General features: G+C 55.8%; 1 long non-coding RNA gene across 1 annotated transcript; it reads left to right on the forward strand.

Moving 5' to 3' along the window:
* Positions 1 to 24,769: 24,769 nt before the first annotated feature.
* LOC105240749 lies at positions 24,770 to 39,098 on the forward strand. The gene is made up of 4 exons (XR_004620648.1): positions 24,770 to 24,993; positions 25,096 to 25,180; positions 25,432 to 28,131; positions 32,845 to 39,098. It is a non-coding gene; the product is annotated as an uncharacterized LOC105240749 (long non-coding RNA).
* Positions 39,099 to 69,027: the final 29,929 nt, after the last annotated feature.

Raw genomic sequence — 69,027 nt, forward strand, 5'->3', positions numbered from 1 at the left:
CACCTCATGGCTCGTACGTGTGCTGAAAGGCTCCTGGGCCCTCCTGTCACTCTCTCTGGTCTGCAGGACACACCCCAGATGTGTGGACCCCCATCCCCAGATCCTCTTCGTCTGTGGCTGGATAGCAGCACCTTGCCTGTCACCAGGAGGTGCCCCACCTGCCCTGCATTTTGGCCATGCCCAGGCTGCCAGGGCTCTGCTCATTGGCACCTGACACAGACATGTCAGAAGGTGTCCAGTGGAGGGAGAAGGCCTGGCCCTGAGCAGTCGCACTGGGGCAGGTGTGGGCACAGCCCTGGGGTGCCAGGCCTGGGCTCCCACGGTCCTCGCTGGCCCACAAGGACCACTCACAAAGGGAGGTGCTTGCTGTGGTCTTGGCTGGTTTTGCTCCTGCAGTGCTCCCCCACACAGCGAGGACACTGGGCCCCCCCCCTTAGAGCTCTATTCAGAAGGGCTGCTGGGGAACTCTAGCCCAGGTCTTTCCCCAAACCCTGCAACCCCTCCCCAATGTGCACCAAGTGCTGATGAGACTTTTCCAGGACAGAGCCCCTCTGGTAGCCCCTCAGCCCTTCATCCCCACCACCCACGAAGGAAGGAGATGAGGATCCTCCTCCCGTCCCTCCTGTCTGCTGGGCTCAGGACCCAGGAGGCTGGGCGAGGGCTCCCCTGCAGATCTGTCCCCCAGGCGCAGGCAGGCTGAGGGCAGCCTACACCCACACCCCGGCCCCCATGGCCCTCTGTGCTTTGGAGGACCAGGTAGACATGTCAGTGCCGCAGTCTTGGTTTCTTAGACCCCCAGTCAGGGCCACTGTCCACCCGAGCAGACAACCCCCTCATGGATAAAGGGCCGTGTACGGAGTTGGGCGCACGCTGGGGAGCGTGGTCGATGTTCTGCACGCGTGACCGCCGTGCCCTTCCTCCGCAGAGGGCGGAGCCTGCCTGCCCGATTTAGCGGCCTTTCTCCTGAGTCACGTGCTTCGCAGACCCCAGGGCTTGGAGGCTGTGGGCCGTGCGGTGCTGCGGGTCTGCCCACTGGGTCAGGGGACGCCGGGGCTCGCAGGGTGAGCACGCAGCCGGGGCCCACTCTGGACCCCACGCTTGTGGACCCCACGCTTGTGGACCCCCTTGGCAGGTTTTCACCCCAGAGCATGTGGAACCGAGAAGATATACCACGTGACTGCTGGGATCAGTGTCTGAAGCCGCCTACCTGTAGCCCCACCTGTTTTTAGAAAGAAAGTCAGAGGACATGGGGCCAGGCTAAGGTTTGCTCTATTTCCAGCTGGTCTTTCCCACTCACTGAAGTCCGGCTTTGAAATGTCCAGGCTCCTGGCCGTCAGTATGTGAGCAGCCTTCTGGTTGCCCTCAGGGGTGGGCCTCCTCGCGCTGTGAAGAAGGGCCGTTAACTGCAGGCAGGCTGGCAATTGTCAGGACACATGGAGCTGGTGTGGTTGTGCCCAAAGCCACTCAGGTAAGGCCATGGCAGAGAGGGAGTGGGTCACTCAGACTTTGGACATTGTGAAGGGGGCAAAATGGAGGCAGAGACCGTGGAACCCAGACACACAAACCCAGACACACACACGTGCGTGCGCTATACTCCCACACTGCTTGCACACACATGCTTGCACACCTGCTCACACGATTGCACACACACCTTGCACACATGCTTTCACACACTCACACTCTTAAATGTACATGTACTTACACTCATGCTTATACACATGCCCATACATGTGCACGTGTGCTGGCTTACACTCACACACATACACATGCTTGCTTGCACACGTGCACACACGCTCACACACGCACATGTAGTGGCCCCCACGCTCACACACATACATGTGCTTCCTTGCACACGTGCACAGTGCTCACACACACATGTTCTTACACAGTACACTCTCAGATGTGCATTGCCCTCACACATATGCTAGTGCACACACTTGCACACGTGCACGCATGCTTGAGCACATGTACACATGCACTCACACTGACCCTGACCCTGACCCTCCGGACAGAGTAGGGGGAGGCCCCAGATCTGAGTCTCTGCAGGATGGACCTTGGCCTTAGCTGTGCCTCCCGGTGCCAGTGCTTTGGGAATGAACAACCCCCCAACCCCAGACAGAAATTGAAGTGTGGGGTCTGTATGTGTATCTGTGGGCGTGCATGTTTGTGCAGGCTGAGGAAGTTGGCTAGGGGCACAGGGTCCCTGTGACCTCACTACCACCAGGTCATGTCCAGTGTCCTCATGAGTACTGTGTCCTGGTCCTCGTCCGTAAGCAGAAACTGTGACGTAAGCCCTCCATCCCTTGCTGGCTCTGCCACTTGGGTTTGGAAGGAAAGCTGGCTGCAGGGAGGGCCTGGCACCCCATGGCTGAGTGTCCAGCTGGACCTGAGGGCCAGGTTCCCAGACCCTTGTGGGGAAGACAGGGGCCAAGTCTGGCACTGGTGAGGGGCCTGGGGAAAAGGTGGTGTGTCCCACGGGTGGGGGCTGGGACCCCCTCATTAGAGCTGCAGCTGACATGAGGCGTCCATCCCACTAATTGATTAAACAGTTCAGTTCAGGCCTGTGTGGTGGGAACTGGCCCGGCTAGGCTGTCAGGGTAAAATGTGGGGCAGCTTCCTGCGTCGGCAGTCGCTCTAGGCGTCATGTGACTGGGAACCACGTTAATCAGTGAGATCAGTCATGCTGCCCCTTCTCCAGCTGCTTTGTGTGGTCACAACTGGGGAGATCCCAGAGGAGCTTTGAGACCCTGGAGTTCTGCACTGACAACGCTTCGAATGTGTGCTGGGTGAGGGCCTACTGTGCGCGGCCCCACAGGGGCCCTGCCTGCTCACAGACTCGGCTCCAGATGGTGGGTTAGAGAAGTGAACGGGGAGTGTGTACCTATGGGGTCAGCCCTGAGCACAGGCCAAGGGAAACAGGCCCGAGGGGTTCTGGGAGGCCTCCAGGGGAGGGATAGCTGCCAAAGCCCTGGGCCATGAATACCCCTCCCCCTCCCCCTCCCCCCCAAGTACCTTCCCAACAGGACAACGTCAACCCTAGATGTGGGATGTGGATGCTTTGAGTCTTGGGAGGAGGGCAGGGCCTCTGTTCCCAGTGCAGCAGGCAGGGCCTGGCACAAAGTAGACGCTCGGGTCCCGGTCCCTCGGAAGAAGCACCTGGGCTGGGGCCAGCACCGCAGTCACAGGTGAGAGAGGGGAGGGGATCGGGTCTGTGGGTGGGGGACAGACATGTGCCAACACAGGGCTGTGAGGGGCTTCAAGGGGTGGAAACCAGGCTGTTAAGGGACCGCAGCACCCCATGCAGGAGCCACGTGAGGGTGGGGGCCACTGAGAACGTGTGGAATTCAGTGTCAACACTGGCCATTGTGCACGGCCCCCGGGGGGGGGGGCGATTTACAAAAACAGCCGAGGTTTGGTGCATATCCCTGTGGTGAGGTCACGGCTGCCGGGGGCTTTGGAATTCCGTCTTCAGAAGCATTTTGCTAACCAAGCCACATACTTCCTGGTCATCAATTTGATCACGGGCAAGAAGAAAAAATGCTAAGAAAACAAAAAAACAAAACACCCCTGAGGGCTGTGTGTGAGGGGTGGGGAGGGGGAGGCAGAGAAATAGGATCTCTGTGCCAGAAAGGCGGTGGGCATCAAGGAGGCTGTGCCTGCGTGTCTGTGAATTCTGTGCGTGTCTGGTGTCGTCTCCCACACCCGAACCCCCAGGGACCTCCATGATCTAAGTGTCAGATCCCCAGCCCAAGTGCTCCATGCTCCTGTGCACCAAGGACTGGGGGCAGTGAGAGAGAGGGGTCCTCATGGCCCCCAAGCCCCTCCCAACCCTGGCACAGAGCACAGGGCCCTCTGCCCGGCTCCAGCTCGGAAAGAGCGAAGGCCCCTTGCTTTCCCCTTTTAGCACTGCTGAGTGGACTAAAATGTCCAAAAAGGGGCTCTATTGAAAACAGAGGGAAATGAAAATACAGATGGTGTAAAAATAGGCAAGAGACCTGGTATTTGGCCACAGGTCAGTGTGTCCATCTATGGGCCGTGTGGCTTCTCTGGCCCTGAGGCTTCCGCAGTCATGGGGACAGTGACTGGGGCCTGAGGTGGGTCAGGGCAGGAAGACCAACAAGGGCCGTTGCGTCTGGGGTGGGCGGGGGCTGGAAGGACCCTCTGAGAAGAAGCCCATGAAGAGGGACAGGTGTTCAGACAGGGCCCAGTCAGGTCGGCGGGCAGCACCCACCCACCCTGTCCAGTGGCATCATCTCCATCAACCTCAGGAGCTCAGACACAGGTGGAAGGAAACAGGCCCCGGCCGGCACCCTCTGCGCTGACCACCCCTGGCTTCCAGAGGCACGCAGGCACGGCCACCTGTGACCGCCTCGAGGGCCCCGTGTCTGCGAGGCTCCACCGGCAGGGGCTTAGGTTGGGGACCCCACACTTCCACGACGGCCTCCTCAGTGCCCATTCAGCCCCAGCTGCTGCTCAGTGAAAGCCCACCCTGGTTGTGCTTCCCCTGATCCTGGGCTGGGCTCCTCCTTCTTGACGTTTGCAGGGGCTAGTTTGGTTCTGACCCCACAGGGTGTGTGGTGGCTGGGAAGGCGCCCTGGTCCTAGCTCTCTGGGGTCTTGTCTGGCCCTCCAAAGCCGTGGCCTATAGTCTTCAGTCCTGCTCCATTGGCTTGCCGCTGGGCTGGGGTCCTGGGATTGCTGGTTGGTGCCTACACCTTGGAGGGGTCTCCAGCTGGGGGGTGGGGGGGCGCTGAGGCCTGCCCTCTTGTGGTACCTGTCAGAGGGGAAGCCACCTGACAAAAATCCTCTCTGTGGCCTGATCTAGGCCCAGGAGCTTGGGAAGAGGGATGGCCGGAAGGAGATGAGGTCTGACTGGGGACACACCAAGCTTTGTCCTGGGACCCCACGGCCTTCCCTCGGGGGCCTGCTGCTCTCTCTTCCCCCTCCCCCGCCTCCTCGGCTGGTTGCCCCATGGTTTGGCATGCCCATCTCCTCCGGGGTCTGGCAGCATGATCACCTGAAGGCCCAGGTCAAAGGGGTAGGTCTGTGGTGGTGCAGCCTTCGTGGGGGGAGGGTGGTCTGGACCCTGGCATTTCCGCCACACTCCAGTTAGGATGGGCTAGTTCATGCCAGTAAAGGTGAGGGGTGGATGAAGCCACACTGGCCTCAGGACAGCTCCCAGAGGAACCTGCCGGCCAGCCTCGCACGTAGGGCTCTCTGGGCTGGCCCCATGGTATGAGAGGCGCCCTGGCATGGCTGGACCCAGGCCCTCGGGAGGCCCTGAGAACCGTCTATGGTTTAAACTTTCATTAGGTACTTATGCCTTCGTGTGGATAACAAAGAATTAGAGAACAAACCCACATGGGGAGGGAAAGGTGTGGGGTGGGTGTCATTCCCTCCTGCCCAGGGCTTCCCTGCAGACACCATGGCCACTCCAAATAAAAAGCCCTCAATGGGGTGCCATTTTCCCGCTGCCGCATTGTTTGTATCCATGTGTCTCCTTTGCTGGCTGGGTTTCTGCGAAGGTTCTCCCATGTGATTGGCAGTTCAGATCCAGTCTCCAGGCCTGGCCAGCTCAAGGGGCTCCAGCGGTGAGCGCTCACCCAGCCAGAGCAGCCAGAGCGAGAGAAGGGGACTTCCAAGGCAAGTGGCCAGTGGCCCAGTGGTGAGAGGACCACCCCCGGGCAATGCCACTGCAGCCCCCAGAGCAGGTGGCCCAATATGACCACCATGTGGCGTGGCCTTTGCCCGTGGTGCTGCGGGGCAGTGTTGAGGATGGACCAGGGCCAAGACATGAAGGAGCATCCCTGCTGAGGGTGGTCTGTGTGTGGCTCTGGGCCTATATCACTGACGTGCCCTGCGAGCACCAGGCAGCCTGGGAGGCCCACTGGGGGAGTATTTGTGCTGGTGGAGGGCCTGTGAGGTCCTTCATCTGTGGCTCCTTGGGGTGGTGATGAAGTACCCCGCCCTGAGAACTGTGTGGTTCCCTTTCCAATGTGGCCACGTGCCCAGCTTCAGGGGAGGGCAGGCACTTGCTGGACCTGCAGCCTATCCGGGGGTCTCTTGTGGGCTTGGGAGCCACGTACAGATGCCAAGTCCGGAACGAGATCCAGGCCCCACAAGTCCTGCTGGGGACAGCTGTGGCTGGTCCTCCTGCAGGCAGTGGAGGGAGGAAATCCCCAGACTGGCTGCCTCCATTGGGGCTAGGGGTCTCCTCAGGGCTGTGCCCCTCCAGGAGCTCCTTCACCCACCCTGGCCTCTCCTGAAGGACCCCAAGTGCAGCCAAGCAGCGTCCACGCCTGAGGGAGGCTGGTACTTGGGGAGGGTAGGCTCTGCTTGTGGTGCTATTCATGGCCCGGGAATCCCTGCCCATCTGTGCCTCAGTCTCCCCACTTTTGTGGGCGGGAGCAGGAATCAGCACTGGTCACTTGGGTCCCAGGCAGTTTCTTCTGTTTGCCCTCTGGCTCTCCCAGGAGGGCTGGTTTTTGGGGGTCTGGAAGGGCAGCCTTTGCAAAAGAAAACAGGGAAAGGTCCCATGCCTTCCGCCAGTCTGTCCTTAGGGCAACGGACCCCTCTGTGCCACGCAAAGGAACCATCCTTTATGAAAACCATGTGACCTCTGCCCCCCTCACCCCCCACTAGGTGTGCAGAGGGGACAACTGCTCCTCTCCAGCTCCCAGCCACCAAATACCCACCTATATTAGCCTTTGACGGGGAGTCAAGGAAAAAAGGCAGGACGCATGCTGACCACACATGTGTGAGCCGTTAGCGTCTCGGGTTATGAGCTTGTAAAACTCCACACCATGAGGTGAGAGTTGGCGCCTCTCCTGAGCCAAGGGTGGGAGGAAGAGTCAGGGGAGCCCTTGGCCAGCCGCTCCTTCCAGTCCCCAGGTGGAAGCACTTTTCCAGGGCCCAGGGCCCAGGAGACGTGTTTCTGCCTCCACGCATGGAGAAGAGGTTGAAATTGAAGAGGGTTTGGCTGGCGTTTGCTGGTGAGACAGCGGCTGGCTAGTCGTGGGTGAGCAGGTCCAGCTATCAGATGCGTTGCTTCCTGTCCCGTGTGCCTGGCCCTCTGGGGGAGGCCGGGGGCAGAGCCGGGGAGGTGAGCTCTGCTGTCTTCTTGTTTTTCTTGGCAGCTGGGCACTGGCAGCTGCCCGCCACCCCCCAGAGGAGCCTCCATGGGCGCCGGCTGCAGCTCAAGGGGGGTGTGCACTGGTCCAGGCGTGGGGGGGCACAGGAGATGCGAGGACCCCTGATGCGTGGTGGGGGTGTAGGAGACGGGTCGACCCCCGGACACCCAGATGCTGTGCAGCAGGGAGGCATAACCCTCCTACTCTCTCATCTGAGCGCTGATGTCTGAGGCCCAGCACTAGGCACTTTGGGGACCAGGCACAGGACTCAAGGCCCTTCCGGGGGGACCTGGCAAACTGGACCGGGCGGGAGCATGACTGACCGCTGGCCCAGGGTCACAGCCACAGGAATGTTGGCCCAAATGGAAACCACTGAGGGATGAGTCCTTCGCCCAGGGTCTACAGCTCCGAGAGCCTGAAGGGGGCTCGGTGGCCACATCCTCCCCTCCTTGAATGCTTGCTGCTTCCAGTCCCCTCTGCCTTCTCTCACTCTGCTCTTTGGAGCTCCTTCTGGGGCTTTTCCTGGGGGCTCCTCCTGTGGGCAGGGCTCAGAAGACTCAGGGTCCAACGATGGGTGATGAAGGACGTCCAAGTCAGAAAGGAGGGGAGGCCTGGAGATCGTGGGATGAAATTTCTCACTCAGCCCTGGTTTTCTTCCTTTGTTGTCACCTGTTGCCCCTCCAGGGAGCCCCACGGAGACTGAGGAATGCTCCAGGTGAGCTCAGCTGTGTGGGGAGAGCCCCCAGACAGAGGGTGAGCAGTGTCAGACGCAAGATGGAAGGTGGGACGGATGGTGGGCAGCCCAAGCAGAGGTGGGGGCACGGACTGAGTGTTGGAGGCAGTGCCTGGGCCAGGCTGACCAGAGTAGAGGAAGATGTGCTAAGGAGAGGGCATAGGGGGATGCTGACAGTTTTTAAATAGGACACATCTGAAACCACATATGAAAATATGCTGTGGGAGAAAAATTGCAAAGGTCAGAAAACTGACAAATAAAAGGAAGGAAAATGAGCCATAACCCCTCCCTGTGAGACAAACATGGACGTGAGATTACACCTTGGTGAAGCAAGGGCTCTGGGCACCCCGAGTCCATGTGAGCCTTCTCTTGCTTCCTAGGGAAGTTCTGGACAGTAAGTTTAGTGATGGAGCTGGTGTTCTGGAAGGAGGACGAGGCCATCATGGCGACCTGGGGGTGCGGGCCTGGGATTGCATGCTCCCACGAGCAGGGACGTTGAGGAGGGCAGCCCTCTTCTCCACCACCAGAGCTTCATTTGTGCAAAGGGGATTTCTGCGTGAGCTGCTGTCATGCCGGGTGCGCGCCGGAGACCCCCATTCTGACTGCAGCACAACCAGCCAAAGGAGACACGTGCCATCGGCACCCTTGTTCCATGAGAGAAGGAGCCACGTCCAGAGGGGTGTGCCGGCAGCCCGAGGCCACACAGCTGGTCCCGATAGGCTTTTGCCCAGAGGTCCCGATCCACGGGCCGTAGCAGACTGAAGGGGAGTACGTTTTTACCCTTCTGGCTTCACGCACAGAGCCCTTGGATGGCCCCTCACAACAGAGCTCAGAGCCAGGAGGAGGGGACTGCCTCAGCCCTGCTGGCTGCCCTCAGACCCCAGGCCTAGTGGGGCTTGTCTTCTGCAGAACAGGAAATAAGGCGGTCACCCCAGGGCCCTCGGGACAGTGACCACCACGGGGCCTGGTACTGCCATAGGCAGGAAGGGTCGAGCCTGGGCTCTGGAGTCTCCAACCGGTGGTGGACTAGGGGACCCCGTTGCCCCTGCAGCTTCTGTCCCCGCCTGCACGCCCATCCTGCCCGAAGCCCGGCCGGGTGTGGTGGGCAGCTCTGCACACATCTGGCCACGGGCAGCAGGCGGCATGGGGTGGTGTCACAGTCCAGGAATGCGGGAGGGTGGTCTGGGGTTCTGGCACAGAGGCATGGCCAGACACCAAGAATGTGCCTTGCAGGGAGATAATTGTGCGTTTGGGGAATATGCGTCATCGAGCCAGGGGATGCCATCGATTCTGTTTGCCTGACTGAGCGCCGAGGCGACAGCGAAACACCACAGCTGGCAAAGTGGCCGTCCCTTCAGGAGAGGAGGGTCTCAGGCTGGGCCCCAGCCCTGCCTTGATTCGGTCACTGTCGTCCAGGGCCTGGGCGGGCGCGACAGGAGGAAGGAGGCGGTGGCCCAGGGCGGTGCTCAACACCAGGCTGCTGGATGGCAGAGGGAAGCAGGGCGCTGCCGAGCGTGTGCGGGCAGCGGGCAGAAGGGCTGAATGACCCCATTGTGTGGAGCAGGCCAAAGGGGCAGCGCGGCAGGCCCAGCGGGGAGAGATGTGCATCTCGGAACTTGTGCTCCTCTGTGAGCGCTGCCGGCCCCTGTTAGGAAACTTGGGGGTCACGGCCAAGCAGGGAGAGCAGTAGCTCAGCCCCCAGAGCCGACAACCGTCAACCTCCGGGGGCGTTTCTTCCAGAATTGCTTAGGCCGGCGCTCCTGTATGTGTGCACGCACTCACATGACTGCGGCCATGTCTGCATTTTACAACTTCCATTGTGGTAAAGTGCACACAACATAAAATGGACCATTTTAACCATGTTTAAGTGCACAGGTCGCTGGCCTTGCCGTGCGGCCAGCACCGACCATCTCCAGAATCTTCATCTGGTAAAATGGAAACTCTGTCCCGGTTAAACGCCAGCCCCCCGCCCCCGCCCTGGTGCCACCGGCGACCGGCTGACTCCTCGAGGGGCCTCTCAGGAGGGGGCCGTGCAGGATGCGTCCTTCCGTGGCTGGCCGCTGCCGTCTGCATCGTGCCCTCGTGTCCGCCCACATCGCAGCGCGCGTCAGAACGCCCCCGGTTTACGGCTGAGTCATACTGCACAGAATGAAGTCCCCCATTCGTTCAGACTCGGGCTGTTTCCACAGTGTGAATAACGGTGCTGCGAGAAAGCGTGCCAATACCGCATATTGTCTCGTTCAAAACAAGACAACGCACCTTTGCTCTCTTCCAAAATGTTCTCATTTTCCTGTTGAATACCATGGACTCAGGATTTGGGAGAGCTAGAGGCATGCCAGGGTCCTTAAGCCTTCACCTTTGGAGGGCCAGGGTCCCTCTAGCCTTGCCGCCCTGAGTCCAAGTTTCTTTTCTCTGACAACAAACAAGCCACCAGTCAGTCCTGTCAGTCCAAACCCCGCTGCTCCGTGGGGGCACGCCGCCTCTGTCCACTGGCGCTCTGGGCCCACAGACCCACCTGACAGAGAGACAGGTGCTGCAGTCTCCTCTCCTGACCTGACGAGAGCAAGCAGGAGAAGGCAAAGGCCCCGCTACTGAGCCGGGACCTGTGGGAGAAGGAGCCTCTTACTGGGTCAGTCAAGGCCGGGGCTTCCCTTGTTTTCCAGGGCCTCTGACCCGTCCAGCATGGCTTGACCACATGCGCCATGTTTGTTTCTTTGGGGTCTGCACGTTTGGAGCAGGGAGTTCTCGATGGGGATTGATTGCCCTTTCTTCTCCTAACTGTTAGAAGAGTGGTCAGGTAGAGCGTTGAAGAACAAGTGGCCAGGCATTAGCCAAGTTTCCGAAGTCTAACCCAGCAGGAAAACAAGTGTGCTTTGACGTTGGACAGGCCCAGGACGCTTGCAGCAGGGGCTCTGGGGAGAAGCCCACAGGGTCTGCACCTGGGCTGGTGCCTGGCAAGGGTGGGAATGGGGAGCCAGGGAGTCCAGAGCCGCAGGCACCCCGGAGGAACCTGTGCGGACCCTTAGAGGGTCTCTTCTCCCCACTCCCATGATGGGCCTCCTGTGGGATGCTGGAATATGACTCTGGCCTGTGAGTCTCCAGAAGGGGTGGCTTGGTCTGCCCTGGGTTAGGGGGTGGGAGACCCCTCCTTAACCCACTTTTGAGAATAAATTTTGAGGAGTTTGGTTTTTAAAATCACAAAATGACTATTGTTATGCTGCTTATCAAAGTACCCATTGTTCATGACCCAGGGATGATCTGTTTTGATCTTTTGGCGTGGATGACTTTCTCTACAGTATACACCTATAGTCATGTTTTCAGGCTTTTCAAAGTTAGGGTCATGGTATATATACCGTTATCTGGATTGATCTTTGAAATTTAATTTTTAAAAAAATTATTTATTTATTTTAGAGAGAGAGAGAGCAAGAGAGGGAGGGGCAGAGGGAGAAGGAGAGAGAACCTTAAGCAGGCTCCACGCCCCTAAAATTTAATTTCTTTCAACAGATTTCCATGACCATGAATAAAGGCTAATGGTTGCATAGGATTTTATTTTGCCAAACAGTTGATGGATGTTTAGAGTTTAAATTTCCTCTTTTCCTTGAATTATAAATAATACCACTGTGAACATCTTGCTCTTCTCATCCCTTCCTTCGTAAGGACCCCAGAGTGTCAGCCCTTGGTGCCCAAGGGGGAGGGACGTGGCCACAATCTGCTGGCTCCCAAAGGTGGGGGGCTAGTAGGGTCTGGTGCTCTGGGTCCCCGAAGGGGTCAGGACTCGTAGCAACGCTTCTGAGATGTAAGGCCCTTTCCTGGTCTACAGGAAGGGTCTAGAGAGGGAGGGGTGGGAACATGGGCTCTCAGGTCGCACCCACTCTCACCCCGCATGTGGGCAGGGCCTGCTCTCCCCCATGCACCCACTGGAGTGTGGCTCTGGCTTCTCTTCTGCCAAAGCCTCTTCCACGTCATGACCACAGCCTCTGCCTGAGCGAGGGCATGAGCCTATGCTCCTGACACTTCTATTTTAATAACAAGGAAACTAGAACCAGAGGAACACACACAGAGTCCCTGCCCCCCCCCGCCAGCCTGAGGGGAAGGAGAGCTGCTGTGAGGGTGCTGTGTGACAGGCCACTGAAAGGGGGTGAGGGCTGGGTCATAACCAGACTAAGGGCGCAGAGGCATCACACTGGTCACTTCCAGATCCCCAGAGCCCTGTGGCGTCCCTTCAGCCTCGCCTGCTCCACACGAGGGGCCTCCTCTCCCCTCCTGGCTGCCCCAGCTCTGGGCGTCCTGGGCCCCAGACTGTTCAAACCCCACCAGGTCCATCACAGAGGCCAATCTGCTGCCGTTTCAATTCGGCTGCTCACTTTGAAACCCAAGAAGTCTGATGATAATATCACCAGGGACAGAGCCAGGTCTGCTGCTAATTACCATTTGACATTCTGGCTGAGTCCGGCGTGGGGTGAACATAAAAAGCTATTCATGCAGTTCAGGGCGACCTCAAATGCAAATCCCCCACCCGTGGGCAGCATGACCCCCACGAAGTCTGCCTGCAGAGTGTCTGAGCTTCTTCCAGAGGGAGAGGCTAGCTGGGGGTGAGACACACAGAGGCTCATTCTCCTTGAGAGGGGGCCGGTCCAGGCCAACGCCCATCTAAGACCTAGGCACGTGGCAGGGTTTTCAGGGGGGAGGAGAAGCCTCCAGAGCCTGAGGCACGTGGTCCCTGCACAGGACTCTTGGATGGGCGGCCAGGAAGGTGGTGTGACCCCAGGGTCTGCTCATGCTCCTGGGAGGAAATGCCTTCTCCAGCCTTCTCTCTGGCTGCTGAGGGATACCCGAGACATGAACGCATCATGTGAGTCACGCTTGGAAACCACGGGTCTGGAAGAGCCTCCAAAGTTGTTTTCTTTTCAAGGCGTTAGTGTTTGTGCACTTATTTTAGGAAGATTTTGCTCTGATTTTTTTCGCACACAATTAAATGTACATTTTTTTGTCCTTTATTCATCAGCAGGCCAAGGGCACAACCAAGGACAGATTCTAGTCCATTCCCTGACTGAGAGCTAGTGGTCTCCATAACATTGTCATGAGCACCAGACAACAGCTCTCGAGCTCTCTCAAGATGGATCGCATCCCTCAGCAGAGTGGCCAGTGGCTGCATGGCAAAATGATGGAAGTCTGATGCCCAGACCCTAAGGGTCAGACCCTCCCTGCCTGCCCCAGCTCACACAGACCCTGCTCCCTCCCTGACCGGCCAGACATGCAGGCAGAGCCAAACAGGTGGACCACGGGCTGCCCCAGGGTGAAACCAGCTGCTCCCATAAACCAAACACGAGGCTTCCACAGGACAGAGCGCTGCTTGGCCCTAAGAAGGAGCGGCACACTGGTACCTGCCACAGCACGGTGAACCTTGAAAATGCACTGCTAAGTAGAAGCCAGACACGAAGGGCCACATGTCACGCAATCCCACTGATGTGAAGGGTCTGGAGCAAGGACATCTAGAGAGGGAAGCAGGCCAGTGGGTGCCTGGGCTGGGGAGTGGGGGTGAGGGTTGAGTGCTAATGAGTATAGGCTTGCCTTTTGGGTGATGACAATGTTTTGGGACTAGAAAGAGGTGATGGTTGCACATCATTGTGAATTGTACACTTTTAAATGGTGAAAAGTTAATTTTATATGTGGATTTTACCTCAATTAAAAAGAAAAGCTGTTTGCAGAGTTCCCTGAGGCCAAAGCAGCGAAGCCCCCCAGGGCTGCCCACCTCTCCTTTGTTTGCTGGAAGCCAGAGAGAACCTCAGGCTTAGGTTGCAACATTGGAATACGCCCTTTCTCCTCCGGCACTGACCCTCCCAAGAGGTGGACCCAGACGTGAGGGGGCAGAGCCAGGACAAGAGGGGGCGGGGCCAGGAAAGGAGGAGGAGGGACCAGGACAGGAAGAGGTGGAGCCAGGAAGGAAGGGGGTGGGGCCATGCGGGGGAGTGGGTGGAGCCAAGACAAAAGGAGGTGGAGCCAGGTTGGGAAGAGGTGGAACCAGGAGGGAGGAGGAGCTGAGACAGTGAGAAAGGTATGGAGCTTTGATCAGGGATCTTCTTGTAATGTTTCCCAGGTTTAAGATGACTATTTCATTTCTAAAAATTATGCCATGTTGTTTTCATAAACAGCTCTTCCTGAGTTACAAAAGCATGTCCGTTCATTTGCACTCACGTTGGAGTGCCCACCCTTGCAGCTGCCTTGTCCAGCGCTCTGTCCTCCCACTTGGAGCTGACTTGTGAGAGGCACAGGCAGAACCAACAGTGCTCTCACTCAAACGACCAACCAGTTAAATCGTCCAGATGTACCCTGATGGGACGTGGTTAAGTCTGAAGTGTGGCGTGGGGGTCACGGGAGGGCCAAGTGGACTAGGGCTGCCTCCAAAGTCTTCGGAAGAGATAGGAATGTAGTCAGGCTTGGAAAGGGGAGGGAACCATACGGGTTAGAGCTGGGGGTGAGCCTGAGTCACTTCCAGGGTCTAGGGACAGCTCAGGGCATGACAGCTTCCACTGCCCCACATCCCAGAAGCAAAAGTTCTCCTTCAGTAGGTCATGTGAGGGGCTTGGTTTACCTTTTCAGGGCATGGCCCCTAACTTTGGGACCCCTGGCTGTTTGAGCCACAAAGCCAAGCCTGGCAGCCCCATCCACCTGATGACCACCTGTTCTGTTGCAGGCCAGGTACCCAGAAGAAATCAGGACTTTTGTTCTGAGCTTGCAAATGCAAATAGTGAGAACCATTTCACTGCCTTGCCATTGGCTGCTATGTGACAAGGACTTGGAGCCCTGGTGGATAAGCATAGGGTGATATTTCAATCCCTGCCTGGTTTGTAGGGAGCCTTCTGCAGAGTTCTAGAAGAGTCTGGGAGTCCCAGTCCCTTTCCCTCAGAGCAAAAATAATCCAGCTTGACAGCCAAATATTCTGCCAGCTCCCTCTTCTCCTTTGGATTGCACAGCCTTGTGTGAATGGGCTTTCACCTCTGAAACGGGCAGCAGGGTGCACGCTTAGCCAGACTGGAAGCTGGTCAGTTGCCAAACCACTGTGGCATTTCCCTGGTTTGAACCCGAACAGGTTGAGTGCACACGTCTTGGCTAAGCCGGAGGTCAGACACTTTGGGCTAAGCTGGATTTCAACACCTGGCAGACTGTGTTTCAGACATTTAACAACCAATTATAAGCAACTGTGTTTTTTGTAAGATGATGCTCACAAGATTCCCAGCAGTACTGGTAGAGGACGCCCCTTTCTCCATGCAGCCCCTGAACCGAGGACCCCATTGTTCTGCGAGCACATGAGACTTTTTCTTCTCCTCCTCCGCAGATGTTGTCCACGAGGAGCCCAGGGCTCTCCATGACCCTGCCATGGGAAGAGAGTCCCTTCAGCTTGAAAAGGAAGAGTTGATGAGTGTTGGGGACTCTTGGCACCCTGGTGCTGCAGTGTCAAGGAACAAGCAAGAGCGGCAGGTGCAGGGAAAGGCCACCAACAGCCCATGGCTCCATCCTGAAGGGCTGTGCAGGCAGCCTTGTATTGCTGCAGGGACATGCGCACCAGTGGGCTTCAGCAGGACTCTGCAAAATGGCCTTGTAGGTGACACGCCACACCCTTGTGAACTCTGACCTGAAAACTCACATTTTTCGTGTGTCATGACTTGCAGAGGGGGCTAGAGGAGGGAAGAGATAGCAAAACAGAAGCGTCCCCTCCTCAATCAGTACCTCCCCCAATTCCTTGCAGCAGCTTTCTCCAGACCACCCTTTCCTCCCTACGGAACTTGAGACAGGCAGCGTGTGCTCATCGGAAACGGCTCTCCTGCTGAGATGGTGGCCAGGGACCTACTCGGCCTCCTCCCACTCGCCCCAGCCCTTCAACGCTGGTTTTCTGGGCCCCTGGGGCCAGTTGGACACAGTCGGAACACCTGAGCAGCTGAGACTTGAGTACATGTAGGAGACTGGTGTCTTTTGTAGGAGCCTGGAGGCTTAGGCCAACTCAAGGATCTGCATTTCTGTGGGTTTGTCCAAGTCTTACTCAGGGCTGGGTTATCCTGGACCTGAGACCCCATTCAGTTTTTGCACAGTGAAATTAGAATCACAAAACGTATGAGAATGGTGAAGAAAATCTTTTCAGCTTTGGAAATTCTCTTCTTTCCAATGGTGAGGGCAGCTTTCAGGGTCATGAGGTGTGTTATGAACTTGCTAGAAGTTCAAGGGTGAAAAGGCCCTGGCTGGCATGGCTTCCATGCTCTGTCCCTGCTCAGTGATAAACTGCCAAAGTTCCAATGGTGACAGAGGCTGGACACAGCTCCAATAGGCCACAAAGGGGCCCTGAAGCCTTTCACCCAAATATTGTCTTCCAGTGGGATACTTCTGAAGATGCAGTGTCTTTGATTCTAAATGGCATCTTGACCGGGTGGGGCAGTGGTAGAGTGCAGCCAACCTGCTCCGAGGCCCAGCAAATCTGGGGTTGCATCGCGTGATGCTGCTGTCACCTGTCCCAGCAAGTCTCAGAGAATTGACACCCCTCATGTGTAAGTGGTGGGGACACCTGGCAGTTTCGTGTTTTCAAGGTGAGCGTCCGGCCTTCTTAAACACTGTCCATGGGGACAAGTCAGAAAGGCTGTTTCCTAGCTCACCTCTGGGCTGCCATTCACAGGCTGTTTGACTGTGGACAAGTCGCCCAGCTTCTCTGGGCCTCAGTGAAGAGCCCTCCTCCTCAGGGAGCTGAGTTTGGCATGCAGTTGACTTTCATCACATCACTCCCTTCACTGTGCAGCCCCTGTACCTTCCTTTTGGCCACTCTCCCTCCTTGTTTAAAAGTGTCTTTGTGGGGGGCTGGGTGCCGAGAGGGCCACAATGTGCACAGGGTGGTGCCATCCTCAGGAGCTGGCCAGGGCTGGACCCTGTGGACGGGAGGACGCTAGGAGCCCACGGTGGGGTCATCGTGCTCAGGGGACATCCAGTGAGGCTGGACAGAGGCTGCGGAGCCAGCCGAGGGGCTCAGCCCAGAGCTTCTGTGCCAACAAGACAGAGAGTCTAGGAAGCAGGATATTTCCAGACGATGGAAGCCTCCTGTAGCCGACCCCAGGACTCTGCCCGGTGCCGTGGTAACTGGGTGACTGCGGGCTGTCTCCACGGCAGCGATCCCTGCTGATACCACTCCAGAGTCCTCATTAGTTTGAGGGACCTGTTGGGGTTGCCGTGGAGCTGGACCCACAAGGCGGCTGAGGCCAGAGACTTCAGACTCCTGGTGTCAGAAGTAAATTAAAGGCGGGTGAAGAATGAGTGTGTGATGCAGAGGCTAGCCGGGACCCCTGGACGATTGTGGCCTCATGGGGCCAGGCGGCTTTGTTGGCCCTCTTACAGCTGACAGGCAGCCCCAGTGGGCAAACACCAAGAAAATTGTGATGGGGCAGAGGATTGTTGACCAAATGGGAAAAAAAGGCAGCAAGCCTGAGAAAAGGCTACAAAGGGCAAACAGCAGGACTGCTGACCCCAGCTCTTGCTGGGCCCTGGCTTGGGGCTTCCCACGCTGACTGGGGGAAATCAGCTGGAAACAACACCACTCGCCATCCGGGACGGGCACTGTCTCCTGTGGAACCTGAAGGTTCCTGCACTAGTCCCATAGCAGTCCCAAATGGCCTACTTCCACCAGCCTCAGACCCCAACTCTGCATACCTCAGAGAGGACAGTGGTGAGTGGGCACTGTCTCCGGGAGGCCACAGCCATCCCCGGGGGTAATTCTAGGGGCCAGATGTCATGGTTGTCACCCTGGGCCGGAACTGAGGGCTTGTCCCAGAGAAGACAAGCTGGGAGAATGTCAACACAGATAAATAGTAAAGGCACTGTCAAGGCCTGCACAGACATGGGGTGCTGTCTGGAACAGGCCTCATCTGGTGGGCAATGGGTCTTCTGGGATGATGGCTTAGACTTGGAAGATTGAAAGCAAAGCATTCAAAAGTCATGGGATGACGCCAAAGAAGTGACAAAGAGAAACCTAGGACTCGCAGCCTGGAAATTAGCTCACTGAGCAGAAAGGCCAACCCACTTGGCACCGCTCAGCAAGATGGCCCACTTTTCCTAGCGCCCAAGGTTGAGGAACTACAACGGTGAGCTGTCTTACAGCCTCACCCAGTATGTGGGTATCTGCCCACGTGACCCTGGCCCACAAAGGACACAAACAACGGGGAAGAGGAATCAGGAAGGGCCTGCAGGTGGGTACTTCCCACATTTAGCTGTGTCGTATGTTCTCTTGGAAGCCCTGTGTGACACCTGGATCAGAGCTAGCTACGAAAACCTGGCGATGTGACTTGGTGTAAGAAAGGCCCGGAATCTCTGCTACAAGACCCTCCCCATTTAAAATGTGACCCAGATGTGCAGAGGGAAAGCAACATCTTGTCGAGGCCGTGTTTACTCCCTGGATATGTATCAGGAGTTTCTGTGTGTGCAATGTCAGCTCTGCCCCTGAAGTGCTTGCCATCAGCTTCTTCAACTACTGTCCACAGAACCCTGGCCCTCGATGTGTGGCTCCGTGTCTTCCATGTGTTCATAGGGATTGAACAAAACTGAGCTGATTTCTAACCTGCAGGACTTATCAGAAACTTCGACATGCAAATGTTCCTTGTGAGTCTCCTTAGCAACAGGGAGACTGGGCTGAGACGGGCTGTGAGGCCTGGCACGATGGTTTTGGAATATTTTTGCAGATTGACACCACTCCCTCTGAAAAGTGGAGCCTAATTCCCCTCCCCTGGATATGGGCTAGGCTTAGTGATCCGATGCCAGTGAGTGGAATGTGGTGCTCTGTGCCCGCTGGGGCTAGGTCAGAGAAGGGCAGCTTTCGCCTGCCTCTTGGATCAGCTGCCATGTTGTAGGAGGCTCAGGTAGCCTGTGGGAGGCTCGTGTTGGGTTGGCCCGAGGCCTCCCACCAACACCCAGCCACGTGAAGAGCTGCTGTGGCTGGGGAGCCCCCGCCCCCGTCGGCAGCCTGGACTGGCAGCACAGCCCTAACCCTCACAAGAGATTTGAGCTCCCAAATCCCTGACCCGTGGAAACCGTGAGGCTAGTGAACGTTCATTATTGTTGTAAGTCACTGTGTTGGTCTGCAGGAACCTGCAGACCTGGCACAGAGGTTTGGGTTTTGTTCCCGTGGAAGGGGGTGTGTGTGTAGGAGATTGTCGGGCACGGCATGGTGACAAAGAGCCAGTGAGGAGTCAGAGGAGCCTCGCGACAGCAAGGGTGTGAGGGCTGGAGGCGGTAGTGCATAAGACGGGGCGCTGGAACGGTAGTCCGTGTCCAGGATTCACCGCGTCCGTCCTCCCAGCTGTGCCGAGACGGTGCTCGTCACGTGTGGGTTCAGGCAGGCGGGGCTGGGGGGTTAGCTGTGCTCTTGCAAACCGCTCACACCTCCGCCCCCCTGTGCTGCTCCGTATGGATGACATTAACCTTCGCTCATGCTCGTGTGGGCGACCATCACAGTGCATTTAATATAAAAGCATGTTCCTGCTATTGTTTTTTCTTTTTTATAAAGCAAATATAATTTTGTACACATCAGGAAAATACAAATGAATATCATTTATGGATATGGATGTAAATATTCTTTTTTTTGCACTTAAAAATTTATTTTTTATTTTTATTTTTTTACAATAATTTTTTATTATATTATGTTAGTCACCATACAGTACATCCCTAGTTTTTGGTGTAAAGTTCCATGATTCATTACTTGCATACAACACCCAGGGCACCATGCAATATGTGCTCTCCTTAATACCCATCACCGGCCTATCCCATTCCCCTGTCCCCTCCCCTCCGAAGCCCTCAGTTTGCTCCTACTATTTATTACTAAAAATTTTAATAAAGAAATGAGAAAAAGTTTGCCATTGTATGGAGGCCCCAGGACTGGCAGAACAGCTCCCCTAGACCCCAGAGTAAGAAGGGCAGAAAGAGTGCAGGGGAGCCGGTCAGAAAGTCAGAGAAGCAGAGATGCTCAGGTCCAATGAGGACGAGGCCCCAACTCGGGAGAGCCAAGCACAGGTCCATTGGAGAGAAAGCACCAGAAGAGCAGAGCACACCCGAGAGTGAGTGCTCACCACGTGGATGGCTGTAGCACAGACAGACACTGAACCACGTGGATGGCTGTAGCACAGACAGACGCTGAACCACATGGATGGCTGTAACACAGACACTGAACCACATGGACGGCTGTAACACAGACAGACGCTGAACTACATGGACGGCTGTAACACAGACACTGAACCACATGGACGGCTGTAACACAGACAGACACTGAACCATGTGGATGGCTGTAACACAGACAGATGCTGAACCACGTGGACGGCTGTAACACAGACAGACACTGAACCACGTGGACGGCTGTAACACAGACAGACGCTGAACCACGTGGACGGCTGTAACACAGACAGACAGACGCTGAACTACATGGACGGCTGTAACACAGACAGATGCTGAACCACGTGGACGGCTGTAGCACAGACACACAGACGCTGAACTACATGGACGGCTGTAACACAGACACTGAAGCACATGGACGGCTGTAACACAGACAGACACTGAACCACGTGGACGGCTGTAGCACAGACACACAGACGCTGAACTACATGGATGGCTGTAACACAGACACTGAACCACATGGACGGCTGTAACACAGACAGACACTGAACCACGTGGACGGCTGTAGCACAGACACACAGACGCTGAACTACATGGACGGCTGTAACACAGACACCTGAACCACGTGGACGGCTGTAACACAGACAGACACTGAACCACGTGGACGGCTGTAACACAGACAGACGCTGAACCACGTGGACGGCTGTAACACAGACAGACAGACGCTGAACTACATGGACGGCTGTAACACAGACAGATGCTGAACCACGTGGACGGCTGTAGCACAGACACACAGACGCTGAACTACATGGACGGCTGTAACACAGACACTGAAGCACATGGACGGCTGTAACACAGACAGACACTGAACCACGTGGACGGCTGTAGCACAGACACACAGACGCTGAACTACATGGATGGCTGTAACACAGACACTGAACCACATGGACGGCTGTAACACAGACAGACACTGAACCACGTGGACGTCTGTAGCACAGACACACAGACGCTGAACTACATGGACGGCTGTAACACAGACACTGAACCACATGGACGGCTGTAACACAGACACTGAACCACATGGACGGCTGTAACACAGACAGACACTGAACCATGTGGATGGCTGTAACACAGACAGACAGATGCTGAACCACGTGGATGGCTGTAGCACAGACAGATGCTGAACCACGTGGACGGCTGTAGCACAGACAGACGCTGAACCACGTGGACGGCTGTAGCACAGACAGACGCTGAACCATGTGGACGGCTGTAGCACAGACACTGACAAGTGCTGGTAAGCGAGGAGACTGGAGCTCTCATCACTGCTGCTGGGCTGTAACACGGTGCACCACTGTGGAAACCTGGCGGTTCCTCAGAATATTAAACACAGACTCACGTACAACACAGCAATTCCACTCCTAAGCATAAACCCAAGAGAAATGAAAACATATGTCCACACAAAAACTTGTACATCGTATTATTCATAATTGCCAAAAAGTGGGAACAACCCCAATGTGCATCTGTAGTGAGACAGACAAAACATGGCCCATACACACCATGGAAGATTATTCAGCAAAGAAATGAGGTGCTGCCAGGCGTGACTATGTGGGTGAACCCTGAAAAATGTGCTGGGTGGGAGAGGCCAGACACAAAGGACCACATACTTGGGGCTCTGTTGCTATGACGCATCCAGGACGGGTGAATCCGCGGGAGAGGAAAGTAGACGTGTGGTTGCAGGGGTTGGGGGCGGGCTGGGGAGCGACGCTGGTGGTACAGGGTTTCCCTTTCGTGGGACGAAGTGCTTTAGAGTTAGCAGTGATGGCTGCACCCTCTGTGAGTGCACTAGAGACCACTGAGTCTTACACTTCCGGTGAGTGGATTCTACGGTGTGTGAATTTTCTCAATGGAGCCATTTCACAAAGAGCGAGGCAGTTGTCAAAAGGGAAGGAAAAGAGGAAGAGGAAGCTTTTGCTGAGCTGGAGTCCAGGTAGACCTGCAACTGAAAACAGGAACATGTGACACAAACAGCACAGATGAGGGGGTGCAGGTGGGCGGCCACGGCCTGGGCAGCCCCACTCGGGGGACGGCGGAAGCCTGCCTCTGCGTGCAGGACAGGTTTGGGGCTCTCCCCACCAGTCAGCAGATAAGGAAGCCACGCCCATGCATATGTGTTGGGGCATTTTGTTTGACCAAAGCGATGAGGGTGCCCCAAAGCTATCCCATATATCCCAGCTCTTGGACTATTTTGGATTTAAAAGAGGAGGCGGAAAGTTCTCTTTCTGACTGTGTGTGGCCTTCCCACAAAGGAAACGGGGGACGTAGCGTAAGGACTCGGATGAGGCACTCCTCCCTGTCCGAGGTGGTGTGGCAGGTGATGGGAAGATGTTATTTTGCTTTGGGGAGGGGGATGGGAATAGGAGGGAGGGCAAGGTCTGTCACTGACCGTGGGAGGGTGGCGGCCAAAGCACGCTCAGATACAGAAAGTACAGGAGTCAACGGGGAACAGGAAGGAAAAGAAGCAAGGGATTGTTCTGAGCCACACGGCCCCCAGCACACCCCAGTGCTCCAGGAGGGCTGAGCCCAGAAAGGAATCAAGAAGGACCGACGAGGGGAGGGTGGAGGAACGTGGAATCGTGGCGCACGCAGGAGAAGTGAATGCCAGGGCAGTAGACACATCGTGACAGCATCAAGGGAGAATCACTGATTCAGGGACTGTTGTTTTTAGAAGAATTTCAGGAGCCTGGAAACACTGAATGTGGAGTGCATGCTTTGGGGCTGGTATGGGAGGGCAATGTGTAGGCACTTTCTTGATCCAGGTTTAGAGGCTGTGGACCCTCGGGGCGGAAACCCCTGTAACAGCCAGAGAAACGGAACTGGACTCCAGCACCTGCTGGAAAGGAAGGAAGAAGGTGCTGAGGCTGTGGCACGTGCATTGTTAACCTGGATGGAAGAGTGCCTGCAGGCCCCTGATGGGAAGTCCCGGACACTGCAGAGGGAGAAGCTGGGAGGTGGCTGGGCAGTCTTGTCTGGAAACAGAATTCCGATTTGTGTATTGACTCCTGTCACCCGGTGTTCCGGCTGTGCGGGACACACACCTGCAGCCTTCCTCGAGAGCCCAGGCCTTCCTGACTTGCCTCCAGGGTCCTGGTCAGTTGGCGCCCCTGGCTGACCATCAGAGAGACTAATGATTGAAATGGGCTGGAACATGTTAAATGAGTTACATTTCATGAGTTCTCAAACATCCAAAAAACAAAACGGAAAAAAGCTCCCAGTCACCTCTGGAAGATGGCGCTGTTCTCGTTATTCAAGAAATGGGCCAATAAAGTAAAAAGCAGGTATTTATCCTGCCTTTCCTGGGTAAGTTGTAATCAAACAGTTGCCAAGAAGGTGCTTGCTAGAGGGAGATCAGGCAGCAGACGGTGCGAGGGCGGCAAGGCCGGGAAGCCCACAGCCTGCTGAGGACATGCTTTTGCCGAGACACAAAGCCGACTGGGGTCTCTCAGGCAGCTGGCTGAAGCCAGGGTGTGGGGAAGTCTGCAGGGCAAGTAGCCCAGCTCCTTCAGCGAGAAAAAGAAAAAAGAGGGAGGAGAGTGTTATTCATATGGTTGAGACGTGTTAACAAATTGCTGTGTAGAGACCTTGTGAGGATTGAGACACCTGGGAGTTCTGGACATTGACCCATTGGCTTTCAGGTTGCTAAATTTTTAGGTGATAATGGTACTGTGCTTCAAGTCTTCACAAGTCCTGACTTTAGCAGCATTTACAGACGAATTACGTGATACGAGGGAGGGGGCGTAGACAGGGGACAGGCCGCAAGCTGGTAATTATTGAAATTGGGTAATGGGAATGTTGGGGTTCATGACACTGTTTTCTCAGCTTTTGTTGCAAATTTTCCATAATAAAAACATTCAAACATGGATGCCCCCATGGAGCTTACATTCCAGTGTTCTGTGCATGTTCGTGAGGCCGATGAAAACAAGGGAGGTATGTAGGGGATTTCTAGGGGGTTTCTTGCTGAGACATGCGGGGTGGGGGCTGAGAAGCAGTCTGGCTGAAGAGCTGGGCCTCCAGGGGCGGGGGCTGGGACTGGAGTGGCCCAGGGCCGAGGGGAGCCGTGTGCTGCTCCTGGAGAGACCTCAGCCTTCAGGTGGGTGGATGTGGGGCCCCCGGCATGCGTGGGCAGGTGTGACACCTCTGGGGGTTTTGATCAAGGCCAAGGAAGACCAGCTGACCGGAGTTCAGCCAGTGAACCAGGCAGAGCTGATGGTGGCAGGTGTGTGTTTGGAGCTGATTTGGGGAAGTCCAAGGAAGATGGGCCTCATTCAGAAGCTGCTGGGGACCCTTGGGGTCATACTCAGGGGAACCAGCCTACAAAGTGCCCCGCCTGCCTCTCTGGGTCCCCCTGACGACCCCCACTGTGGCAGTGTCCTCTTCTGGGCCTGTGACCAGCACGCACTCCCCTCCCACAATGCCCAGAGCAGAATAAAGCCAACGGCACAGGGCCTTTAGCTCCTTCCCACCTGTGCAGGAACAGGGCTGTGGAAGGAGCAGTCTGAGAAGAGGCAGCCGCAGCTCATTGGCTTCCTGAACAAGCCCAGGAATATTTCTGTGCAAAGACAATTTCACATCTGAATGACTGCGGTCAGACCACTTGCTAGCAGACGGCTCCCCTGGGCCCTCGATGCGTCACTCCCAGCCGCTTTTCCTGCCGCACCCCTGGGTTCCGGGCAGCCCAGGACCTTGGAGAACTGAATCTAGCTCAGTCTCGGTGGCTCTGGAGGCCTTAGCTGGAAATTTGCTGAGAGAATAAATTGCAACATAGTGAGATACATGGGCTGTGTCGGCATATTTTCAGCTTGTGCTCAGTGCCATGAAGGCATTGCATTAAAGCAGAAATGTGCAGGCATCAGCAGGAAACATCTGGGTGGGGTGGGCAGCACAGGCCACACCAGGAGAGCCAGATCTGTGTCTGTGCTCCTTGCCCCAGCACCCGCAACAGGTGGGTCCTCTGGGGAGGGTTCCCTGCAGTGGAACCTAGAGGGGAGGGCCAGGGGGCTACCCTGTGGGCCACACAGGATCTGATCTCAGTCCTCTCACTCAGGGGCAAGTGGGCTGAGGCTCCTGCAGGAAGCTCCATCTCTCAAGGCGTTTTGGGCTGTGGTTAGAGGCTGCCTACCCTGTGAATGGTAAGTAGGGCTTACGCTCGACTGTGCAGTTTGAGAAGGGCTTCCTTAGGTCTCCAGATGGATTCATCTGTTTATGCAAAATGAGCTCCTTAGGTTCCCACTTTCCACCCCATGTTCTGCTGGACACTGGGGATAACTGAAGCAACTCTGGCCAACACGTTGACCCCATAGCTATAGGAGACAGTCAGGCCTGGACAGTGTGGCTGGGGAAGATCTACTCCTCGAAACAACCCCTTGTCCCCATTTCACAGATCAGAAACTGAGGGCAAGATGATGAAGTGACTGATGTGGCTGGGGCCACTCAGGGCTGTGTGATTCGGCTGGACCCGCACGCACATCTGACCTCAGGTCTTGGAGCTAAGCTGATGGCCATCCGACTCCATGCATGTCCCCTTATCCACAACCCTTGCCATGGACAGTCGTTGGGAGCTCGTGCCACCTCCAGGAACTCAGAGCAAGTGGTGGAGTATGTGGGTCAGAGTTCAGGACCAGGTATGACTGCAGCCAGCTGGCTTGGGTTTAGTCAATCACATAGAAGTTTGTGGCTCACTCCAGTTCATCTCTCGGAACACAAAACAGTGAGATTTACTGTTTCGGGCATTTGTAAAGAGGAAGTGGAGGGTTCTAGCCTCGTGGAAGGTGGCCAGCTTCCCAGGGCCTGTTCTCTTCCAAGTAACACCGCCCTGGTTATGATGGATGCCTGGGCCTCGATTCCTATGGAAATGGCCTGGTTCTCAGACACTGGGTCTGCTTCGGAGACGCACACGTGAGAACCGGGTCCTTGAGGGGAATAAGCTTCAACCAGACACCCAGAAAACCGACTCTTCGGCTTTGAATTTCATCAGCCAGTTAAGTGTTCCCCCCACAACCTGAAGACTAATTGAAGCTTATTGACTTTTAATTTTCCGCCCCCAAAAATTAAAAAATAAAGCCAGCAATGGCAAACACTACCATTATCATCACTTAAGAGAAGTGAACGAGATGAGGGAGGAAAATGTCTGCGAATAAAGGGTGCTGCCCACCGAGGCTGCCAGCAGCCCACACTGGCAGGGACGTATGGCTCTGCCCTTTGTCCCTGGACAGCAGTGGACAGTGCCCAGGCCCTGAGTGTGGGTGCTGGTCTGTAGCATGTTTAGGCATGAGGCCTGGAAGCTCCTTGCAGACCCTTTGTCCTCAGAGTGAGAAAGGCCTGAGGGAAGGACACTCAGCACATGCTCTGTGTCCTCCAAGGAGCTGCCTGCAATGACAGGGTTGCTGGGTCGCTCCTGGGCAAGACCCTGTCACTCCTGTCATTGGTCACTCAGGGGCCTGCTCCTGAAAGCTGCTCCATGGTGGGTCGTGGCCTGCCCACTGTCCTCTGGGGTGGGTCGGGGCTAGGCCTCTGTCACGGTAGAGGAGCCCAAGCTCCTGCTGGGGGCAGTCACTCTGGCTCCCACCCTTCTCTCAGTGAGACCGTCCCCTACAGCTGTCTGGGGCAGGGGTCTCTACTCAGTCATACCCCCCCATCCACCTCAGCTGCCCTGGAAGGGTGAGGTCTGGGGGTGACCCTCTTAAGGGTGGCCCCACAGCTGACCACCAAGGCCCTGGAGGTGTTCCAGGGTTCCAGAACAGTTGTGCGACCCCTATTTGTTAAGTCTTACTATTTGTTGAGTCTTACTATTATTGTCGATACTCTTAAATGGAACATGCTGGCCACGCGCTGGTCAAACACGTGTTTCTGGGAAGTGGACACCCTAGTGAGGGGCTTCACTAACCCTAGTTGTGGTATTACTCATCTCGTGAGACTGACACCATCAACTGAAGCTTTCTCCAGTTTCCCAACAACCTTGCATGCTGTGTCTTAGACCACTTTAGGGAAGAGGTGCCACAGTGCAAAGGAGGAGATCCGGGACCTGAGGGGGAGTCGAGGGAGGGTCCCTTCACCTCCGAAGCCTCAGAATTCTGCTATGGTGACCACAGTTGCATTAGGATTGACCAACTGTTGAGAGAGTTTTCCAAGGACGCTATGCTGTGGTTTTCCGGATCCCAGCATCCGGCAGCGAGGGGACCTGTGAGGCGTGCATCCTGGTGCCTGTGTGTTGGTCTGTGGCCGTGCGCTCTGCTCAGCTACTCTTGTCCAGCTTCCTGACCTGCTCCCCAGACGCTGGGTTCTTGGACCTGGGTCACGGTAAAGAGTCGTGGGCAATGGCACAGGGTGCCCGGAGCTTCAGTTGGCTGCCGGCCCCGTGAGGCCCCCCAGCGAGTGGAGGCCAGGTGTTTCTGCTGTGGGGTTACGTTTTCCCTGTTACCCTGTTCCCTTTAGGAAGAAATCACTGTGCACAGCCCACTCTTAAGGGTGCACGTTTCTTGGGGCGCCTGGCTGGCTCAGTCTGGTCCTCAGCGTCGTGAACTGAGCCCCACGTTGAGTGTAGAGATGATTTAAATTAAAAAACTTAGACGTAAAAAGGATGCATGTTTCGTTTTAGGCTAATGTTGTTTCCTGGGCATCTGTTCACATTGGTACAAAACGAGCTCGGGATTCTTTCTGTACCAGGGTGGTATTCTGTCCCTTGTCCCTGGCATAAGGGATTCGACCAGTTTTCTCCTTGATATGCATTTAGGATGTAGATAGAGTTGAACATACATACTTTTGTAAACATTAGTTCTTACGCTGGTTGACAAATTGTTAGAAGTGGAATTGTCAGGTCAGAGTTCATGCCACTTCCTGTGCCCGCCAGCAGCGAGTGGGGTGCCCCAGCCCTGCCCACCAGAGCATTGCCAAACTCTTGGCTTTTGCTAAGCAGATCAATGAAAAATGACAGTTTCTCGGTGTAGTTTTGATGCTCATCTCTTTTTCTGGATGAGTTTAAGCATCTCCTATGATCAAGGACCTGGCATTTCCTTCTTCGGTGGCCTGTTTGCTCACTGATGGTCCAGAGCTCGTGTGTAAGGACCAGCCCTTCAACTGTGGTGTGAGTAGTCTGTGTGTCATCTGTCTTTTTGCTTTGTGCGGTAGTTGTTTTGGCCATGAATTTTTAAGGAAAAAGTTTCGTCTTTTCTTTTATGGCCTCTGGAATTTGTAGGCTACCAAAGGCTTTCCTGTATTTTCTTCCAGTGCTATTAGGGTCTTGCTCCTTACCATTTACATTCCAACCCTTGTAGGATCATGCTGGCGTCTGGTGAGCTGTGTGCCTGAACTACGGTGGTTGACTGGTCGTTTGAATGCTATTTGTAGTGTGACGCCTTTCCCATGCCCCAGCACCCCGTGTGTGTGGGTGTGTTCTGGACTGGGATCTGTCCCATGCATCTGGTGAGGCATGTGCCGGGATGTAGGCCCCTCATGCCTGTCGCATCCCCGTGCTGCAGATCAAGTTTTGGGGAGCTGCTCTCTCCCCAAGTCCCGTCGCCAGATGATTCTGCCCACAACTACCACCTCTGCGACCACCTGTCAGTGTCCCCTCTTCCTCCCTGGGTGAGCTGAGCAGGAATGTCTAGAGGACAAGATGTCTAAGACTTATGTGTGTGCTCAAATCTCGAGAGCTACCACGTTATCTGGGACTTACAGGGGCACCGTGCGGCAGCACTGGCCGAGATACTCATCTTGGCGAGGAACAAGTTTTTCGTTAGAGTTTTGCTAGGTTGGTCTTTGACCTGAGATGAAGTTCCTGGTCCTTCCCCACTCCTCCCCAGTGCCCAGTGCTTGGCAGAAATGGGGTGCTCCTTGCCTCTTCATTGCCCGGGTATGTCCTGCTGTTTCTCACCTGGGAGCACATATCACCTGCTCGGTGTCACTCTGCCTGAGACCTTCCTGACCCCGGGCAGACCACTCTGCTTTCTCAAGCATCTGTAATGAGCTGCAGTGAAGCATTTTGTATCCTTATCTGCCCAACGGAGCTCTGAGCACCTGGAGGCAGAACTGGTGCTGCTTCTTGGGTCCCCAAAGCTCCACAACTGAGTTGAGGGGCATTGTGGATTTTGGAAGCGTCCGCGAATCACTGATACCCATCCAACGCCAGCTGCATGCACACACAGCATCGTTTAATTCCTAGATCAGCTGGCTTGTGACGTCATGTTTTGTCAGTACCTCCTTTTGCCTCTCTGGGAGTCCGCCTTGCATTTAGCTATAACCCAGAGGTGTGCTGGTGACAGTCCTGCCATCTCCTGGCACTGGGAAGTGTCTGTGTGGCCCTCCCTACTCCTCAACCCATTCTCCCCGCGCCCTCAATGTCCCACACTCTGCTCACCAGGGCCCCTGCTGAGCAAAATGTGGAGCAGGTGAGATTGGTCATTCTCTCCAAAGTCCCTCTTCTCCTGGCGCCTCTCAGAATCTCTCTCCTTCCCTCTCCCCAACTCCTGGTCAACAAACCCCTTGGATATGTTAGTGGCTCGTTGCTTTTCCTGCTTGGGGTATTGGTCTTCTGCTAGGGACTCTAGAAAGCCAGCAAGTGCTCCCACCCTGCCCTGTTTCCCCAGCTGGCTTCCGACATTGGTTAGATGAGCAGGTACGTGGGCCTGCAGCAGCTGTGGGGGCCATGTGGTTCTTTGCATCCCCACCTTCTACCCGAACGGGCACAGGTCCAGGTGGGACAGAGCAAACCCATGTCCCTGCTGGACTCACATGTGCCACGGCGGCCAAAAGCACCATCTCCTCACAGTGCAGTCCAGGCAAACCGCCCACCCCGGTGTCTGAAGTTTGCCTGTGGTCTTCGGTCGAGGCTGTGGGATGCCCGCTGAGGGGGCTGGGGGTCTGGATCATGTGGGGTCAGTGAGAGCAAGCCTGTTAAGTCAGCAGAGGCCCTCCTCATCAAGCTGGTCCTGCAAGCCGTCACGGGAAACGCTGCCGTGCACGCGTCACTAGGGTAACGCACAGACCGAAGCCTGCGGGCCGCAGACCCCTGGACAGAGCTGCATTCAAGCACGTATGGCCTGGAGAGGGTCTCTCTCCAGAAACACGTCACTCCATTTAAGTTACTCCCCAAAAATACAAGTTTAATAAACACAGACTCCTGTCTGTCCTACATGTGCTGTGATTTCTGTCAGAACAGGGATGCCTGCATATCGTAGCTTCGCTGTGTCAGCCCGGGGACACCCGAAGCGACAGTGACTCGAGATGGAAAGATGGGCCATAGTACTCCTTGCTTTGTTCAGTAAGACAACTGAACTTGTCTCAGTTCTAGGTTATCAGGCAGTGAGATCTCAGTCATGAGGTAATGAGTGAGGACAATTCCTTCAAAAGGAAAACACCAAGCTTAAGATCCGTAAGTTTTCATCTGTGCTGGTGGGGTTTTGGCCGGAGGACAGAGTGGGCATTTGCCTGGGCAGGGAGAGGGTCCACACAGGGCAGGAAGCCCCCCCACCCCCATCCCTCGCTCACACTTCCCTTCTGTGACTTGTGTTGTTGAAGAGCCAAGGACTTACAGGGGGAATTGGAGGACAGTGTAGTTACCCCGAGCAAGGGTGCACTTTTCCTGGTGACGGATGTTCTGTCGGATGACTTACGCCCTAAGAATGTCGAGGCAGAGCCGGACGAACACAAGAGATTAGTCTGGTGCTGAAGGGCCCCGATGCCTCACGGACACTGTTCTACAATCACTCTCTCCTCCCTCCTCATGTGACTGGAGAGTGGCGTTTCGTCCCCTTTACTTGGACCCCACAGCTCCTCCTGAGGGTCCCAAGGAACTGGGCTGCCTGTGGTGGTCTTGTCCACTCAGTCAACAAACACTATTACTCGGAGCCTGGGTTCAACATACCCCCCACCTCCACCCCATTCTGAGAGGCCCCAGGAAGTTGTGTGGTACAGGGGAGGGTCCCAGGCAGGGGTGGGGCCCTGGGGTAGAGGGGTGATCCCGGCAGTGGTGGACATGGGACCAGCCGGCTGGAGAGGAAGTAAGCCTGGAGCTGTGGTGGTCAGAGGCTCTTCCGGAGGCTGGAGGAGGAGACGGTATGAACAGGGGAGGAGGCTGGCTACCCACAGGTTCCGGCTTGTATGTCAGCTGCTGTCCGAGCACAGCCAGGGTGTCATGCTCCCTGAGCCTTGCTGGCTCCTCAGGCGAGGGTCCCAGTCTCAGAGACTGGAGACTGGTCTTGTGCCCATCCCTCAGCCCCCATCCAGATCCCTGGTTTCCACACCACCTACGCAACGTCTCATAGAGTTTCCTATTAACTTCATAAATTAATTATAATAAACTATAAAAAAGTAAAGCTGTTATAGTCACAGGCTGAAGCCTCTTGACCCCTGGGTTTGGCACTGCTGCTGCGTGCACGGATTACATCATGGGTCCAGGTAAGAAACAGGGTCATCTGACATGCGGAGGAGGACAGAGACAGACGCAGGACCAGAGCTCTCAGGTGCCCTGCCTTTGGAGAGCTGCTTTGGGAGTATTTGGGGCTCTCACCTCTGTTACATTCCACCCAGAGTCTTGCCCAGAGCCCCACGGAGCTGAAGAGATGTTCCCAAAGGGGTTACTGATCCCAGCCGTCCAGGTCCTGTCCTCCTGGAGCCCACTGCAGCCCAGGGGCACCTTTCTGAGTGGCCCAGGTGGGGCCAGCAGCGAGTGGGGCCGGTCTGGTTCCCTCACCCTCCCTGGGTCCCACCTGCTCTGGGCTCCGGGACCCCAGCAGGGCAGGTAGCATTGCCTTCCCCTCTCAGCTCACGCGGCTGCTTCCGTGGCCTCTGGGGGGACCAGGCGGAGCTTCCCCTCTGTCCCTCACACAATGATGTGGCCCGTTGGCTGTCCAGCCAGCCTCAAGTGGGCCGCCTGCTCGGTCCTTCCTCCCTGGGAGGGTGGCTTTCGCACAGGGACGTTGTGGCCCCACCCTGGGGGCTTGCGCAAGAAGTCAGGCCTCCACTCTGACATGGGTCCCTGCACAGAGGGCTGCCCAGAAGTGCAGGCATGAGCAGTCAGACACCCCGGAACACCCTCCCTCAAGGACAGGGATGGAGTCCTCCTCAGCAGGCCTGAACCCTGAGCTCTTGCTTCCCCTGGAGCCATTACCCCTGTTCTAGAATTCACTCTACTCCCTTTCTTCTCTCTCATCAAACCCGGCTCTGTGATCAGGGCAGCCCCTCTGATAAAGGTGTGGGTACTGCACCCCAGATGGACGGACACAGCCTCTGAGGCCCCAACCCCAGGCCCCTCCCTCCTCCGGGGGGCAATGGAAGGGAGGGCTTCCCTGAGGAGGGCGGGTGGGGACAGCTGCAGCCAGGAGGTGAAACAAGATGGTCACTGTGGTCCCCACCCACGGCCTGAGCAATGGTGCTCTGGGCAGCATTGGGACCTGCAGCACGACAAGCTGCCCCACATGCTCTCAGCTTTCACGCTCAGCCCTCAGGCATGGCATTGCTCCCTTCCTGTATCAGATGTTTCTATGAAGAATAGGTAAGTATACTAAAAAAAAACAAAAACAAAGTGAAAGCAGTCTAGGGGTTCCTGGGGGGCTCAGTCAGTTAAGGATCCGACTCTTGATCTCAGCTCTGGTATCTGTCTCAGGGTCGTGAGTTCAAGCCCCGAGTGGGGCTCCAAAAAAAAATGGGAGCAGTCTGAAAGTCCATGGGGGTTAGAGCCTGCTCTCCCCTCCCCCGTGCCGTACCCTCAGTGAGCATTCTGCACGCCCTTATGTATATATTTTTCTATCCAAGCTTCTGTTTCTCATCCCAGATCTCAAATCATCCCCCTCTCTCCTAGGGAATGTCTTCCTACACAGCCCACTTCTTTTCCGCCCTGGTGATGTGCACGACGCCTTTCCCTGCGGTGGGCCCTGCTGCACAGAGCAGCCCCTGTGCGACGTTGCCGTCTCTCTCTGCCTCCGGGCTGAGGCCGGGGAGCGCAGTTCTTCCGGGCAGACTCCAGTCCTGCGTGCCCTGGTGCTGGGGGTGCTGCCCCTCCATCCGGGACAGAGAAGGAAGTCACAGCGGGGTCGTCGACCCTCACACAGCCAAGGCCGTGAGGCAGAGATGGTCCACGCTGTCCAAGCTACGCTCATAAGGGGAGAAGAAACACAATGAGAAAAATGGTAAATAGGCAATTTTTCTGGAACTTAAAAGCTGTTGGCTTAAGGCACGAACTTCACATTTGTAAGAGCCAAGCTGTTGTGTTTTCATGAGACCAAAAGACACACACGTGATGGGTCGTCTGAGGCGTCAGGGACACCCTGCCGTTCATGGTGAGGTCACTGCCCTCACTGATTCTGTGAGAACCCTTGTTTACATTCTGACCTCAGGCCTCCAACATTCCTTAAATTGTTGGAAACTTGGGAGCAGAGCCCCACATGAAGTTCAAACGTGCCCCACCCCCACCCCTGCCCCACACTGTCCATGCAGCCACCGTCAGCCGTTGACTGGGGGCTTCGTGCAGGAGGATGGATGGAGCAAAGGGCGCAGAAGACATTGGCTGACCTTAGAGATGGGGGCGTCCTGCCCTCCCGCGCACAACTGGGAACCTGGGTCCTGGAGGGTTGAGGGGAGGTGTCTGCAGGGCTGACCTGCAAGGCTGACAGGCCTGGGACGTCCAGATGGTCAACACACTCTCCCTGGACTCATGGGTGAGAACCAGGGTGTGGGAGGCTTGGGGCCTGGTGTGGTCAGCTGGTTCTATTTTCCTCTCCTGGTTCCTCTGGGCACGGGACGGGGGACGCACTCTGTCCTGGTCCTGGATGTCTCCCACTCTGGGTGAAGGGGCCTCAGGAGGAGGGACTCAGGGAGCTCTGCCAGGAAAGCACCTGAGAGAGTGTTTGGCTATTCAGCAAGGTCAGGAAACTGCCAGCTGAGAAAGGTAAAGAGGGGAGCAGCCAGATGGGAAAGGAGGGAGAGAGAAGCCAGCAGATGAGGGTCAGGGTGCGGCAAACACAGGAGGGGATTGTGGACTCTGTCTGGAGGGTGAGCAGGAGAGGGGTGAGGAGGTGGGCCAGGCTCCCCAGGCCTTTACAAATGGCAGACAGATGAAGCTCGGCTACTGGGTTTCCCTTATACCCAGGCAAGTCTGACCTCATTTGTGTGCATGAATTTTTATTGGGTGGTGAGGCTCCAAGCAGGTCCCTGGGGAGGGCGCACAGTGGGGAGGGGCAGGCAGGTGGGACACCTGGTGCTGGAAGGAGCTCCCTGGTGTGTCAGGATGCAATTTGGGGCATGGAACTCAGAGCAAAACCAGCAGTGTCAACCTTGAAGTCAGTGTGACTTGGGGCCCAGATGGGTATGGTCAGAGCAATTGGGTTTGGCTCAGGAAGTAGGCACATGTTTTGGGGGCTGTGACTGGGGAGGGTGCCCTTGGGCCCAGCAGGGGGATCAGGCGAGGGCGAGGGAGGCACCCATGGGCTGGCAACATGGGGGGAAGCCGATGGCCAAATGAGGAGACATCCCACGTCTGGAAGAGGAAAGCCCCAGCTGGACAGCTGTGTGCTGAAGGGCAGGAACCTGGTGTTTTCAGGGGGTCGGCCCAGAGCAAGAGACTGCTAGGGGCTGCATCCCGGGGACCCCCAGCACAACGAGACCATGGGATGTGGGAAAGTGGACTCGGTCTCAGGGTGGGACTGAGGCCCAGTCGGGACTCTGCTCCACAGAGGAGGCCTGGCCGCTCTGAGTTCGGCCGAGGTCCACGTGGGGAGAAGGAGGCAGACGCCCCACACTCAGGTGCTGGCTGAGTCAATCCTGGGGATTTTCTGCACTCTGTCCTCGTGCCCCTGGTGCCTTCATGGGGTGGGCGCTTTCAAAAGGGTTTTCTCCGTTATGATCTAAAAGACCTCCTTTAAACTGTCAGAAACAGATCATTATGTTCACAAGACACATTTGCTCAGTGCCCCGTTGGCTCCTTTTCTAGCCGCGCTATGCTCTCTGTCACCGTCACGTTCCCCAAAGTGTTGCCACCAAAGGCTAATTGGAGACTTAGATGTTCAGCTGCACCCCCACTTTCTCTGTTCCCTCTTTTCTCACCACTTCTTGTTAACTTTGGGTCTGCTTCCTCCTCTTACCCCTTCTCATGCCCTTGATTCTGGCTGTGCCTGCTTCAGTTATTAAATACCTCATTTCACAAGTATGCGTGAGAGCAGCTGGCCCTGTTGCCGGGCGACATCAGCAACCGGCACACTGTCCTCAGTCTCGGGGGTGGAGGGTGTGGGGTCCCCATACCTGCCTGCGGCACTGCCCTGGGAGACCCGTGGGCATGGAGGGGACATGCTGTCCTGCTGCTTCTCCCCTACTTTCCATTCCACCCCCGCCCTTCCCGTGACCACCCTGCTTGTCCTGCCTTCTTCCCGGGATGTTGGACCTGGATGGCTTTGTGGCTGTGGGGACACTGCCTGCCGAGGCCTGGATCAAGAAGAGGCCCATGAGAGGCAAGGCTGGATGCGGTCCAGTCCCTGTCAGGTCCCTGCCTATGTGTGCCCATTGTCCTTCAGTGGGGACTGGGGATATCAGTGGGCCTGGCAGGACCTGACCCTCACTGTCTCCGTCAACTCCCCCCCACCCCCTCCATGGGCTCCCTACTCCTGTACCTGCCACAAGGCGGTCATGGGCCTCACCATTTGCTGGCCAGTACCCACTCTGCTCCCCAAAGGGTCAAGGGTGGTCTCTACCCTGGGGCAAGAGTAGGGTCCCCTATGCCCCTATGTTGCTGGGAGTCCCAGGATTTAGGATGTGTGAAGGAGTCTTCCAGAGCCTTTGGGACTCAGTCCAGAGACTTGTTCTCAGAGAATCACCAACTAGAGTCCCTGGAGTTTGTCCTCTCCCCAGGAGCAACAGGAACCATGGGGTCCAGGTGGCACCCTCTGCACTGGGCAGGGGGTGGGCAGGTTTTTGACACCCTCCTCTCATTTGCAAAGAAGAATATTTGCTCCTCACCATCCTTGACATATCCCCAAGGCTCACCCCAGCTGCTTAAGGAAAATGCCTTTCTTACCCCAAAACTCTCAGAGCCCCCCCAATCCCCAGGAGCACTCATGTTGCAAACATTTGGTACCCAGATCTGCCCTTATGTTAGAGGCCCCCTCAGACACCTAGTGACAGTGTGGTCCCAGCCTCCATTCCCTTCAGATCCTTGGCTTTTGGGGAATTTATTCTCCATTCTTTTCTGTGTCTCTATTATGCAGCAAGTACTGAGAATAAATATATAAATAAGACACAATCCTCATCTTTAAGGAAAAGCAAAACAGAACATAAAATACTCAATCTACAGAGATTAGAGATCTGAATTCTATTTTACAACTCATTTTTCTTTAATCAGAAGAATGAAATTTTCTATTTATTAAAAGTTGTCATATATGCAAGATAGCACATTCCCCCATGCATGTAGAGTTTGAAGAAGACTGGAGAGCCCCCTGTGCTCCCACCCACTGGCACGGTGGGGAGGTGGTGTGAACGGACCCTGGACCGCCTTGCACTGTGCTCCACATGCTCCCGGCCCTTCCTGTTTGTGGATCTGGTGAGTATAACATGGTCTCTGGCTGTGGTTTTATTTTTAGTTTCCCTGATTATTAACAAAAATGCTGTCTTCCCGCACACTTCCCGGCCATGCTAGCTCCCTTTGGCGTGCTCCAGCCCCTACCCACCTTGAGTGGGTGTCCTGTGGTGCCTGGGCCGATGCCTGGCGATGTCTCTGTGGGGACCCTGCCTCGTCTGTGTGGTATTTTTCTCCGAGTTCGGGACCTGTCTCTTGTCTTTGATGAAGTTCTTAATTGGAATGCAGTGGAATTCGCCTGCCTTTTTCCCTTTATGATATCCCCGTTTGTGCCCTAACCAACCCTTCCTGGGCTTGAATGTGTGAAGATATTAAAAATCTTGCTTTTCACATACAAGTGCTTATCCATCTGGAAGCAATCTTCTTTGTGTTTGGTTTAAGATAGGGATCCAATTTCACTTTTTTAATGTGCGTAACCAGCTCCCTGGCACCGTTTGCTGATGTGCTTCAGCTCCGTCATGCGCCAGGTTTCCATCTGCTCGTGGGGCTGCTTCTGGGCTCTGTGCTTGCCCTGGTGGCCAGTGTCACAGCACCCTGGTCTCTACAGTGTGGTTGTAGGTCTGACGCCCTGTAGGTGAGCTTCCCTGCCTTGTGTTTCTCTCACTCAGTACACGTTTATTGAGCACCTAGTACATGGCGGGAAGTTTCTAGGTGCTGGAAAAATCCTGCCCGCGTTCTGGAGAGCCTTGCCAAGGGCAGGAGGGAAGCATCTGTATGTTGATGGGGGTGGTGGCCAGAACGCATGCATTCATCAAAATTCACGGAACTGCACTTAAGATCTGTATATTGTATTATGTATTATGTATGTATGTATTATTATGTATATGTGTTATGTATGTTAATTATGCCTTACCAAAGTCAATTCAAAATATGCAGTGTAAAATTCCATATGGAACTTCCCCCCACATTATAAAATGTAGGAAAAAGGCAAAGGAAATATGCCTAAATACCCTAATGGTCCTTTGGGGATGGTAGGGCCTGGGGAAGTGGGTATTTTCTTCTTCAGACTTCAGTTTTCTGCATTGTTGTGGGTTGAATAATGCATCTCCTTCCAGACATGTCCATGTTCTAACACCTAGGCCTGTGACTGTGACATTTGGAAAAGGATCTTTGCAGGAGTAAATAAGATCTTAAAATGAGAACATCTTGGGCCACTGGGTGGGCCCTAAACCAGATAACGAGTGTCCTCATAAGGGACAGAAGAGGAGAGACATGGAGGGGAAGCCATGTGACGAAGAAGACGGAGATGGAGTGATTCAGCCCGGGGACGCCTGGAGCCCCCAGTAGCCGGGAGAATCACAGAAAAACCCTTCCTTAGAGCATCTGGATGGAGGGGGGGTCCTGCCAACACCTTCATGTCAGGCTTCTGGTCTCCAAACCTGGGAGAGGATGATTTCAGTTGTCTTAAGCCTCTCCGGTTTGTGGTCAGCTGTTAGAACAACCCTAGGAAATGAATACAGGCATGGAAAACCTCTACGCCCAGAAAAAAACGTTTACCTAAAATAATGAAAAGTAGAAAACTCTACAGAGGATAAGCCATGCCGTGTTCCAGGGGTCAGAGCACCTGGGGCTGCTGCCTGGCTGAGTGGGTGGACGCCGTCCCCCCTACCCTGAGCTGGCCCCACCTCCTGGGCTCCTGCCCTGCGGTCCCTCCTTGGTTCCCCGTGTCTTTCTGACCCCTGCTGTCTTTCTCCCTGTCTTCCTTTCTTTTGTCTGCTTTCTCTTAACAGATTATGATACAGAATAAGATTAGCTTTGATGTAAAATGAAGGACAATTTGTGTGCCTCAGTCTTGGTTTTAAAGTTGCTCTGACGTCTGCTTCCCTTGTCTGCACTTCCGACCTTGGCCACATCTCTCCTCCTGGCCCCACCCACCGGGCCTGGCCCTCTGGTGCAGCCTCCACCCTCCCATGAAGACAACTGGCTTCAGGGACCGTTTTCTTCCCGCAACTGCTTTTCCCAAGGATCTCTGACTGCTCCTATCTGTGGGATTGAAGCCCAGCTCCATATCCTGGTAATCACTGATTCCAACACATGTTCCCAAGATCCCTGAATCCTCATTTACTTCTCACCTACGCAAACCACCGAAACCCATCCCCTCCCCATTCCCTGAATGTCCCCACTCCTGATCCCCACCTAACAGCCTCCCTCCCTTGTTTCCCAAGCTGAATGATGCCTGCTCTGACCCTGACCAGCATACTGGCTTCTGGGTCTGCTCCCGTCTGTCCCTCCAGTGCCCACCCACCTCCAGGCCAGAGCCAGACATGGAGCCTGTGGGCACCCCTCAAATCTTGCCCTCAGCTGCTCCAGGCCCCTAATGCCCTGCACCTCCTGCGGCCCGGTTGGGGTTGGACCGACCTGGGTTCAGGTCTTTCCTCAGGGTGCCCAGCTCAGCACACATCAGCTCTTACCACCAAGGGCGTTACTGTTTTGTTTTCTCATGTATTAAGTATTTAATGTTTGTTGAATAAATGTTTGCTCTTTGGTACTAAGTGGAACAGCACCAGTTTCTTTGTGAATGCTGGGGAGGCTGCGAAGGAGGCGATATCAGGAGGGTTAGAAGGGCTGGACCACGGGGGGAGGGAGGGATGGCCCACAGGCCATTTGCCCGTTCCCCCAATGTCACCTCCTGGCCTTCCTGCTAGGGCCTCGCTCTCCCCACTCAGATGAGATGGTGTCTCTGCCTCAGTTCCTCTGGCCTGAGACTCAAGATGGGTGCACACGGTGGACAGAGGGAGCAGCAGGGAGCCCGTGATGCCTGCGGGTCAGGCCGAGTACGGTGGACCTCGCTGCGGGTGGTTCTCTTGAGTCGGAGGCTGAGGTTCTGTTGGGTTTCTCTGTCTGCTGGGGACCCAGTTCAAGGAAGACACGGGGCCTCCAAGAAGATATGCTGGCCCATGGTCATCTTGTGGCCCTTGGGGTTATGCCAAGCGGGGAGGGTGTTTTTTTTTCAGGGTGGAGGTTTTTGTGTTGGTACCTCTCTGTATTTACTTACAGCCTAGGGCACACCATGAGCCCTCAAATACACCTGTGCTGTCAGAGACAGATGGACTAGGGTGGACACTGGGCCAGGCCGGGGCTGAGGTGCCTTCTGGGTGGGATGGGCCCTCCCCCCAATACACTGCCCTGCAGTGAAGAAGGCTGGAGAGCAGGGTCGACCCATCCCCCTCTGCCTCGTCCTCATTAACCCTATGGGCACAGGCTTCATCCAGACGCTGCGGGCCTGCCTTAGCTGGAGGCTCTGGAAGTACCCGCAGAAGAAACGAAGAAGGAGGAATTCAGGGAATCCTCAGGCAGGACAGACCAAACCCTTAGAGTTGAAGCCCCCAGATGGTTGAAAGCACTGAGGCCCTTCCTGCTGGGTGCTGGGAGGGGCTGTTAGGGGCTGGGAGGGGCTGGGGGGACATCTTCCATCACACAGGTCTTCCTCTGCCACACTGTGTCCACATGAGGCTGACATGGACAGACCCAGGGAGCCAGGTTGGTGGAACCATGCTGGTTCCTGGACTGTGTGTGGGGGTTTGGGGGCCGGAGCTTCAGTGAGTAGGCAGAAAGGATCCTGAATTTGTCCTTTGCGAGTCAGGAGTCCTATTCACCTGAACTGAAAAAATGGTTTTAGAACAGTGGGTCAGGACCCGGCGGGGGACCAGCTCTGGCTAGGTGTCCGGTTCTCTGTCTGTCTGTCTCGTCTGGTGTGGGTGTGCACTCAGGTCTCACCAGGGTTTAGAGGAAGGCAGAGTGTGCAAACCAGGACCCTGTCTCAAGTTTTGCCTGGTTGGCGTGGGCTCAGGCCTTCTGTGCTGGTCCCTCAGCCCCACACTCAGGTGCCTGACAGCATCTCCCTCAGCAGCTCCCACTGGAGCATCACTGGCCTTTGCTCGCGGGCGGTGTTCGCCCTCTCTAGACACCTGTGAATCCCAGCAGCCTCAGCGTCCTCGCACCAAACCCAGAGGAGTACCTAAGCCTTCCACACAATAGGGTCAGGAGGGGTAACCTCCCACCAACCACCCTGCCTACCAGGGGAGCTAAAGGTGCACGCAGTGCCCAGGCTCGTCTCCTGCTGTCCAGGAGGCGAGGGAGGGAGGGCAGTCAGGCTGGCTGAGCAGGTTACATAACAGCTCACATGTGGGTTTACTTCGGTTGCTTAAAACCCTAAACCCTGTGCAAACGGCCCGCCCTCCTCTGGCCATTGGAAACCCTCCCTGTGGGCTCCGCAGATGTGCTCATGGAGACGGTGCTGAAAGACAGAGCTGCGGCTGGATGCCTCTGTGGCTGTGCCACGTGGGCTGTGACCTCCTGTCAGCTGAGCAAGGGTCCCTGGGGAGTCTTGGCAGCTTTGGGCTGCACAGATGCCTTGGAGCGAAGGCTGGGGGACGGGGGTGCGTGGGGCTCTGTCAGCTCTGCCTGCCTTCCCTGCCTGGTGGGACCATAGCTGACTTCTGCCTCTTACCTACCTGGTGGGGGTCTCTCTATTGACCTGAAAGGTGTCTATTACTGTCACTATTTTCTGCATGGAGTATTGGGCTTCCTCCCAGCCACCATACCACTCTATCTGCCTCTGCCCGCGGGTCCCCTCGCCATGCCACGGAATCAGCCAAACAAAGCCCACAGAAGGGCTGGTGCTTGATAACACACCGGTGCCCTCTATGTCCAGATACCTGAATTTCATAGGAAATATTATTGACATAATTCTGACAAAGGAATGAATCTCTAATGGTGAAATACCAGCTTGTGAGAGGGGACATTTCTGAATGCAGACCCTTCTATCAAAGAAGATATCAAATCTCACATAGGGCCAGGGCTGGGGTCCATATCCAGAGAGAATATACTTACAGAGCAGCCAAGGTCTGGTCTTTCCATGGAGGTGGCTCATTAGAAAAGTCTCCTTTGGCTAGACAGTGACGTGAAGGCTTGGGATGCCCCTGCCAAGTGGTCTCTGTCCTCCGTGTTTAGGAGAGATCTCACCTGTCATCATGTCCGGAGAGGAATCTGCTTATGGCTCCTGGTACAGCCTGCACCCCACTGTCAAGACTGGAAAATACCCTTGGTGGGGGGGCTGATCTAGCAAACCAGCATCTATGACAACAGGCCACCCAATACCCTGCCCGGGTTCACAGGACAACACGGACAGGTCTGAGGGCACCCGGAGGGTCCCATCCCGCTTCACCGGGGCCAGCAGTTGGAAGTTCCCTGCTGCTTCTCACTACTGAGGCAATAGCTCCATGACTTCAGGTGTGTGGCAAAGTCACGGGTCTTGATTTTTCTAAGTCACTCTGGATGTCAGCCGTCACCATGGGGCCTCCAGGAACTCCCAGAGGCACCGCCTTCCCATCCTCCGTGGCCCCTGGCCCTTTCAGCCTATCTAGCGCATCCCTCCATGGACCCACTTTTGAGAACAAAGGCCTGTTGTGTGGTACAGGACAACCCAGACCTCCAGGACACACGTGGGACACTTCGTGGCATAAGGAGGGACAGTTTCCTTCGGGGCTCTGACTCTGAGCCCCCACTCCTGAGATGTCTGTGGAGGACAGGAGCTCCGTTGGTCACCGTGCTCCAGGCTTCAGGGGCACAGATGAGGAAACCGGGGCTTCTCAGGGTCACTGCGTGGTGGGGCGGAGGTTGGGCAGCAGGGCCCAGGCTGGCTGCCCAGGATGCAAGTGCAGCAGGAGCCTGCCGAAAGCCTGCACGTGAGCACAGAATCCCAGGTGTGGAGGGAACTCTGCTCCTGCAGCACAGGACAGCAGGCACGGAGGGTCTGGGTGGGATTGGTTTTCAGCTTTGCAGGACTGGGCACAGGAGTGACTTGGTAGGTGCTGGACCTGACTTATTTTCCACTTGGCCACTTTTTAGATAGATAGGATTTATAATAGCAGTTTGCCTAATTCCAAATGCAGTACGTAGCATGTACACTCTGAGTGAAGTGAAGGTGTGCTTTGTTTAAGAGGAAGTGCTCTGAGGAGAAGGTGGGCTGAGAAGGATATAACTGAGGCCCCCAATTGGGCTCTGGGCTCCTAGCTGCTAGGACACCAGCATGTATGGGACCCTAGAGGTCAAGACTGCGCTGGCCCTAGACCCTCCCCTGGGGAAGAGCTCACAGCTACCCTTAGGCAGTTCATCTCTTAGTGGAGGGACACTTTACACGCTCCCAACTCATCCCCGTGCTCAGAGCTATGGCCTTACCCCCCACCTCCCCTTTGGGCCCTTGGGTTTCAGCTGTGGTGTCACCCAGTTGCTGGAGTCCCTGGTGGGAAAGGAATTGGCTGGGGGCTCTGGTTTGCCCAGAATTCCTTGTGCCTGCCCAGATGTGGTGTCCATTTGTGGGTCCTAGGGCTGAGCTGGGATGCAGACCCTGGGTCCTCTACTCAGCCTGGCCACACCTCATGGAGCTTTGGTGGGAATTAGGTAAGCAGACAAATGTGAAGAGCTTCGAACAGTGCCTGGCGCATGGTAAGCAGCCTTGTGTCAACATTTGCTGCCTGGATCAGATTGTCCCTGGAGTGCCCGACAGTCCAGGGATGGGGCAGGACCCATCGGACAGGAGATGCATATGTCTCAGGGAGATGGGGCAGCACACTACACAGGAGGGCCTGGTGTTGCCCCAGCATCGCTCACAGCCTTGTGTCCCTCCAGGCCACCTTGGATTATTATGGCCTCAGACAGGCAGGACTCAGCCAGGAGCCCCAGCTCCGGCCTTCTCTCTGCTACAGCACCGCTTCCAGGCTGGATGGCCAGGGGTGACTGCCCTCAGGTCCATGCCGGGAAGGCTGAGCGGGGCTCGGGGTGGGGGCTGAGAGGAGGCTTCTGCCTGCCCCTTCTGTCCATGTGTGTATGCTGTTTCCTGACAGAAACCCTTAACACAGCTATGCTGACTCGGAAGTATTTTTATTGTTGGTCCCTTGGATTTCTTGTTTCTTTTTCTCTAAATGGCTAAGGATAGACGAGGTTGAATTTTTCCAGATTCCTCTTGGTACAGCTCTCTTCGTCTCCTTCTTGCAAGGCTTTTTAATTATTATTATTATTTAAACATTTTTAGCAACAGTCTGACAAGTGCCTCACACAGCCTGCTGGTGCCTGGTGCTTGGCCCTGCTCTCCACCCTGGTTCTCCAGCCCGCCCTCAGGTCTGGCGGCCAGCAATCAGGCCAGGCACAGGCCCGAGCGCCAGACTCATTATTTCATTTTGTCAGCATCGTGGAAAACATTTGGTTTCTGGGAGGTGACCCTACTTTCAAGCGCCAACCTTTGGAGAAAACAGGACATGAAAGCTGGTCTTGGCTTTGAGGCCCAGACAGGCCTGTGTCCTCGCTTGCAGCCTGTGGCTCCATCGGGCTCAGGAGCCCCACGGGGCTCAAGTTCATCCAGAGGTTGCCTTTCTTCCGTAAGAGCCATGCCCAACTGGCCACTGAACTCGATGAGTCTGAGCTGACTGCCCCCTGCACACACTGTAGATCACTGCCTGGTGTGGCTTCCTCCCTGGGGCCCGGGGTCAGGACCCACCCTGATGACTGGACCGTGGGCAAGGGGACACAGGGAAGCAACGCTCCAGTGCAAAGCTTGCTCCAATGCCTTGCCTGAATGGCCGGAGGTCAGACCAGGTAGATTCTGTCATTCTGCCTGGGGAGGGCTCCTTCTCACTTGGATCTGCCCAGGCTTCCCAGGGAAGGGTAGGGGGCACAGACCCTGGGACAGGCCACAGGGTGGCTTCACCTGTTTGACAGGTCACTGAGGCTGCCATGGCAGAATGCCTTGGTCTAGCCAGTCCCATGACACCAGATAGAACCTTTTGAAGTGGTTTGACTGAATTTAACCCATTTGTCATTTCAGTGAACGCAAGGCCTCTTTCATAGTGCCAGAAACCGGATTCAACAAACACTGACCTCTCCTGCAGAGACCTCACATGAAGACACCAGCATGGCCCCAGAGCTCCAGGGTACTCGCTGTTAGGGAGACAGACATGTAGTCACGTCCCATAGAGACAGGCCAGAGCTGGGACCCGCAGAGTCGCACCAGAAGGCCTGAGTCTGAACCCTGCCTCCCCCTCTGATGGGCCTGGAGCCTGGAGCAGGTGTTTAGATCTCCGGTCTTCAGGTTTTCATTTGCAAAGTGAACTTAGGGATGGTGCCTACTTTATTTACTCATTGGGATCCAATAGGATGGTTGTGGAGGTGCTGCCACAAAATTAACTGAGCGAGACAGACCAGGACAAGGTGTCTACAGCTTCTGAAACAAGTTAGGGGCTAATACAGTGAACGCACAAGAAATTCCTTCTTATCCACAAGAAAAAGACAGAAACTCCAATGGAAAATGGGCAAATGATATAAACAGGCAATTTGCAGAAGGGCCAAAAGCAATGACTGATCCTCAGACACGGTGGTTATCCGAGGGATTTGAACTAGAGCGCGGGGCGGGTGTGTGACCCCTGCGGCGGGAGGGCATGCCGCTGTGAGAATGGTCGCGCCAGCGAGGGATGCAGCTTTACCAGACCCAGAGTTACACACCACAGAGAGCCGAAGCCCCCATTTCTGCCCAAGGTGAAGAGCCGGGCTGGGTTTACTCCCCTCCTGAGAGAGTGACAGTGCGGTTGAGCCCTGTGTTGGTACAGCCCAAGCAGGAGGGTCCAGCAAGTCCAGGCCGAAGTTTGCAGGAAGGAGCACATTGGGCAGCTAGGGCGTCGGTGCAGGCCTCCCACAGCGTCTGCGGAGAAGCAGAAAACAGCAGAAGCACAGATAGCACGACTCTGCTTGTCTTAGTTAAAAATGTGCATTCGCAACGGCTGTCCACAATTTGCAGCAAACACGTCAGAGCAGTTGATTTTGGGCAGGAAAGAGTAATGGGCCTGGGTGGTGGGACTAAAGGGTCTATGCAGTAGAGAGGCCAGTGCTGACCACCTTGACCTAGAACCAAGCATGGTGAGCCTGGGCCCCGGCCCTCACAGAAAAAAGAGAGAGGGGGGAAGTGCCTGTCCTGGTGCGGACGGCAGAGTCAGGATGAGTGACAGGGACCTCCTGTGTTTCTGAGAGTCTGGAACTTAGACACTGACATGGAAAGGGGCCAGAGTCGGTACTTAGGCAGGAAACTGGGCCATGAGGTTAAGGTCTTAGGAGGCATGTAGATGGATCTGGCCTGCCCCTGAGTGGAGCGCAGAGGTGAACGAAGTCGCTGTTGGCTGTGGCACAGTGCTTAGCCTGTGGTGACCCGGGCAGGGGGGTGGAGAGATGGAGCACTTTCAAGAGGGACTGGGGTGGGACTGGCCTGGGGCTGGTTCGCGTGGGGTACAGAGAGGAGAGGGATGCCCTTGGTCTCTGAAGTTCTTATTCACATAACTGGATGACACTGGGAGGGGTCAGCTTCCAAGGGACAGAGATGGGTCTCATTTGTGTGCTGGGAGATATCGCTGGGGGTCGCTGCAAACCCTAAAGCATGGGGAGGCCCCTGGCCTTGTCTCTGACAGCTGTGGGTCCTGCCGACCCCCACTGGTCACCCGTCCTCACTTCGCTCGTGCCACACCAAGCTTGGGGCTTTGTTGAGATTCTGGAGCCGGGATGCCAAGCCTCCACTTCCCTAGGCCCGTGTGCGGATGCCCCCTTGGGGCCCCAAACATCCCAGCCCAGTGGGGCCCCTCCCTTCTTGATAAGCTATCCTTCAGGCACCCCAGTGTGCATCAGAGCCCAGACTCTTGCCCTGCAGGATCGCTTGAAGACAAACTGGCCTCTCGAGCTGAACTGTGCTGAGGAGGGTTAACCTGGGTGTGGGGAGTGGGCCTGGTTTCCTGTGTGATGTGACCTTTGTGGCATCCCTGGAGGACACTTGGGGGTCACCTGAAGGTGTGGAGAGCTGCCCTGACCTGCACATCTCGCAGTGGCAGTTGTCATCATCTGCCCCGTGCCCCAGGGCCAACATGGCATTCTAGCCTTTCCTGCACCGGGACGATTTCAAGATGTGGGTCCCTCCAAGAAGTGGTTGTTGACAAAAAACATCAGGAAGAAATGCGCAAGGCCTGTGTGGCCCCAGCAGAAGTCCATTCAGTTTGAGGGCCTTGGTCCATCCAGGCAGAGACAAGCCACCCCAAGCTGCACAGGGAGTGTGAGTCCCGTGGGAATGGCTTTGCACTTCCGCTGGGAAGAGTCTCACAGCACGTGGTCCCTTGCCATCCAGCCCCCTTGTGCACACAGGGAGCAAGGACACCGGCTCCAGGCAGGACCAGGTGGGCCACTGTGCTTGGCGAAGCGACCCTGCCCTCTGGGAAGGCCCCAGGCCGGGCCCTCAGGGAAGTGCCATGGTGAGAGAGGTGGGGGGTGTTCGTCCACCATTTGGGCATGAGAACCCTGGGAAGAGGGAAAGCCTATAAATCTAAATCCTATCTGCTTCCGCTTGAATTTATGATAATTTGGACAAAAGTGAATTGGAGTTTATCTTTTGTGTTAGGCATTAGAAGGAGAGGGACTGATTTGCTATGCAAAATATGAATATTAAAATCGTGTTGCCGACATCAAAACAGATTAAAAACGTGTTTTCCGGGGCGCCTGGGTGGCACAGCGGTTAAGCGTCTGCCTTCGGCTCGGGGCGTGATCCCGGCGTTATGGGATCGAGCCCCACATCAGGCTCCTCCGCTATGAGCCTGCTTCTTCCTCTCCCACTCCCCCTGTTTGTGTTCCCTCTCTCGCTGGCTGTCTCTATCTCTGTCGAATGAATAAATAAAATCTTAAAAAAAAAACAAAAACAAAAACGTGTTTTCCAAGCAGAGAGAAATGCCGGCTCAGCGGCGAGCACCGTGATGCTGGAAAGGAGAAGTTTCGTGTTTCTCCACACCGTAATCGACGCTGCTGTTGCTCATTCGAGGTCAAGGCCTGGGTTTCCTCACACGCGTCCTGACACTCGGCCTCCTCACGTTTCAGGGCTGTCGTGTCCGCCTTCAGCTCCTGGGCGAGCTCGCGCTCCATCTCCGGTCGGCCTGGGCGGCGCTGGTTTCGGGGTCTCGCCTTCTTTCAGCAAAGCGCCGCGCTGGTGACACCCGGGGCTGCGCAGGCTCCCCAGCGTCCCCGCTGGCTCTGGCCAGGACGGAGTGTGACGCGCCCGCCGTGGTCACGCCCATGGGCACTGGCCTCCCCGCTGGCAACTAAGGCGGCCGTGCCTCCTGCCGCTCTTCCCCGGCCACCACCACCTCGGGAGGCTTCTCGGGAGCCACTGCCGTTCGGGCCGTCTGCCAGCAAGCGTGTGCTCCTCTCTCCGCCGTCCTGGCGTTTCTGGTTCTCTCACGTGGTATCGAGGCTCAGAGTGGAGTGACTGGCCCAGGGCCACACAGTTAGGGAGGGACTGAGCAGGATTTGAACCAGATCTGGTTCCAAACCCCAGACTTTCTTTTGCTTTCCACAAAGCCTTCCTCAGACTGGAAGTGGTGGCCACGGCTCCCAGAAGCGCCTCCCTTCCTAGGATGAGCCCTGTTCACAGGGCTGGCCCAGCAAATGTGTGGGATGCCGGGTTCCTGGCAAGGTCCAGGGGGCTGAGGCCACAGAAGGCCTCCTGACAAGAGTAGGGGCAGGAGGCTCCTGGATCCAGTGTGGACACCCTCCTGCTCCATCCTGCTTCCCATGGCCTGGCTAAGGTGGGTGTGGAATGAAAGCCCTGGCTGACAGAGATGCTGGTGTCTGTGGGCAGCGACTTTCCCCGCCCTGTGCATCCCGCTGCCCTCTTGGCACACCTCTGTTTATTGTCTCTGCATCAGCTCACACCCCTTCCCCTGGGCGTATTTCCTTCATAACAGGATGGCGGACACAGCCGCTGCTTAGGGCTGTTCCAGTTGCCGAAAACACAGAGAGGAGCCCTGATGGCAAAACCCCCCAGGTGGCAGAGGCACCCACTCATCAGAGTGGCCCCTGTTTTCAGGCGCCTTGGACAGCGGCCAGCAGCCGTTTAGGAATGTCATCCAGAGCAGACTGGCCTAGAGGCCGGGGTCTGTGCCGGATTCCCCCACCCCCGATGCTGCGTCTCCAGTCTCCATTTTATTCATAATTGGTTGAAAAATGGTCTCAATGTTTAATCTTGCAAGTGCCAGGATTTCTGGGCTCCCTGCATTTCCTCTCGATTCTGCTGTAAGTTTGCCCATTCCTTTCTGAGCTCGTTTTTCTCTTGAGATACTTTATCAAATGCAGTGGTAACAACTAACATACCCTGGTGATATTTTGCTTGGAAAGCTCTTTGCCCGAAGCAGGATTGTGTTAGGTGTGTTTCCTGTTTTCTGGGTTTATTGCAGGAACCAGTCTCCCTGGTTTTGTCACAATTTCGTAACACAAAGTTGTTGTTTTCCAGCTTCCTAAAACAGCTTCTTCTCCATGAGCCCATCAGCCAGTCCCGTATGTTTCAGGCTTTATCGTGGCAGCACTTTCGGTAACTAGCGCTGTGTGGTGAAGGACCCACCAATGCCAGTGGTTTAGAAGAAATGTTTGTTTCTCGCTTACATGTTTGTATTGACGGCAGAGTCTGCCTCAGGCCACGGGGGGGTTCAGATCTGCTCCTTGACTCTCCGGGACCCGGATGCAGAGCCACCAGCTCCCCTTGACATGTCCCTCTCGTGGAGCGGGCCAGGGGTACAAGCGGACGAGCAGAAGCATGTCTCGCATCTGAAACCTGTGTTCGGAACTGCTTCACCAGCCTTCTGCCGACACTCCGCAAGCCGGGGCAGTGGGGCAGGCAGGGGGAAGCCATCTGCCCCAGAACGGGCTGCAGGATGGGCTAAAGGGTGAAGGCTTAGCTCAAGACGAGGTTTTCCAAAGCCATGGCCTCAAGCTGGCCCCGTCCCTCTGGTCCTGAAGCCCTTGGTTTGCAGAGCCCAGGTGGAAGGATGGAGTGCAGGGCTGGGCCAGCCTGGCGTCACCACTTACCTGCTCTCATGAACTGTCCCGGCAGGCTGCTCCTCAGAGGCCCCGAGCTGCAGCTCTCTCTGCTGTGGCATGGGAGGAGGGGCATCCCCCCTCAGGCACCCAGGATAGACAGATGGCCTGTCCTCGAGGTGCTTGCCTTGTGACAGACACTGACAGACACCACATCTCAAGCCTTCATTCCCCCTCCATCTGGGTGGGTGCAGGGGCACTGAATCCAGCACGGTCCTCAGTACTGAGTGCTAGTCATGTCCCTGGCATCGCACATCTCAAGAGAGACACTGGGTCTGTGAGCAGAGGGGCAGGTGGAAGGCTGCAGCCTGAGCAACCCAGCCTCGGGGAGCCAGAGAAGTGTCCAGCCAGCCCCCCCAGGCAGACTGGGGTCCGGGTGTCAATGATGGCAGGAGGACATATCCCCGCCCTGTGGAGCTCACAGGCTCTAGAAACAACCAACAGCTCTTGTTACTACACCTGCAGCTGCCTTCTCATGTCCTTGCTTGTTGTGCTGGACATTTCCATATGCAGCATTCAGCACACTGTCTGTGGTAAGCTGACTTGGCCCCAGAAATATGCATCCCTTTCCTAATTCCCAGAATCTGAATGGGACCTTATTTAGCAAATGGGTCTTTGCAGGTGTAATGAAGTTAAGGGTCTGGAGATGAGATCATCCTGGATTATCTGAGTCGGTCCTGAATTCAGTGGCATGTGTCCTTGCAAAAGAGGGGAGGAGATTTCAAATAGGAGAAGCCACACGGAGGCAGAGCAGGGGTGGGGGGTTGCAGCCACAAGCCATGGAGTGCACCATTGGTTGGGCAACCAGTGTGCTTGTGTGTGCACAAGGAGCAGTGTGTGTGTGTGTGAGTATGCTCACAGACAGTGCCGTGTACATGTGTGCATGTGTGTGCGTGTATGCTGTAGCCATGTATGTATATGTGTTCTTGCAATGCTATGTGTCCATGCGTGTTCTGAGGCTTGTATGTGCACATGCAGCAGTGTGTGTGTGCGTGTGTGATCACAGAAAGTACCGTGTACATGTGTGCGGGTGTGTGTGCGTGTGTGATCACAGACAGTACCGTGTACACGTGTGCAGGTGTGTGTGCGTGTGTGATCACAGACAGTACCGTGTACATGTGTGCATGCGGGTGTGTGTGTGATCACAGACAGTACCGTGTACACGTGTGCATGTGTGTGTGTGCATGTGTGATCACAGCCAGTACCGTGTACATGTGTGCATGCGTGTGTGATCACAGACAGTACCGTGTACATGTGTGCGTGTGTGTGTGATCACAGACAGTACCATGTACATGTGTGCGTGTGTGCGTGTGTGATCACAGACAGTACCGTGTACATGTGTGCATGCGGGTGTGTGTGTGATCACAGACAGTACCGTGTACACGTGTGCATGTGTGTGTGTGCATGTGTGATCACAGCCAGTACCGTGTACATGTGTGCATGCGTGTGTGATCACAGACAGTACCGTGTACATGTGTGCGTGTGTGTGTGATCACAGACAGTACCATGTACATGTGTGCGTGTGTGCGTGTGTGATCACAGACAGTACCGTGTACATGTGTGCATGCGGGTGTGTGTGTGATCACAGACAGTACCGTGTACACGTGTGCATGTGTGTGTGTGCATGTGTGATCACAGCCAGTACCGTGTACATGTGTGCATGCGTGTGTGATCACAGACAGTACCGTGTACATGTGTGCGTGTGTGTGTGATCACAGACAGTACCATGTACATGTGTGCGTGTGTGCGTGTGTGATCACAGACAGTACCGTGTACATGTGTGCATGCGGGTGTGTGTGTGATCACAGACAGTACCGTGTACACGTGTGCATGTGTGTGTGCGTGTGTGATCACAGACAATACCGTGTACATGTGTGCGTGTGTGTGTGTGTGATCACAGACAGTACCGTGTACATGTGTGCATGCGCGTGTGTGATCACAGACAGTACCGTGTACATGTGTGCGTGTGTGATCACAGACAGTACCGTGTACATGTGTGCATGTGTGTGTGTGATCACAGACAGTACCGTGTACATGTGTGCGTGTGTGTGTGCGTGTGTGATCACAGACAGTACCGTGTACACGTGTGCGGGTGTGTGTGTGATCACAGACAGTACCGTGTACATGTGTGCGTGTGTGTGTGCGTGTGTGATCACAGACAGTACCGTGTACACGTGTGCGGGTGTGTGTGTGATCACAGACAGTACCGTGTACATGTGTGCGTGTGTGTGTGCGTGTGTGATCACAGACAGTACCGTGTACACGTGTGCGGGTGTGTGTGTGATCACAGACAGTACCGTGTACATGTGTGCGTGTGTGTGTGCGTGTGTGATCACAGACAGTACCGTGTACACGTGTGCGGGTGTGTGTGTGATCACAGACAGTACCGTGTACATGTGTGCGTGTGTGTGTGCGTGTGTGATCACAGACAGTACCGTGTACACGTGTGCGGGTGTGTGTGTGATCACAGACAGTACCGTGTACATGTGTGCGTGTGTGTGTGCGTGTGTGATCACAGACAGTACCGTGTACACCGTGTGCGGGTGTGTGTGTGATCACAGACAGTACCGTGTACATGTGTGCGTGTGTGTGTGCATGTGTGATCACAGACAGTACCATGTACATGTGTGCATGTGTGTGTGTGTGTGATAACAGACAGTACCGTGTACATGTGTGCATGTGTGTGTGTGTGTGTGCGCTGCGGCTGTGTGTATATATGTGTGCAGGATGTGTGTCTTTGAGCTCTGGAATGAAAGCCAAGGGTGTGGCTGGACAGCCCTGTGCTGGTACGTTGGAAGGAACGAACAGAATATTCGACCACAGAGCCTCTCTGGAGAGACGAGTGCATGACTCCAGGACCCGCAGCAATCTCAGCAGAAGCCCACAGAGGAAACGGGGTTGTCCAGGAAAGACCCATAGCGGACGCTCACGTCAGGTGGTGCGAGGCCCTGTGACATAGACGGGAGGCTTACAAAGTTCTTGAGAAGGTGACGTCAGGAGGAACACTGCATTTGGAACTGAGACGATAACATGAAAGGTGAAAGCAGATTTTTGAACTTCTCATAATTCTGCAGGCAGGAAGCAGGCAGATAAAACTGCTTAGCTGCAGACATGCTCCCCTTCATGAAAAGAGGAAGGGTAATCCAAGAGGGGGGCCGTGAGCCCAGAGGGCAGAGCAGGAACCAAAGATGAATATACTCAGGCCTGGAAATGTAGTATTTGCCTGCCGGGTTTTGAAATTGTTTGGAACTGGTGGCTCCCTTTTCTCTTTGTTTTCTCCCTTTTTGAATGGGAATGTCTCTAATCATCAATATATGCCTGTTCCAACATTGTATTTTGGGAGCGGATAACTTGTTCTTGGCTTGTACATGTCCATCTGTAGATGGAGAGGAACTATGGATCAGGAGGGATTGTTTATTTGGGATTTGGGACTTTTGAATTGATTAGATTCAAATGAGGTTTTGGGTTTTTTTTTGTTTTTTTGGGGGGATTTCAACTTGATATTGTAATGTGTAAGACTTCTAGGGATAGTGGGATGGGGTGAATGTATTTTACATGTGGGGGTTTGCATGGGAATCTTTGGAGGCCAGAGGGGAGACTGTGGTCAGGAGAAAAATAGCTACCACAGATGTCCACGTCTTTGTCCCCCAAACCTGTGAATCTGCTTCTGTAGTCTGTGTCAGAGGGAATTGTGCAGCTGTGATGAAATGAAGGACTTTGAGACTGCGAGACTGCGAGACTGCGAGACTGCCGGATTACCCAGGTGGGCCCAGTGCAGTCTGAGAGTCCGTATAAGAGGGAGGGGAGATGTGATGATGCAAGCAACGTCAGGGACGAGATGGCGGATTCAAAGGTGGGGGGGGGACCGGGGCCAATGGAAGCTGGGAAAGGCAAGGAAGGGCTCTGTGGTCTCCGGAAGGAGGCCATCTTGTTGACACCTGACGTAGCCCCGTGAAACCCATTTTGGACTTCTGATCTCCAGAACTGTAAGATAATGAAATTGTGTTGTTTTAAAGCATGAGAATTGTGGTCATTGATTACAGCAGCAATAGGAGACTAATACAGGAGCCATGCTGATGGGGAGACCAGCCAAGGCAACAGTGAGGCAGCCTAACAGCTGCTGGTGATGGGGGAGGGGGGCCAGGAAGTGGGTGTCCCAGGAGCCCCAGGACCAGCACGGCTCCTGAATGGGGAGTACCACTCTGTACCCATGCTGCTGAGCCTCCAGGACGAGGGCTGGAGATTGACCCCCTGGATTTAGCAAAATGACGGTCATTGACTGAGTAAGAGCATTTTTGGTGGGCCAGGGGAGATAAAGGCCCGGCTGGAGAGTACTCAGGAGAGGTCAGGAGGAGAGGAAATGGAGCTGGCAGGACTGCTCCGAGGGGCTCATGGTAAGGACTGTAAGTCCGTCGTCGTGGCCGCGGGGCTGTGGAGGTGGGGTGGGGCAAGCGCTGCTAAGGGGCCCAGTGGAGGGGAGCAGGGGGAGAATTACTGGGGTCTTGTCCTCAAGAGACGGAGGGCCTCGCGAGCACGGCAGGGCCGGCTGCAGTGGTTGCTGGCGGGGGTGGCGTGTGGCAGAGTCACTGACGGAAGCTGTCCGCTGATTGCCTCAGAGACGTCGGAAACAACCCTCTCGTTTTCACTTGTTAAATGTGCTGAGCGGGCTTGAGGAACGCGTGCGCTCAGCCCGAGCCCCAGAGCGCGGCAGGAAGCGATAGTAACACACGGTACATGCAGCTTCGATCCTGTTGGGTGGAGAGATAATACACCGCCCAACTCGTTCGTTTTGAATTAGACAAACACCGCGAGCCTGCCCGCTGCTGGAGGGCCAGCCGAGGGCTGTGTGCAGTGGGGCTCTCCACGGCGCTGCGGTCAGCTCTGTTTGACATTCCTGACGTGTGAAGGGCGCGCTTAGAACAACAGCGCAGGCCGATGGGCCTGAGCTCCCTGGAGCTGCTCCAGGGGCCCCGCTTGAGAAATGTTTCGGTCCTAGAGATTCCACCCCAATTTTAAACATCTGCTGGTGCTTGTGGAAAATAAGGTTGGGATTGTTTTGGTCACAGCCCACGCAAGCTGCCACAGTGCTGTGTTTTTAAAGCATTGGTGATGGGTATTTCACACTCTGACTCAGGGGCAGCAGCCCTGGGGCTGACGGCTGTAAACAGGCTTCCACTTGCCACTCTGCGATCCCTCGCTCCTCAGACAGAAATCCCAGGATCCAGTAGCTCCACTCCCTTCTGTCATGTCCTTGGTAAGTTGTGTAGGTGTCTGTGTTCTCTGTGTGTTTAGATGTTTGGAGACCAGAAGCCCCCGAGCCTTCCTTTGTCCCGCTGTCTGTCTGCCTTTGAGAGCCCTTGGGTGGGTCTTCTGGTTTCTCTCGTTGCTTCTCATCAGAGCAGACCCTTCCACACGCCGTGCCTCTTGCACTGCATCTCCAGCGACCAAGACAGGGCATAGCTTTTTGTGTGTTTGGTTTTTTATGACACTGACTCCAATTTGGAGCCCCGTTTCCCCTGAGATAGTATAAAAGTGGATTGCAGGCACTTGGGGTGCCCCCTCCTGGTCTTGAGGAAATGTTGGATTCTGTGTCTCCCCTACCCTGGCCTCCTTCCTTCTCCTCCTCCTTGCTAGGGCCAGGAACCTGGAATGCTCTTCCATGGTATCCTTCTCACTGAGGCCACTTGGCACCTGCTGACCCAAACTGCCCTGGCCTGAGTTCGACAGGACAGTCTGTGAATGGCCTCTTGATCGTGCTGTTGTCTCCCTGCTGGAAGGTGTCCTTATGGACAGGGGTCTGTGTCTGGTTTATGGATTAGGCACTAGAACGGTGCCTGGCCCACAGTCAGATAATAAGAAGAAGTCACATAGCAAACTTGGCTCCTCACTGACAAATGGGTCATGGCATTATAAACATACATACACATGATACACATGGGTCACTTGGGAAGTGAGGAAACTAAGTCTGCATGAGCGTTCATGGTCCTATGGACAGTAATCAGTAGGCCTGACACTCAAACTCAGGTCTGTTGGGTTTCAAAGCCCGTGTTTTCAACCACTCTGGAACCCTAACACACACACAACACAACCCATACACTACCTATCTCAACTTCTCTGTCTGTCTGTCTGTCTGTCTGTTTGTCCAGCCATCCACAACATCTACACCCAAACCTACACATCTGTCTGTCAAACGACCATCTGTCTGACCTATGATCTGTCCATCCATCTACCATACAATGAGATACATAGACACACACACCCCCCTCAGTCCTTGAAGGTACTTGGATCTGCCTGTCCTAGGCTTCCCCTGCCCCCATGTCTGCTCGAGCCCTCGGGATGGCCGTCCCTGTCTGCCATGCCCCCCTGCTCCTGCTCGTGTTCCCTTTTTGCTGGCTCCACTCACTCAGTGCCAGGAGGATGAGGCCCTCCCTCTCAAAGAATTTCACTTTGGTGCCCATCCCTGCCGGTCACCATCCCAGAGATGGTCCCCCCCGAGCCATATAAAATGCACCAACCTGTAAGGTCCCTTCACGGCCCTGCTGAAGGTGGCCCCTTATCTGCAAGGGGGTGGATGGATGTAACTGAAGAGGATGAGACCCTTCTTATAACTTCACGTCCACGGCAAGGTTGAAGGTGGCAGTAACAGAAGTAATGAGGCCAAGAAAGGAGTTTGCATCTCGGCCTCACTGTGTTTGCCACAGCCCTCTGTGGGGCCTCTGTTTGTGTTTCTTGGGATGAAAGCATTGGGCCCTGATCCTGGGTCCCGACTCACTTGCATAGTACCAGCTGGTTGTGAGTCCTGGGACAGCTAGCTGGCCGACATGGTGGCACTTGGGGGACAGGGGTCTTCCAAGGGCAGCCACGGCAGGGGGGGCTCCTTTGAATGGATTAAAACATTGACACATGACTTCTGTCACGTATTTGAGTTGTACTGAACTTCTGAAGTCAACCTCATTCCTTTTCTGGTGCAGAAACAGCCTTTGTGGAAAGCACAAATAAAGCCATTTTGTGTGTTTGATGTTAAGGCCTTAAGGTGAGCTTCTGGTCTGGGGGAGCTTCTGTCCTCCTTACTCTAGCTGGCCTTGACAGGGTGTTCCTGAAGCAGCATGCTTTCTGGGGAGAGGTCCTCAACAGTGGGCTAAGGGGACAGCGGGGGGTCCTGTGACCGAGGGATGTCCCCCCACCTCTGGTCATTTCCCTCCCTGTCCATCCTCCTTAAAATCTCTTCCACCTACAGAGGCGCATGGAGGTGCCAGATGCTGAGGCCGCAAGGGGGGAAAACCAGGCCCTGCTGGGACAGGAAGGGGAGAGGACAGGCTCCAGGGGTAGCCATCCCTGGGGACATAAGCTGGCTGGGGCACTTCCATGTGGCAAGGGTGGTGGGCAGTGGGGGTGTAACACAGGGAAGCTGCCAGGGAGGTGAGTCCACAAAAGCCACCTACCCAAGTCCACCAGTGCCCATGTGTTCCTGGGCAGCCTGACCTCAGTCAGAGGCCTCAGAGCCTCCAGGATGATCTAGTTGGAATTGGAACAGGTAGTCAAAACATACCTGCCTCCTGAGGCCTGCGACACCCCGGCCCATCACACCGGCCACTTGGAGCGTCAAGGGAGGGCCAGAGCCCTCTCTGGGACAGACACCATGGTCAGTGTGGGTTTTGGAGGCATGGCCATGCCTGCTGCCTCAACAACATGGCCCCGGAAAGAGGCAAGTGGAACTTATGACTGTGTTTCCCAAATAGAAGGGGAGGTGAGACGACTAGGGTCAACTCCACAGAGGTGATGACATAGACCCCTAACATTTGTGACCGACCTCAATTGTACAGTCACATCCGGGCCTGAGTACATCTAAGAAAGATGGAAACTTATGGATCACATTTCCCCGCCAGGCTGGTCCCAGACACCCAGCTGCAGAGTGGGACAGACCTGTGCTCACCAGCTGTGGGGTCCTGGGCAGACCTCTGCCTCTCTGTGTGTCGGGATGGGGCAGCTATGGGTGGGCTCCCGGCCTGGGAAGCGTCATGCACTGCACGTGAGCCCACACAGTGCTGGCTGCTAGCACAGGACCTCGGAGCCTAGCCCTGGTGCATGTATGCAAGCATGTATGTGTGTGCCCATACATGTGTGTGCGTCTGTGTGCACATGTTCAAACGCTTCAGAGAACAAGCAGCCCAGGAATGCGGGGGTTGGACAGGACGTGGGCTATGCCTGGGGGTCCCTCCCCAGGGCTGTGTGGAGGCGGGTGGGGCTGAGACCGCAGGAAGAGCCTACGGCCCCGGGAGTGTGTGGGGGATGCTGTTTCTCACATACTTTATTTCCTGTTTTAACACATGTGAATGTCCTGAAATAAAAAACTGTGAGGTCCCCATGAGAGTGAACAGGATTGCTGGGATCAAACCCATCTTCTTGTCCTTGAAACGGGTGCTTCCCCAGCCATGTGACTGCGTCCTTCCCTGTCTGCCCAGCATGGTCCAGTCCTGACAGCCCATCCTTTGTCAGCCACGCCTCGGGGGGTGGAGACTCTGATGAGGGTCTTTCCCTAGCAGCCCCCCTGCAAAGTGCCCAGATCCCAGGCTCACCTGGCCTCCTCGCTGTCTGGTTCCCTGAACATCTTCTCAGGACCTCTAGAGGAGCTGTCCCAGGAGCCCGGGACTTGGTGCTACCCAACTCAGGAGGCAAAGGGTGGCAACAGAGGCCCTCATGCTTTAGGATTGGATTTCTTGACCAACATCACCCTTGGAAGAGTCCTGAGGATAGACACCGTCCTCAGAGGTTCCAAAGACAGCACTGGAGCCCCAGCTGGCTCCTTGTCAGCCAGGCCTTGCTCTGTGCTCTGGCAATTGGCATTCAGACCCTGGCTCCTGCACAGATGGGAAGGACTTGAGGCCCCCTGTGAGCTCTGTCTGTGCATGTCCCCAAACCCCCACGTAATGCTGGGAGGATCACTTTCTGCCTGGAGCATGGCCTCGGCTGGAGCTGGGGGCTTCTGAGTTCAGGACGGAGTAGAGGCCAAAGAATGAGGAGGCCCACGGTGCACTTGAGGGCCTCAGAACAGGGGTGGCAGAGCATGGCCCACAGGTGCAGGGTAGGTGGGCAGGGCTGCAGCTACAATGGTAGAAGTTGGGGCAGGGGGCTGGGTTGTGCCTCACCCCCAAGGGCATTCTGGAGTCAGCACACTGTGCGTGGGCACTGCCATGGTGACAAGGGGTACCTTCTCTGGCACCACGCCCATCCCTGGGGCCTGGGTAGGCCTGGCAAGTTTCCCCAGCAGGGCCTGGGGGCCCCGTGGCCTCCTGAGGCCTCAGCTGCTTTCAAACATTGGCAGAGCCCAGTATCTGCCCTGCCCAACCCAGGTGATGGACATTATAGTGTGGCCAGGTCCAGCAGATCCAAGGGCACACCCTTTGGGATGAGGTTAAAAGCCACTTCCCAGTAAGCCTGCACCCCTCTCAGCCTGGGCACCTCTCGGATGAGCTGGGCACGACCACCATTCCATAGAGCCAGGAAGAGATCTGACTCAGGTGAGGATGGAGGCCTTCTGGGGCTGGGCAGGGCATGGGAGAGGAGGGGGTTTTCTGGCTGCGGTGTGAGATTTGAGGTCAAGGGCAGGGCACAGATCCCGAAAGACCCTCTAAATTTCAGGGGGTCATTCACCTTGGGCATGAGAAGCAAGGTTTGCAAGAATGGCTAGGCAAGTTAGGGAAACACCTGCTTCCTGGGTGGGGCAGGGTTGGGAGACCCCAGCCCTACTATAGGTTGTGTCAGGGCTGCTGAAAAACTTGCCTGATTGTGGGTCACAAGCCCAGGGAGGATGGTGATGCCCCTGTGAGGTGCAGGAAGAGCCTGGGTGGAGGTAGGGCATGGGCTGGGGTCCTGGGTGGGAGCCAGGTATGGCCTCAGGACAGAGACCCTGCCAGTCAGGGGTCTTTGTTTCTGCGTGGAGGCCGGCACCTTCCTCTAGGGACAGGGAACCTGAGATGGGCTCCAGGGTTGGAATTTAGGCAAGTTTGGGTTTAGCTGGAATGTCAGTTTGTTGTTCTTTGATGGAATTCAGGACCATGGGCCAGTGTTGCCTGGCCTGGCAGGGCAGTCTGCCAGTGCGGGCTCCTCCCACAGGGCAGGGCTGGTCCGAGCCCATGAGAAGGAAGACTGGAGCTGCAGAAGCGTTAGCAGCTGGTGAATATGGAGGGACTCTCGGCAGCCAGGTCCTCCAACACCCAGACCCTGCCTCATTCCCAGAAGGACACCCCCCCGGGGCACCCCTGGCACTCACTGCTTTGGGCTCCCCCAGTCCTCCCAGCCCCTCCCCCAGGCCCTGTGGTCACGCCACTGGAGGAAACCGAGGCCTATGTCTTTGGGACATGACCCCAGTTTGTGGTCGTTCTTTGCAGACACACCCCTAGCTGGGGATGAGAGGTTGCCTTCAACCTTGGTTTGGGGTGGGAAATGGGCTCTGGTCCGTGTTAACCTAAATGGTATTTTACTCCCGAAGTTCTGGCACCGTATCTGAGGCCCGGCCAAATCCTGCCTGCCCTTGGAGGCTCTGAGATTTGGCTCACCTGAGAACACCGGGTAAAGTCGCCTGGGGCGCCCTGACTTGGGGTGGACAGGAGGCCAGGTACCCTCACTCACTGAGGCTGCTCTGCAGAGGGGTGGGCACCTGGCATTGCCCAGTGGGAAGGACTGTGCCTTCTGCTGGGCAGGGCTGGGGTGGGCATGTGGGTGGGTGAGTGCCCCACTCTATGTCCCTGCCCGCTGGGTCACCTCTTCTGACACCCTCCCTCCCCTCGGGGATCCCCCTCCATCTTGATTTGGGCTGCGTGTGCAGGAGCTCTTTGTCTGACCAGGTGTGGGCACACACTGGGCTCTTCAGCATTCCATCCAGGAGTTCACGCCACAATTCCATGATCCGGGCAGTGGTGGTGTCATTCAAGGACTGCCCCAGGGCTGCTTGTGAGGGGCAGGGTGGGGGCAGTCTCATCTGCCCCGTGAGCGGGAGCAGGCCAGGCAGTAGACCCACAGTGGGAGAAAGGGAGGGAGGGAGGCTTCCCAGGTGGGTGAGTCCTGGATGAGTGAGGCCCAGGCCATCAGGGGACTGGCACCCTTGGGGCCTCCAGCTGATGAGTGTGTTTAGGGGGCAGGTTCCCAGGCCACCAAGTTGTGGCGGCGCCATGACGGTCCCGGTCAGCTTCCATGACAGCCAGAGGGGAGTAGCCTCAGTTTGTCCTTTTCAAACCCGGCTGTGCCATGAAGACCAGGCCCGGTCAATGCAGTGAGAGGGGGAGTCATGTAGGCCCCTGAGCCCCAGGGGGATGTGTGGGGTGCTGTAGGCCCATGGGGGATGTGTGGGATCTGGCGAGGTGCTGGACGGTAGGGGTGTGGCTTTGACCCTGAACTGGGTGCCTTGGGAAGAAGCCAACACAGGAGATGCCATCTGGCCCAGGTGTTCACAGTGTCCCTGTGGCTTCCCCATGGAGAGTACCTCATGGGGGCCGCCAGGAGAGAGATGATAGGTAAGGGTGGAGGGAAGGGGCAGCTTCTGGAAGTGTTCAGAGGTCCAGGTTGGAAATAGAGGGAACAGGAGTACAGGGTGGCCCTGTAGCACCATGTCACACACCAGGGCCCCACACAGGGATGGTCTCAGCAGGAGGGCCCGATGTGGCCAATTGTCCCAAGATCATCCCATATCCACCCACCACTGAGCATTTGACCCACGGCCTCATAAGCGCTTGGTGGGCAGAGGGTCCTTTCTGGGCTGATTGGGCCCCATGGTACTTGGGTGAGTGAGGAGGGACAGGCAGTACCCACGTGTAGGTCAGGAACCTGAGGCTGGAGGAAGGTTGGATGGCAGCCCCGCCCCCACACCCCACCACTAGCTCCACGCGCCTTCCCTGGGGCCCAGAGGCACTGGGGCTGGAAAAGCACCTGGAACAAGTCCCACACTATTTCCCAGGGAAGGGGGGCTGCCCCTCCTCAGACCCTGCTCCCTGATTCATGAGACGGGAACCCTGCCCAGGCCGCCCACCCCTGTCCAGGATGGTCAGAGTGCAAAGCGCATTTCAGGCATCTGGATCAGATAACTGCCTGATAGCGTGTATAAATTAGAGACGGAAGTCTCCGGAAGGCAGAGCCACCGTAGTTCATTGAATGTGATGCATGCAGCAGGAGCCATGGCTCCCTGAGATTTAAAATCAGCCCAGAGAGAAGGGTCATGAAGCTGCCCACGCAAGCTCTGGCCCAGTGGCCACAGAGCCCTGCCCGTAGAGGGAGGAGCAAGTGACAGACCTCAGAGTGCCAGGGTGTGGGGGGGATGGGGGACCTGCTTGCAGAGCACAACCGAGCCAGCACCCTGAGCCCTCACTGTGGCCGGGCTCCAAGCCAACCCCTAAGTGTCTGCTGCCCGCGTGGCCAGGCGGGCGTGGCTCTTCATCTGTCACCTCCTCACTGTGTGAGCTCACCGAGGCTCTTACCCTCTCTGGGCCTCCATCTCCTTGTCAGGTCCTTGTGAGAGCTGAGCAGAGACCGCACAGAGGCCCTGGCTGGGGCAGTGAGGAGAGGGCACCTCACTGGGAAGGTCCAGGACATCAGGGACAGAGGACACAGAGTGGCCAGATGGGTGGTCACAGGAAGGCTGGGGGGAGGAGATAGAGTGAGGCCCATCAGCGAAGGACTAGGATGGGAGCCAGGCCTGGAGGGGCCAGGTAGGGTGGGGGACCCTGAAACAAAACAGGAAGGGGTGGGTGGGGTATCTGAACGTCTGCCCTGATAGTGGGGTGCTACAGAGGGACACACAGCTCCCCAAGACCAGGATGGTCAGGTCCTACTGCCCTGTCTGCAGGAACTTGTCCCTGCTGCCCAGCTTCCATCTCCAGACTCAACAGTGGTCCCTTAGAGTCCAGGGCAGGCCACCACATCCCAGGCATGCCTCCATAGCCCCTCAGGGCAGCTGAATATGGGGTCTGCAGGTGGGGAGTGAACCCCCCCTCCCAGGTGCCCAGCCCAAGGTGGACCTCCAGGCTCTCAGATGAGCTCTGAGTTCTCCATGATACCTGGTTTTCCCAGAAGGTGAAAGCTTGGGGCTTGTCCCCAAGGGGCTGTTCTCAGGACTTTGCTGTGTCCAGAAGTATGCCTTAAAACATCCCAACACAGACATCTTTACATGGGACTGGGGTCTCAGGATATGTGCATTTAAATTTCCAGTAGAGGTTCCAAATCACTGCTTTATACCCTTGCACATGGTTTGTGAATGTGCGCCTTTTCCTCACCTTACCAACACTGGATCTGGTCATCAAATGTTTTTCAACTCCTCATTTCTGTGATTAATGGAGACTGAATAATTTGTTGTGTTTATTAAGACATTTTATGTATCTTTTGTTTTCCTTTGCTGCTTTTGTACTGGGTTGTTGGTTTCTTCTTACTGACTTGTGGGTGCTCTTTACATATGATAAATCTCAACGCTTATGCTCACCTTGCAGATACTTGTTCCCAGTCTCTTGCTTAACATTTTAGCTTTCTAGTGGTGTTTTCTCCATCACATACAAGTCCTTGGATTTCTTGTAGTCAAATCTGTCAGTTGTTTCCTTAAGGCTTAGATTTTGCATCTTGCCTGTTTTTCTGGGAGTGTGCACTTTTCTCTTCTCTTCCAGTTCTTTTATAATTATACTTTTTGCCTTTAATCTATCTGAGTTTATTTTGGGTATGGGGTGAGACAGAGTGGAACCATTTTTCCACATTAAATCTGAGATATCAGGAGCCGTGGAGGACACAAATTATAGCGTAGGGGCTTGGAGCACAGGCTCTGGAGCCGGGCTTCCTGGGCTGGAATCCATGCCCTGCCCCACACAGCGGGGGTGCTGGCCACTTACTGAGCCTGTTCCAGCCTCAGTTTCCTCTTCTCCAAAAGGGTTCCTGTGCAGCGTGAACACGCACTTTTGTGTAAACCACTCGGGTAAGAGTCAGGTGGTCTGACAGAGCCTGCATCAGCTCCTGGGGTCTCCCCAGCCTCCAAGCAATTCCCAGACCCTGGAGTCCCACCTCTTCCTGCTTCCTTCAGAAGAGAGGAGGAGGGTGGGATACTGCTTGGAAGGGAAGAAGATTGGCAACCTCCAGGTGAGTGAGACAAACTCCTGTGTGCCCTGTTGACCTCGGGATAGAGACATCCCCACTGCTGGTGGCTTCTGAGGAGAAAACAGTCACAATGTGGTCGTGCCCAGCCAGGTTCTGACAAGTCTGGAGAGGTCCCGAGATCTGGAAGAGCATGTAAGTTAGTGCTTCTGCTGAGGAGAGAGCATGGAGCTGGGAGAAGAAACGGGGCTGCTAGGTGTCCTTCGACTGATACCCCAGGGTCAAGCCTTCTCACCTGTGAAAGCCGGGCCAGGTAGCACAGGCTTGCACCGAGAGGGGAAAGCTTCCCACAGGCTGGCACAGGTAATCGCTAGCCCTTGGGGGCTAAGCTTTGGGGGCTGGAAGCACACTCCCCTGGGCTCTGGCTCCTGGGGGACACCTTCCTGCCTGAGGCCCCTCACAGTCTGGCCTGACTCCTGGCTATGTGGCAGCCTCTCGCCCAGGTCCACTGGGGCTGCCCTGGGGCTGATCTTTGTGACCCTAAGCCTAATCCTTCACATTTTGCATCTTGCCTCTTTTCCTGAGAACATGCTCTTTGCTCTCTGGACAGACTGGGACTGGCCCCTGTGCCTCTCTGCCTTCCTCCATCTCCTCTTCCCTGCTGCTTCAGCTGTTTGCCGTTTCCCTGCTCAGAGCTGCCCAGCAGCCTGGCACTTGCTGGTGGAAGACTGTGTAAGGAAGTCTGGGGCTAAGAAAGTGGTAAAAAAAAAAAAAAGAAAGAAAGAAAAGAAAAGAAAAAGAAAAAAAGTGTTTGTTAATTTGGGCTCAAATGAGTAAGGGGAGAGGTTAAGAAAAGTAAGAGAAGTGGAGTCCAGACTAAGAGTGGGAGCCAAGCATGCGTGAGCTGTAGGGACTGAGTGAGGACCCTCATAGGCCACCATCGCTTGGAGCCAGGTCGACCTGGGCTGCTGGGGGACAGAGCTCGATCACGAAGCAGGAGCCACAGACCCAAACCACCTGGCGGGACCCCTTCCCTGAGCCTCTCCTTGTCTGAAAGAGGGGAGATGGGCTGGCTGCCCAGAGGGTCCTGAAGAGACCCTTGCCTCAAGGAGGGGCACTAAAGGTAGCCCTCGGCCCCGTGGTTACCCAGAAGCCCTGCCAGTCCCCACGGCCAGGTGTCCAAAGTGCAGAAACTTCACGGTCAGTGCTGGAAGGCTGGTAGCAGCAGCAGAGGGAATGCTCTTTCTCCAAATGGGCTTGTTGGGTCCCCCAGAAGGAGGTAATACTGAGTTTCCCCCTTTACGGAATGAGTGGCCTCGAGCCTGCCTGACATTCCCAACTTTACTAATTTTTGTCACACTTGGTTGCTGAGATGGGCTTCCCCTGCTGCTCTGTGGTGATTAATAGTGCTGAGCTGGGCATGGTCGCAACACTTTCCTGTAAAACAAACTAAAACAGAAGTTGATGTCTTCCTCATGTATGAAATACATAAATCAGTTAAAAATAGTTCCCTGAGCGGATGTGATGGTGTCGTGGCTGTCACAGGAAGCCCATGAATCAGGCTCATCCCCACGAACAGGAAAGTGGAGGCAGAGTCCATGTCTTTGGGCCCCTCCTCAGGGGACTCAGGGAGGCCTCCCTCTGGCCCCACCTCGCACCCGGCCCAGGCAGGGGCCGCCAGAAGGATGGCACAAACCCGGCCGCTGTGTTTCTACCTACATAGCTCCTTGCCGGGTGCTTATTTCCTGGTTTGGACCTCCTTACCGACCGTAGGAGCAGCCCTAAGACGCACGTGCAAGGGCCTTGCCAGTCCACCCGGCCCAGGGACACCCCTCCCTGGGGACCCAGCGCAGCTGGTGGACGTTCAGGCTGGTCCTCCCGGTGGGCCGTTAACAGCTGTGGGGCCGATGCCTGCCGGGCCGTCACCTGGGGCACAGCGAGGCCTCTGGCCTCCTGGTGAAGGTGAACACCCATGTGGCCACGCTAGTGCTGCACGGAAATTTCACACCCGTCCTATGGAGACACTGGAGACCCAGGGTGTCGGCACTGCCGATGGCAAAGCACCATCCGAGCCCTCAGAGCCCCCACTGCAGCACCGGAAGCTGCGGAGAAGCAGGGGCTGAGGCTGTGGTAGCCTCTGGAGGCCGGGTGACCCAGAACATGGTCCCAAGTTACCAGGAGGAAGACTACAGGGCGTGCGCCAGGGTCCTCAAGGGGCACTAGGGACGAGGCTGGTGAGCGTTGTCACAGCACAAGCCCAAGGGCCCTTAGCACCAACTGACCACAGGTCCCACCCGTGTTGGGTGGGGGCGTCAAGGCGGGCGAGCCCAGGGAGGGTTAAGGCCACCCAACAGCAGCCAGTTAGCTGCAGGGCAGGCAGGCAATCACTGCCTCGAGAATCTAAGTCAGTGTTGAGTGTGAACCTCAGAAAAACTCAGCTCAGAGTGGACTAAAAGGTCCCTAAGGGGACACACAAACCAGGCCAGCAAGTGCTGACGAAGTCCGACTGCTTTCCACCCTCGCCACCCCCGTTGCCTGGGGTGGGGCACCTGCCTGGAGGACATGAGCTGGGCTGGACCTCCTCCCAAGCCCCAGCCTGAACAGGAAGGATGAGGCTCCCTGCCGGCCTCTCAGCCTGAGGCCCTTGGCTGTGGAGGCTGGTGGGGGTCCAGCTCATCCCAGGCATCTCTCCCGGACATCCGGGTCAGCTCAGTGGGAAGGCTCGGAGGAGGTGGGCCAGCCCGAGTTGGGCCTCTCTGCCTGGGGAAGGGGGGCGAGGAGAAGGACCCTTAGCTGTGGCGGAAGCGTGTTTGGGAACACGCCCTTCCCAGGAAATCCCTAAAACAAACACCTGTGGGGTGTCCTTAGAGAGTAGCCCAGAGACTCAAAAGCAATTTTCTTTTCATATTTTGGATCTAATAAAAGGTATTCCCCCCGCCCCAGTTTCAACATTTTCATAGGTCCTTAAAAAAGCAAAAACCTTAAGAGCTTTGTGCTCTGACTTTAGGGTCTGATGGCTAAAGGAACAAGGAATATCCAGACCTGCCCTCCTGGAGAGAGGTCCTCAGAGCAAGGGAGAAGAGCCTGCCCTTGTTCGCTTGGCCTGGCCTGGACATGAACCAGGAGAAAGAGCAGCCCAGGCTCTGCGTGCTCAGCACAATCGCTCTTACACACGAGCACACGCATGTGTACACACACACACGTGCGCACACACGCGTATGTGCTTGCATGCACACCTGCAGGTCTGCACACACGTGCACACGCACAGCCCTGCCTAGTGCACGTGTGCGGGCACACACAGCGGGGTCTCCCTGGGAGGAGCGATGGCTGTGCCTCCAGCTCCTGCTCCTGGGGTCCCCCACCCCATCCCACCGCTCCTGCTCCCAGTGCTCCCTGGGGTCCAGGCCGGCTGTGGCCCCCCCGGGGTGAGGCAGGGTATGCCTGTCAGCAGGCAGCTGGTCCTGAGTCAGTCAGACCCTTCTCCTCTGCCCCCACCTCCATGTGCAGACTTCTTTCTGTCCTCTCACCCCTTGTGCCATGAGGCACCCTCCCCAGCACCCAGAACTGTCTCCACTGGCTGGGATGCCGATGTCCAGTTTCACACCCTTGACCTCCTCTCACGCTCCTCCCTGGGTCTTTGAGTGCAAACATCTTGAATGGTCTGAGCTCAGGGAAGGGCACCTGTGCTTGGCCCCTGGATGTAGAGGGCATCTTCAGGGACATAGGGTGTTACTGCTCTAAATATTCCAAGCCCAGGTAGCTGCGTGTGCCCAGAGACTCTGGATGAGTGAGGGCTTTTGGGGTACACACACAGTTTGGAGGACTGGGGGCAATCCCTTGGTCAGCTGGTGTTTGGATGGTGCCAGTGTCCCCCCAGCATCTGTGATGGGTTGAAAAGCATTGCAAGGGGGTCACATCTCCTCCAGTCCCTCCTGCTGTGTAGTGTTGGGCAGGGCAAATGCTGGGACCTGCTCCTGGCAAGCTCTCCCTATTGCATACCTGTTAGGCCCCTCCTGGGCCTGGTGTCAGCAAAGAGCCTTTCTTTCTTTCTTTCTTTCTTTTTTTTTTTTTTAAGATTTTATTTTATTTATTCGACAGAGATAGAGACAGCGAGCGAGAGAGGGAACACAAGCAGGGGGCGTGGGAGAGGAAGAAGCAGGCTCACAGCGGAGGAGCCTGACGTGGGGCTCGATCCCATAACGCCGGGATCACGCCCTGAGCTGAAGGGAGACGCTTAACTGCTGTGCCACCCAGGCGCCCCAGCAAAGAGCCTTTCTGACCTGGCAATGGAAATGTGTGTTTGAGCTTGGCAAAGTGGCTTGCTCTTTTCAAATCTCTGACTAAACTGCGAATGAGCACGGAGCTTCATGAAGCATGTAAATGTCATCCACTCCTGCCCCACACTTCACAGCTCTGCCCTGTCTCTGCTTGTCCATGATGCCTGTCTGGCCGTGGACTTCACCATACAGTAAGTATATGGATGGATGGCTTTCTTTTTTAAAAGTCGTAGTGGCATAGCACAGCATCCGAGCACAGTTATCAACCATGGATTGCTTCCCCAGGCTTTTGGCTCCCAGCCGACAGCTCACGGAGAGGCCTCGCAGCTCAGAACCCAGTCCCAGGCACCACCACCTGGAGAGGGTTTTTAAGCAGCACCAACTTTGCTTGGTAAAATGAGACTGCAGGCCGCACAGTCATGAGAGAGCAAGGGGGGCCCTTTCTTCCTTGGCAGCTATTCCTCCATCCTTTCCAGATTGCCAGACCCACACCTGCCCATGCCAGGTGGGCCACTTCCTCTGTGTCCTCAGGGACCAGCTCAGTCACTGCCCCAAAGTCAAACCTTTATCACCTAGATCCGTGCAGCACTGACTGTTTCTGTGCCAATCTGGAGATGCAAAAAAGGACGAAAGTTCAGGGCAGAGACTTCTTAGAGTGTCCAACCCTGCCCGGCTCTAGGAAGGAAGAGCTCACACTGGGCCCTGTGCCGCGCACTTGACAGGTCCTGGGGCATCATGTCCGATCCTCTGAAGGCACCCATCCTGCAGCTGAAGAAACAGGAATAGAAGTGGAGGAACTTGTCTAAGGCCGCACAGCAGGGAATACGATGGCACAGAAGACTTCAGAGTCAGGGCAGGCCCAGCCAAAGTGAGCTTGGCACTGCTCACGCGGCCTGACCACCGTATAAGGGCAGGACCCGCCTGGCTCCTGGTTAGGGCTGTGAGAGAGCAGCATGGTCCCAGCCCACCCAGAGTGGCCAGGAGCACCACAGCAGGCGAAGTGGATGGGCAAGGCTGGGACGACCCTTGCCCTAACTGTAACTCCCCCACTGTTGCCTCCAGAAGCCGGAACTCCACCGAGAGACAGTTTTCCTGATGGAAGAGATCCTCTCCAGGCAACCTGGGCAGACCCCCAACCCTCAACCTCTTAGGAGAATGCTGCCCCTCCCCCCTCTCCCCCATCCCCCCTCCTGCCCCC

Source organism: Ailuropoda melanoleuca, chromosome 15 (assembly GCF_002007445.2).
Source record: "Ailuropoda melanoleuca isolate Jingjing chromosome 15, ASM200744v2, whole genome shotgun sequence".
NCBI classification, from domain to species: domain Eukaryota; kingdom Metazoa; phylum Chordata; class Mammalia; order Carnivora; family Ursidae; genus Ailuropoda; species Ailuropoda melanoleuca.